The sequence below is a fragment of the Neurospora tetrasperma genome (genome assembly GCF_000213175.1).
Source record: "Neurospora tetrasperma FGSC 2508 unplaced genomic scaffold NEUTE1scaffold_81, whole genome shotgun sequence".
Lineage (NCBI taxonomy): Eukaryota > Fungi > Ascomycota > Sordariomycetes > Sordariales > Sordariaceae > Neurospora > Neurospora tetrasperma.
Window position 1 is genome coordinate 9,033,412 of NW_009799179.1, and position 67,911 is coordinate 9,101,322.

The window sequence follows — 67,911 nt, forward strand, 5'->3', positions numbered from 1 at the left end:
TTTGTTTGCTCAGAATCAATCCAAAGCACTCATTGACCTTGTTGGGCGATGGCGAGTGTACATCCGGCACTGGTGTACATACAGTAGCTGAAGCGGATGGTCGGTTGGGGCCGATGCGCTGGCACGCTCTCGGAGCTCTCTCCTGTCGACTATACGGGCATCTCATAGGCCAATGGGCGGGGGAGTGAAGTAATCAAGGTCGTTGGGAGACAGCATGGAGCATGATGGGGGATCTTGGACGCCAACCGACGACGGCACCGTGAAGACCACAAGAGGTAAGGAAAAGCCTTTCGATGAGAAGTGCGGTAGCTCAGGTCTTGGAGGATGGCGGCTAGCCTCGCAGGCTATCACTTTGGTTGAGTGGTTGGGAGTTCCTGGGGGACGGGGCTTGTCCGGGGCGTCGCTGGTCGGTGGCCTGGCGCCGGCGGGCTACTTGGGATAAATGGCCCAGCGAGTGCGTGCCTGTGGTAAGTTGGCGATGTGGAACGGGAGATGGAAACGGGCTTCCGAAATGGGGGGCCACGGTGTTGAGGACGCTTGGGACGCTGCGAGACACCGACCCGGCTTGATACATACACTACCTCTACGTACTTTCCAGGAAGGCAAGAAACAATAGTGTGGGGTTGTGGGTTCCTTGGTTAAATGTAAAAATCCTCGTCCTAGCACGTCCCCATCGCACCCTTACCCCTTCTTCCACGAGAGCCAGAATGGGGAGGCGCGATACGACGGTAATTGGATGTTATAAGATCTATATGTTCCTTATTAAGGACGGATACTAGGTAAGTAATGCAAATTAGCCCACTGCAGGAGCGTGCAGCACCCAGAGACTGACCGATTGGTGCCCTGTGCATCAGAGTGCATCAGAGTGCAGAAGAAACTGGTCATCCCGGGCCAAGAAGCACGATACATCATCTCGTACCTACACTACAGTACTATGCAGTAACAGTTGCCATGGGGCGACAACCCAACATTGACCTCGGGGGGCTTGTACACTATGTGGCATCCATTGGAGTGTTGGACAGTGCGTTAGGAAATTACCTCGGACTGAGAAAGATCATGTAACTTGATGTCCGAGTCGGAAGGCATATTCCAAGGTACCTAGTAAGGTCCAGTCGTTTCCACCTGCTCGCCGAAAAAGGAATACGACACGGCACCTCATGTTGTTTGAACAGGTTCAGTTGGAAATGGTCCCGGCACTCTGGGTTGAGCGCCCTCATTTCCCGTCTGTGATTAGCTGTCGTGGTGTGATGCCCGCTCGCTGATCATATTTACTAGCTATACATGGCATGTCGTGTACGAGTGATGCACTGTACTAGTGTACATACTATGTAATAACGGGGTGCCTATGGGATCTTGTAGCAGCAGGACTCGGGTAAGGTAACGTAGCGTATCAACGATACGTGTTTTGTTACCCACCCTATTCGTTAGCTCCCGCTCGACTCCTTGCCCCTGCTCCCGTCCACCCTCTCGTCAGGGCCGGTAACAAAAGGGGGGGAGGGCGGGGGGTGCCTGCCCAGTGAGATGCCAGTGCCATTGCCAGATTCATTGTCGCTCCGTCTCCAAAGGCAGGAGAGCACAGGCCATACACATATTCGAGCAGTATTGGATGCCGAAAATAGTGCCCTGTTTATTTCCTGGTCTATCGCTCCAAATGTCGCGTCAAAGGCAGTTGCCACCTCTAGGTAGGGGAAGGAGTCATGGGTCTGTCTTGACACTACAGCCGGGCAGGCAATGACCGACGGGAACTCGCGGCGGCCGTCAGGTGGAGAAAACGACGGATCATGATGCACTCCAATTTGGGTACCTCTAGATACTCGCTTCTTTCCATTTTCCTAGGTATGTACCTACCTACTTTCCCCCTCGCGTCACCCCGTCATCTTTGAAGAACGGTGCCGCTAGAGGTGGTGACTACCTCCCGTCTACGGTACTACATATCAGTCATTTCCTCGGCTATGGAAATTACACAGCGTAGCAGAGGAAACCACGCTTTCATTTCGATCAACCAACGGCGTCCAATTCCCGCAACTATAGCGTCCAGCATGTTCCACAAAATCTCGCGCCCACACCAAAATCCGCGAGCGACTCTCAACCTGACTGGCCTCTTATCCGCGTGTCGCGTGTCGCTGTGGATTATCGGGATCGCCAAGAATCATTGGCGCCATCCTATCCTATCCCGTCTCGACAAGTGACCGTTCAGCCGGGTATCCGTAGCCCTTCGGTGGTCGCATTCTCCCCTTCACAGCGCTGTGCTGTCTGGAATTTCGACTCATCGCATCACTGGCATGGATCCACCCGCCGCCTTGCTGACTATGTATGCCGCATGTCGCAACTCCTTCGAGTCCTTCGAGCCTTTCGAGCGCCTCAAACCCCGTCAACCACTGACTTTGAAAGACCTCTGCTTAGTACACAGGGTTCTTGCGTTCCCAGTGGCTGGGGAAATCTGACATGAGTGATCCAACTTTCCAATCACCATGGCCAGCAGCTCCATTCTCCAGCAAAACATACTGTGTCTCCCACATCAGCAACCCATCATCATTTATCATCGTCATCATCATCATCAGAATTCACCTATCTGGTTTGGCAAGCCAACGAACATTGATAAGCGCTAACAAAACGCAAAAAGAAATACGTACGGGACGCCCTTGTGCCCCTAAAACCGCATGGAGCTACACCACGGTGCAGCGAACTTTGAGCAATATCACCCTGGGTGATGAGTGATTGTGCCGCTTGCGGTGGCGTTAACCTACAGATTCAGTACATGGGCCCTTGCAAGGAGTCAACTCAGGCAAGCCCGTTCCAGACTGTCGGGTCCGAGTATGGCGCGCGCGCGCGCGCACACACGCCCCTCAGATTGAGCTGAACCTATTCGGAGAAGCACGGACAAGACGCCATAACCCTACTCTGAAGAGCATACACATACCAGCCTCGGCTATTATAAGAACTATGAAGCGGATTTCTTGTCTAAATAGGAAGGGGACAGCCGCCAACGTGCAGCGTTGAATCCTTTTCGCCTCGTTTTCCTGAGGACTTTGAGCCAGCTCACGCACCTTAACCCCGTCCCGGGGCCTCTTCGACTCGTGGATCCATACTTAATCCCTACAGACCAAATTCTACCAGGCAGGCGGGTGAAGAGCGGTCGTCTTGGGCACCGTGTCACCGTCAAGTCCCATGATCAGCCAGTGACTTGTGCCCTTGCACAACAACGAAGCCGCAGTCTCAGTGGTGCTTCCCTGCCTTCCGCTCATTGGGATTACTACTGGATGGGAATTACTTCCCTCGCGCGTAGCGGAGTTTCATCACTGTCGCTTGTGTCCGTTTGCCCTCGGTTACTCCAAGCATGTTGAGACCTGCAAAGACATTCACATAGAGGTGGGCGACCACAGCCCTGGGATTGACATGTGAATCATCCGAACCCAAGCGAGCACAAAGGCAAGACAGCGGACTTTGACAAAGGGTACGTCCGAATGCTGACGGATTCCAGCCCATGCTGTTTGACATGATGGGGTTTGGTAAGATGGCTTGGGATCCCCGCATGCGAGGTCTTTCTCAGCAGCACACCTCTCTCTCCCGGGGGCATGTCAGACTCTCATCTCACTTGGACCATGAAAGGTACGGGTACAGATGGGCAGGGAACATGGAAGCGAGACAGAAGAAGGGCAAGTACCAGCTACTTTGTGACCTGTTCTTTGTTAGTGCTCACCCACGGCTCAAACCGAATACGATTGGCCCCAGACCGTCCTTTGGGACCCACATGAACCACACGCAAGCGCAGCACCCCTGAGAGGTCTCACCTTGTGTGATTCGCTTCCAGTCTGTCGGGTCACTCCACTGGTGACCGGAGTGGTCGTCCCATTGGAATTGGTTCCAAAGTGGAAGTTGGCAGTCGACTGGAGCGACTAGGGCGCAGAATGGGCCCCGACAAGGCCAACAAAGATTCAAGACATCCTTGATGGTGGTTTCAGAAACAGGCATCGCGATCCTTGGGGGTCCCCTTGTCCCGATGAGGCTGTTGTCGTGTCCGTCTGTGCGGAGACCTACGATGATAACCATGAAGAGGTAGGTACACACACTACTGTAGCACCTGGGTTCCGTCCAGGTACAGGGTTGAAATGGCTCTATACACTGCAGGCATGTTCCATCTGCCGGTGAGTTGCAAATTCTGCACAAATTGTTCGTTTCGTCGACCGGTTTCGGCGAAGTGGAAGTCTGAACACCGATCTCGCCGGTCACAGATATCACCAGCCTTGCTGATACCTCATCTCAACACTTTCTAGCATCGTGGTGGAGGATCTTGGGAACCGACAAGCTTCCAAGCGTACGGATACGGGCACAGCCCGCTTAACTATCGCGTCACCAGATTCAGCCTCGCTCACAGAAACGTCTCCACCCCCAGACATCAGCGTTGGGATGGGAACATACGGCAGCTAGTTGGGGTTGACCGCTTTTTCCCCAGACCATAGTTACAGCTCCGGATGCGGCAACTTGGTTTCAGTGGCCCCTTTTCGCGGATCCCACCAACCGCTGACTCGCAAAAGATCTTCAAGCCTTCTTTGAGTGCAACGCGTTCGGGGCCTCGACATGAGTGTTACAAACCAATTTGGCTCTTTGCCTTTCGGGCGTGGGCAGGACCTTTTCGAGAAGTGATGAATCACTTTACTGCTTTGGTCAATGCCAAGGAGGCGCCGCTAGACAGCTCTGGGTGTGTCAGAGTCCCTCGCAGCACCCGGAGGTCGGATCCACTTACCCTCTTGACTTCATGATCAACAGTCGTTTGGGACCATATTACAGCAATTTAACCTAGCTTGGTTCTTGCAGAGATGCCCGATTTGGACAGCTCGCGCTGTCTGGTTGGTCCAAGCTAGCCAGTACACCATCTGACAGGCTGACAGCGGGTGGGTAAATCTCAGGACCAATGCTAGGTACCATCTTGGACAGATTGTTAATTTCTGCGTTTCTTTATCTCGGTCAACACCTTGCACGGCAGTCTGTCACGACATATATGTACTACCGAGAAACAGGCAGTTTGCAGTCAGTACCGTTGCGTTCATGTGAAAACTGGGCAACGCCCAGGCGACCAACTCAGCGAGCGTTATGGATCAATCCAGAATTGGGCGGTATACGACATCAGGAGATTCCCTCCTGACTGATGAGCTGTATTGAACGCTCAGACGTGGCTTTGCTAAGTTTCGTGTCTACTTCATCATGACCGACCCGTGCTTGACGCTTTGGGGTTGATACTGATCTATGGGTCCCGACGTTGTGGGAAAACTGCAGGCTTGGGGCATGTTGCTGTTCAGTCGATGGCGATTGTTGGGACACTGAGCCTTTTTAGGAACGGAGTACGGGCTGCAGCAGCGTATCCGGCCGGGCTCACTTCCCAGTGTTTTGTGGGAGACAAGTACCACCATGCGCAGTCCCGTAAGTGGCAAGCGAGACACAGGGGCGAAGGGGATAGGCTACCAGACTGTCGGGACGGACAACTCAGGCCCTGCAGGATGGCTCCGGCAAGGTGGGCTGCGACAGCGAGGAGGTAGAGGTACCTCTAGTTACCTCGGCCCTGTGTGGTACAGATGAGTTGTCTGTAAATTTCAAGACGCCACTTTGACCTTGAACGTTTCCTCCCGCTCGTTTCAGATTACCACCCACGAACCCCCTTATACGGAGAAGCAAGGCTTGGCTATTACATAAAGGGATACTCGTCTTTACAATGGACGTGTTCTGTGTCCACTTATGTGATTAAGCTCCTGACTCCTTGGTCACCAAGCGGGAATGACTTTTCGTACTTGGCGCAAGGTCATAACCGGTTTGAACTAGCTACTCTCATCACTTGATGTCTTTGAATTTTCCTATTTACTTGGCCGTTCAGAGTCCGAGATGCCTTGCCAGCATGCTTTAGCATTGACAATACGTGTCGGGCGAGGTTGCTCTCCAACAAAGAATAACCATGCCATCCGGCTGGAGAGGTTATATGGTCCCTTTGCTGTTTTGTTGTTGTTTCAATGGCTGTTCGGAATCTGACCTATCACTTACATTTCCTTACCTTACCTCGAAAATTTCGTGCCACACACAGGTTAACGTGTACCGAAAGAGACGAAACACAATCTTCTATACTTACAAGGCCCGTCGCAGCATCAAAAACTCGGACAATCAAGCGCTCAACACACCAAAAACGCATGCTTCAACCACAAAGGGAAAATGGAGACTTCAGTCCTCAGATTGCGGGCGGAGCAGAGATTGTAGTTTTCGAATCATTAAGTTGTCATAAATCAATTTTTTTGCTGCGCACGAGAACAAAGGGGGATGTTTAATACTGACACTGACGACCCGTCGGAATAGCCACATGGAAGAATAAAAGAACCTCGAGGGTCCTACGAGTGAAAGCACAAAGGAATCGATTCGGCCAATTGCATCTTCCCTGCCCTGGTCAAGCTAGAAAACTGGTTACTCAACCGTTGAACACCGCCGACCGTCCACTTTTCGAAACCAAACACTGTTTCCCTGTACGCAAGATACGTCTGCTTTGCTTTCAAATATCGAATCCTAGATCTCCCTCTTTTCCTGGCTTTTCTGAATGTCAAAGTCTTGAAGTTTTCGTTTCGAGTACTGTTTCCTTTTCTCTTTTTTTAGTTTTTTTTTTCCCTTCCCCATTCCCTGGCTGTTTCCCGGTAATCGACCAACCCAAGCCGCGGCGCATTCGACGGGAGGTGGCGGTAAAATTCCAACTTCCACTTTCTTTGATCACGATCTCGGCAATATAACTACACATTCCTACTGGGGACAGTACTTGAAATGTCGCTTGAACAGATGCATGACATTGTGCTGAAAAAGTACAGAGGTTGTAACCCGTCTGTTATCCAAGTGACGAAGAAACAAATATGTAAGTGGTCATTGCAGTGAGACGTACTACCTTACCTACCTCAAGCGCCACTACAGAGTAACCACACAAACACTGTACCTGTCCAATGTCGTCAGTACCTGCCTGCCTGCCGTTCTTCTTTCCTTCCTTCCTTCCTTCCTTCCTTCCTTCCTTCTTTGCAACCTTCCATTCAAAGAGACTATTCCGCAAAAGGGGGGGGCTGGCGGCGCTACTACCAATACCTCTAATGTATGTACACTACACTAGACTGCCATGGAGACGGCGCGATATGTATGTTGTGTAACCCGAGAACTGAACTGAACTGAACTGATTGGAGCCTACTCTAGAGGTCGGGTCGGGTCCGTGCCTACCTAACTGCTAGTCTAGTGTCTAGGTGCCGTGCCCTTGGCTGAGTATGTAACCCTTGAGGTTGTTCAATCGCTGCGAGACCGGTGACATGGAAGTCTAGACCCGACGAACAATCCAAAGAAAGCTCGGTTCCGGACTGTCGGGAGCCGCGGGGGAGGGGGGTCGAGCCGGGGTGCGAATCTAACTAACCGTGATAGTGATCATCCATCGGAGCCTGGCTTGGAAGGTTTTGTTAGCAAAAAATGGTAAATGTTTAGCTAGGCACATATTGAAGGGCCGATGTTTTTTTTTCTTCTTCTTTTTTTTTGCCGGCTGTGCAACGAAGATGGTGATGATTCCCTCGATGGATGTGATCAATCATCCATATAGACCAAGAGAAAGAAGGGTCTAGGTATACATAGTATATATGTATATACCTAGTCAGATAGATAGTCAAGACCCGGCCGGCGGGCCCCGACATTACGTACACATTGTACATGTCTACCTACCTAGGTAGGCAACAAAACAGACGATAATATGCAAAATCTGTACGGTCGATTCCAAAAATGGAAGCTTAGGTAAGGTAAGCTACTACCAGATCTTGTATGTACTACATAGCATTATTCAGGTACCCGGATCGTTTGCGTCGGACAACATCCCACATACATATTTCACCGATCATCATCACCATTCGATTCGGCTGCTGAGTGGTCACATGTAGATTACCTACACATTGTATAGTATAGGTCTTGATATACTAGGATAGTCACATTGATCATTCGGTAGGTTACATATGCCAAGTAAAGTACAGTAGGTTCACGTACATAGAGGTAGGTTACAGATGGACGGGTTCTCCGTCTTACCTCCGATCGATTTCCAGGATTCAAGGGTAAAGAGAAAAAAAAGGGTAGCTGCGTAGTCTGTTTTGGATTATGCAAGATTGGGCGCATAGAGAGAACTACATATGTACTATGCATGTGCCTAGGCGTAGATGGCGCGGGGAGGAGTGTTTGCTATTTTAAAAGCGGAGTTTGTTAGTGTATTCGAACGGAGCACAGCGGCCTGGCGTTTGGTGATGATGGTTGGGGAGGTTATTATTGTTGTGGGAAGTGTTCCCCTTCTTGATTGCCTAGTGCGGTTGTGTCTTGGTAATACATACATACGAGGCATGTCAGTTGCGCAACAACAGCATTCGATGTTTTTGAAGGAGATTGCACAGAGTTCAAGTTGAAAAAGCTGGGGCCGGGCCAGGCGATATGGAGAAAAAACGAGTTAGTTCAACTTTTACTACCTAGGGGCACCTATACCCATGAAAACCAGGCTCAAATCTACAACTTCACCACGATATAAGACGCGAACAAATACATGATGAAACTCGCCATTCCTCACTTTCGTGCCTAGAGTGTCAACGCTCATCCTTATCCTACTATTGCTGCGAGTCATGAAAATTGATGGGTCACAAATGGAAATTAGGGTAGAAGGGTAGGTTGTATAGGGACGAAGGGGGAAAGAGGTCGAATGAGAGATGCGCTCAGTACGACTGGCTCCCCTCGTGGTTTTCATTTATATAAAGTGTTCGGAGCACGATCGAGTGCGAGTGGTCTTCTAACATGACTTCATCTAACAAGCTATCTTCCGTTCAAATTGACAGCAGCAGTTCCAAAGCCAGGACTGACGCAGTTGCAAACGATAGCCCCCCCCCCCCCAATATTAATCCCCTAATGTTCTACGGAAGTATCCCACCATCACTACCCTTCTTCTTCTTCTTCTCCTGAGGCTTCTCCTTCAATACTCCCACGCCTCCATATCCCTCCTGCTCCAAGCCAATACCAGGTACCTCAACCCCTTCACTCACTTGCACCTTCTCTCCAGTGATATCACCACCATGGATATATAGCGCCATCACTCTTGGCCCTGGATACTTCCTCCTCGCATGCACTACCCACCACAACGCCGTCAGTGCCACCACTCCAACCAAAATGACACTATTATAGTTCATCGATTCCGTCGTGGTTGGATAATCATAGGGGAAGCAAAAGAGGGTGTTGAACAACACGATGAAGAGGACCGCTAGAATGTTGATGGGCGTTCCGAACTTGCCTAGCCGAAAAGAGCCGGGGACGGAGGGCAGGTATTGGCGCCGGGTCAAAATGTTGGCGGCGAACGGGATGGCGTAGGAGGTGGTGGTGAGGATGATGAAGGAACCGGTTAGGTTGAGGAAGGCGGTAGGCGAGCCGAGGGGGATGGCGCCTAGGGCTGTTGCGATTGTTGCTTTTTTTACGGAAGGGGGGACTTTGTCAGTTTTCTGTTTTTAGTTGAAGAAAGGAGAGAAGCGTAGAGGTAAAAGACTTACCGACGAAAAGAGTGGCAGGGATAGGACAGCTAAGTCTTTCATTGACGCGGGAAAAGAGAGGGGATAACGGGACGGCGTTGTCTCGGGCCAAAGCCCAGTAGATGCGTGAGTTGGCTAGAACCGTACCGACACAGCAGAGGAGTGAGGAGCACAAGATAATGAACAAGAGACCGAAGGTGGCGCCGTGATTCGTGGTGCCGTCGGCGTGGGCGGTCGCTTGAGCGTAGATGTTGGCGAGCGGGTAAGTGTTAAAGCCGCCTTGGAGGGCGTCGAGATCGGTGATGGCGTAGCAGAGGGCGATGGCGAAGCAGAATGCGTCTAACGAAGGAGTTAGTGTAAGCTCGTCAAGTGCAAAAGGGGCTTGTGAACATACAGAGAAAGCCCAAGCCGATTTGTAGCCCAATTGCCTTTGGCAAGTCCTTCTTCGGATGTGGCAGCTCCTCAGCCATATGCGTGATAGCATCTGGCGTTCCCACGGTGAACGCCCCGTTCAAAACCCCCAACAAGAACGCTAAACCGCCTGGCCAGCCCGTGAGGTTATTCTCGGTGAAAGATTTCCAGACAAAGTAATCACTAGCGTGACGCTTGGGCATGGCTGAGATGACAATAATGGTAATAATACCGCCGACGATGACGAAGAACATGCCGATTTTCTGGGTGTGCGGAATCACTCGGTTGGCAAAGATCACAGCTGCCGTGGAAAGCCAGAGAACAAGCAGGTAGGTGATGTAGACCTGCCATGGCTCGTAGGTGTAAGTGGTCTGGTGGTAAACAGAGTACATGCTGATGCAGATGTTGGCCGTGATCTGCATCAGGGCGGCTAGGTCGAACATCCATCCGTAGAAGTTGATCCAGCCGGTGAAGAAACCAAGAATCCGGCCATATTTGGGCCCGCCGGCTGGCAATGATGTTAATCTTGCCTTCTAGCATCTAAGCAGAAGGCGTGGGGATGTAAAAGGGGGGAAGCTTACCGATAGTGGCCCAATGGTAAACACCACCAGCAGTTGGAATAGCTGATGCAAGCTACAATATGAAAATTCATGGTCAGACATCCCATTCTAACGCCCCTATTCACGCAGTCCAACACCTGATGATTCCTTGTACTCACCTCAGCCAGTCCCGCCCCGATGAAGCTGTAATAGAAAACCGCGACGATAAGACCAAAAATAAGACCAGGCGGACCACCATTAACTTCCAAACATCACCGATGTTAGTGACCACTCATTGATGTTTCAAGAAGAACAAGCGCCAGCAAGACGGGGCCCGCTTGAGACAGTACGTACGAATGGACACCGAGATAGACGACCCGAGAGCTATCCAGGCGTTGTCAATGGTAATTGCAATGCCAGCCAAGCCCAACAGACTGTATTGTCGGTTGAGCTGGTCTCGATAACCTGAAGCATTGACCACGACTCCATTCTCGATCGCGGCGACGATCTCATCTCGGTCTTCAGGACATCCTCCGGCCCGCACACTTTGTTTTTCGTCGACCGATGCTTGATGTGAACTGTCCATGTTGTTGGGAGGATGTGAAAGAGCCGATGTTTGGCCAGGTGGTAGCTACCAGTTGCTGAAACTTTTGCAGTTTTAAACCGTCCATTCCCAAGGGAAGCCACGAAGATATTAATGGCAGCTGAACTGAAATTGAGAGTGTATTGTTCATCGTGCCTTCCTACCCAAAAGGGTAAAACAGTCCCTGGACGTCCTACACTACAACGACCACATCCGGTCATTCGCCGGCATCACAGAACCTGTGTCTGGACTCGTGATGCGGTATGTATAGCACGACCTTGATATCGAATATAGTTCCGATGACGCACAGAAATCCCCCATCTCTAGATGTTATCTCTCCAAGCCAAGTCGTTCGAAGACGTAAGACCAACTCGAGCACTGACAAGACCAGATGTTATACATCATCTGGACAAAACGTGGTTAGTTCAATTCCCAGGGGTTCTTATCCTTATCTGGATGCTGCTGCTGCTGCCCACGACCTGAAGATCTATCTGCTGCAGGCGTAACGGCTCATCCGACGAATAAGGTCCGCGAAGCATTGCCGTTACGCTACTCCGTCCCGTTCAATACCCGTGGATCTGCATCCCGGGGAGAAACATGGCTGAAGAGCAGGGGGTTCTTGGGACGAGTATTTCGGGACGGCAGATCTGATAAGTGGAAGAGTCCGTCGTTGGACGCCTCAGGTTGTAGCAGATGTTGGTATCATGTTGTTTGATAGGATGGATTAGGCAGATTACAACCCGGGCGTGGTGACAGCCGGACTTGATAACGTGGGGGTGGGCGACGATGAAACCCTTACTTCGGAGCCCCGCTTCTCGGCGAATCGCTCTAGCGCCTGATTGCGTGTAGTGGAAGAGGAAATCGGTATTTTCGCATGAATGGAAAATGGAATGGGATGAGGAGAACGTGGGGACTGCATGATGCTGCACCTGAAAGGCGTCTGATGTAGCATTGTGGTGGAGGCTGATATGTCCCAGTCCGATATCAAAGGTTTGAGATTCTCTGGCGTTTGGCTTGTAGATAAGGTATGCGGATGCGGTAACAGTCGCCCACATGAGTGATACATTGCACTGTCATCTGGACAAGTGCTTGGTGTCTGACTTCAGTGAGAATAGAACCCGATATCGACCCCCAGGGTGCCTCGCGTGGGTTTCTAATGATCATTGTCAATCTCCCGGATTTGATATGATAACCAACAACCCGGGGTGAACGAGACTGCCCCAGAGTTTGGAAGTGTTTTCCCTGGCAAGTCTTTTGTCGTCCATCAGAAACAGAATCAGCTCGCTGGTTTCTCCACAACCTAGCCTTTGAGCTGGGTTGGTCGCAAAGTCAACTGAACATCCGTGGACCATCACCACTAGGACTTGGACTCATAATCTTGAGCTTATACCCAAGGGTAGCCGCATCCAATGCATTGTGTGGCCCGGTAAGATATTTGCCGTCGAAGCCGCCAGGAGAATGAGCAGAAAAGCAGTCGCATGCATGTATAACCTCCCAAAACCTGAAGACCAAAACTCAAGACTCATGCCGTGGCAGCATCACCATCGTGACCCCATCTTGCCGACTCATCACCCTCGCTCCAATCCTTTTCGACGTATCCGAGCTCTCGTTTGACCTTCTCGACCGTCGCCTTATCGCCTGTGTTCTTTCCTACGTTGTCACTAGGAGGCAATTGTTAGTCGCATATTGCGGTAGGAGCAGTGGCTCCAAGACAGATTCTTACCTGATCTTAATTGCTGGATTTCCGGCAGCCGAGCTCAGCTTGATGACAATATTCAGAGGCGTGGATTTCTTGCCAGTAGCCTTGTGGACAAAGTCATTGGTAAAGTAGGTACCGACACCAAAAGTTGGCTGGAAGCCGGCCGCTTCAGCAACCTCCTTGTACTCCAAGCACCTGTCAATATCCAGCGAGTCGGAAAAGACAATAACCTTTTTGTCCTTGATGCCCTGTTCATCATAGAACTTGCGCATGAGCTTGACAAACTCCTTGGGGTCTCCCGAATCCTGGCGGACACCCGTGAAAACTTGGGCATAGGTCTTGTCGGGATGGAGGTCCTTGATGACATCTTTCGCTGCCGAGATAAAGGCATCGGCCGTGCTGATCTTGCGATCCCGCGGCTGCGGTACGAGCTCTCCAGATGCCGACATTGGCTTGCTGAACGCCCTGAGGAATTCAGGGGTTCCAAAGGTATCTGTGAGCGCAATGCCGAGGACGCCAGGTCCGTAGCATCCAACCCAGCGGGAAAGGGCTTCCTCTGTAGCGGACTTGTAATCTCCAAGGATGGCGGCGTTACCCATAAACCACTCGTGCGCAACGGTGCCAACGGGTGGGATGTTGAAGCGCATGGCAAGGTGAACGTTGCTAGTGCCGGAGAGCTTACCGGTCAGGCCTCTCTTCTCGGCTTCCTTGGCCGCCTTGGTGAGACCCCTAAACACCAAAGCTTGCGTGTGGTAGTCGCGGCGCCGGCGGGTTCCGAATTCGGAGAACACGCAACCAGCCTCGAGCAGGCGCATGCCTTTCTCAAAGGCCTTTTCTTCCTGGCCATCATAATCCCAGTCCGTGTCCATGAACTTGAAGTAGGCTTCCGAAGTGAGTGCGAGAAGCGGAATTTCGTAGAGAATAGTCTCGGCCCAATTGCCCTTGATATCATAGTGGATATCACCGAGATCCGAGTCACCATCAGGGCGGAAGGAAACGGCGACCTGCTCGCGCGGCCGAAGGCGGAACTCGGAAAGGTAATCAAGATACTCTTCGGTTAGGTAAGGGCAGTGAGTCTTGAGGAACTGGAGCTCCTCGGGGGATAGGCTGATATTCCCGAGCTTCATAACCTGTTCTTCGAGCCAGACGAAGGCTTCGCGCGACAACTTCTTCTCGGGAGTGCGGTTTGTGAACGAGTAGGTGACGGGGACGTCTTTGAAGTATTTGAGAACGGCGCATTGCATCGTCAACTTGTACAGATCGGTGTCGAGGAACGAGATGACACCCGCTGGGTGAGGCAAAGAGCTGTTGAAGTCCATGGCTGTGCGGTAGAGCTCTGGAAGGGATGAGCGTGTAGGATCGGATGAGTCCGTCGTAATGTCGTTTTTGAATGGGATATACGATAACCTTCTTCCACCCAAATGACGACTAGAGAAACTAAGAGAGGAAGGAAAAAGTTCAAGACACAAGACGAGCTTGAGACGGTCGAGTTGCTCTAGGAGGGCTGACGAATCGAAGTTCAGTAATGCCGTTAATAGTGGGCAAGAGTGGAGACATCAGCCGTTCTCTTTTTGTTAGTGCGGGCTTCTTCCTTTGCCAATCCAATGAACCTTTCGCACTTTCGACTTCAGTTGTAATCCTAAAGCATTTTCACTCGGCGCGCGCTTGGTTCGCCCTTCACGTGCGACGAAGGAATGCCAGAGTTGTTGGTTAATAAATCACTACTCAGTGGTTGTTTTCTTTGTCATAAATTGGACCATTCGAAGTGAGTCTCTTGTCGATTTGTTTTCCCGTCCAAGAATATGTACGCGGGGCGTCTGTATGGGAACTTGAAGGTGTTGGAGATCATCGGCGTCTGAAGTCCTGTGATATCTAAGGACTCCAAGACACCTCCACATGAAACCCTGGAGCAATTCATAGTAGTCACTGGCGTCTATTTCAAGCCGGGAACAGGAGAATATCCAACAATGCCTGGCATCCGCATCGATGTTCGTTGTTGCTTCAGAGAGAGACGTCGTTCCTGCCTGCGATGATGACACAATCAAGAGGAATTGGTGGGGCAGTCTCGGCGGGGTGCCCGATGTTTGGTGTTTTTTTTTTGGGCAGGCACGTTCACTGCACGCCCTCGTTGACAGCAGCAATGACCCTGGGCCAAGGGGGGTCACAAAGTGCACGGACCACACCTTAATGGTTCACCGACTTGCTTGGCGCAAAAGTTACAAACCGGCAGAAAAAAAAAAGTTCACTTCGAGGTCAGATAACAGAAGATCCGAGTCGCAGAGCGTGCAGGACCCCGCCGACAACATACCAAGAGGAGAGAAGAGCTCAAACACCCAGCAGAGACCGGCTTCTTTTGGACGATACTGAGGTTGGCCGCTCTGAGGCTCGACGCCCACCCATACCCGCACCCGCACCCGGGCCCCCCTCCTTCTCTTCCACCTAGTAGGACCCAACAACAACATCAGCCATCATGGATATTCACAGGTGTCGCTTCGTTCCCTATCCCGCTTCCGCCATCAACGCCGTCGCCTTTTCCCACTCCGCCCTCCCACCCGTCCCGGCCGGCAAGAAGAACCTCCAGAAGAACATCCAGGTGCGCCTTGCTGTTGGCCGCGCCAATGGCGACATCGAGATCTGGAACCCCCTCAATGGCTCTTGGCACCAGGAGCTGTTGATCCCCGGCGGCAATGACCGGAGTATCGACGGCCTGGTCTGGGTTACCGACCCCGACGAGGAAATGGCCGACGGCAAGATCATCCACGGCAAGTCACGTCTGTTCAGTGTCGGTTACACCAACACAATCACCGAATGGGACCTCGAAAAGGCCCGCGCAAAGAAGCACGCGAGCGGCCAGCACGGCGAGATCTGGTGCCTCGGCGTTCAGCCCCCTTCCTCCGACCTCCACGCCCCAAGAAAGCTCGTCGCCGGCACTGTCGACGGCAATCTCGTCATGTACTCGATCGAAGATGGTGACCTCAAGTTCCAGAAGAGCTTGATCAGGGCCCCTTCCAAGAAGGTCAAGATGGTCAGCATCTGCTTTCAGTCCAGAAATGTTGTCATTGTCGGCTGCTCCAACAGCACCATTTGCGCCTACGACATTCGAAACGGCTCGCTTCTCCAACAAATGACCCTCGGTTCCGACCACTCCTCGGCCTCCAAGAACATTATTGTCTGGTCCGTCAAGTGCCTCCCGAACGGCGACATCGTCTCTGGTGACTCGACTGGCCAGGTGTGCATTTGGGACGGCAAGACCTATACCCAAGCCCAAAGGATACAAAGCCATACCCAGGACGTCTTGTGCCTGGCTGTCAGTGCTGATGGCAGGAGGATTGTGTCGGGTGGCATGGACAGACGGACGGCCCTGTACGAGCCGGTTGCTGGACAACCCGGTCGCTGGTCCAAGGCCTTCCACAGAAGGTATCATGGCCATGACGTCAAGACCATGGCCTCTTTCGAGGGCAAGGGCATGAGTGTCGTAGTTTCTGGAGGTTAGTCACATTGCTGACATTGTTCCCCTCTTCGTTTCATACTAACACTTCTCCTATTACAGGCCCTGATGCCAGCCCCGTTGTCATGCCCCTCCGTGCGGCAGGCAAGGAATTCCACCGTACTCTCCCCCATCTTCCGCAGACCGTCAATGTCAAGAGCGCATCCAAGGCACGGTTCGTTGTCAGCTGGTGGGACAACGAGGTTCGCATCTGGCATCTCTCCAGCCCGTCGCGCGATCTCTTGAACGGTGCTGTCGCCACCACCGACCTGCGCAAGACACGGAAACTTATTGCCCAGATTTACGTCAAGGGCGATCACAACATTACCTCGGCCGCCATCAGCGAGGATGGTACCTTCCTTGTCGCGTCTACTGCTACCGATATCAAGGCGTTCCAGCTCGATATCAGCGATTCGCAACAACTCAAGATTAAGAAGGTCGAGGTTGCGAGCGCTGGTCACGGAGCTATGAAGGTGGAGATCTCTCCCGACAGGCGTTGGATGTCCTGGGTCGAGAGCGGCAGCAATGTAATGGCGGCGGAAATCACCGTGAACGAGGACGGATACGCCGTTTCTGCTCCCTCCAAGCTGCGCCGCCTCCACCGGCAAATCCCGAAAAACATCCTTCTTGGTGGTCTTGGTACCTACGACCGAAACGTTACACAAATGGTCTTCTCCCCTGACAGCAAAATGCTCAGTGTCGCTGATATCGCCGGATGGATCGATACCTGGGTATTACGCGTCCCAGGAGAGGAGATAAATGGCACAAAGGGCGAGGCTGACGACGCTTCCTCGAGCGACTCTTCAGATGACGAGGAAGATGATCAGAAGGATGCTACGAGTGAGCGCTGGGTACGCAACCCCAACGCAGCCCTTATTCCCAAGCTGGACTCGGCTCCTGTTGTTCTCTCCTTCTCCAAGACTTCCCGCCAGGAGGGCGAAGACTACACCCTCTTGGCCATCACGACATTAAAACAAGTTCTTATTTTCAACCCTCTCCGCGGCTCTCTAGCAGACTGGTCTCGCCGGAACACCTATGCCAAGCTCCCGGAGCAACTCCGTGTCACGAGGGATTTGGTCAAGGGTGTTGTATGGCAAGGCCCACGAGTCTGGATCTACGGTATTTCCTTTCTCTTCATGTTGGACCTTTCTCAAGATCTGGATAGCCAAGATGCCAGTGCTCTTTCCAAGCAAAAATCCAGCCTAAAGCGGAAGAGGGATGGTAAAGAGAATGGCGCAGGCGGCAAGATGGACCACCAGAACGCACTTGCCCCCCATAAGATTAGGGCGGCTGTTGCCGGACAGGACGGCGCCACTGAGTGGGTGGATGTCGAGATGGCAGATGCCGATGATCAGAAGGGTGCTGCCAGCAGCGGAGTCGAGGATGAGGACGACGACTATGACGAGGATATGGAGGGCGGCGAGCTCCAGCGCCTACGCGACGGCGAAGCGGGCAGAGAGGAGCAAAAGAAGGATTCAGTGAAGCAGAAGGCCAAGTGGTGGCATACGTATCAGTACCGACCCATTCTAGGCATCGTACCTCTTGACGGCGAAACGGTGGAGGAATCCAACGGAGCGTCGGAGGGCATTCCGATCCCGCCGCTCGAGGTTGCCCTTGTCGAGAGGCCGAGCTGGGATTGTGAAGTACCCCCGAGATACTTTTCAAATGGTGAGCGGGAGAGGTAATTGTAGGAAGCATGCATATGGCATGAGGTGTCACATATGAAGGGGCCTTGGTCGGCGAATAAGGCCGTAGAGGTTAGCATATACCGCAAAATCGGAGTTACACGTATGTAATCGCAACTGAGCATGTCATTTTGCCTGGGTAGATCAAGAGTTGGGTTTCAAAGATATCATCACACTGAGGCTTACACATGAGTCCTATTCCTGTGTCTTGATACACCATGCTACCTTGGGCCGGTGGGCATCAAGAAGACACCGAGCACTGGGACCGATGGTGAAGCACCTGGTTTTATTGGTGCCGACATTCGGAGGTTGTCCATGCTCCTAGGGTTGCACGGTTGTTATAAATTTCACATGTACATGCAAAGACCACCAAGATCTTGCCAAAGCATTTATCCTATCCTGTCTTACGCCATGCACTAAACCGGTCTCACCACTCGCTTTGGGATGCATGCGCGATGTGAGTCGCGGGCACCTGTACGAAAATTCCGATGAGGTCTGAACAACCAATAGCAAATTATTCCAATTACGAACCATTCGCTGCGTATGCTCCCGTTAGCTCTATCTGTAAAGTCTTTTCAACAGTCAACAATCACGTTGTCGTTGAAAGTGGAGTTAGTGGTGTAGACTCGAGAGGGGACACTGCAGCGGAGAAGGCCCGGGAACTGGGGCGCCGCGTAAGCACCACTTGTTGGGGACGCGCCGTGCTCATGCCTGTACAGGCCTGGGTACACACACTCAAGAGAGCAGCAAAAAAGAAAGGATGACTAGTTCAAAGGTATCATCCGAACACAAGGACGACCGCTGTGAGTAGTTTGGGGGTATGTGACATTTTGATCCAATTCGCAATGCGTCTGGATTCGGGAAAAGGGAAGTTCACCAGCTGCGGCGAGCGAGAGGCAACATTGTGACGGAAAAGGGATCGGACGGATTGAGGCGATAAAAAGGTGGCAGTGGGGATCCCCCTTGGGGCGGGCGCAATTGGGTACATGAGGCTGAGCAGGCGAGAGCGTAAGCAAAAAGGGACTGGGACTGCCTGGATTGAATTGTAGCGTACACAAGGTTACTACCTAGGTATGATCACCGCCCACGTCGTCGTCTCTCTTTTTTGCCTGATGTCTGAGACTGGACTGACTATCTTTGGGATCGATCATTAAATGTGTTGGCAGAAAAAAAAGAAAGAAGAAAAGAAGAAAAAAAGTTGAAGCACATGACTACCTATGTTTTGCGAACCATCCAACGCACGTATACGTTCCCAAGAGAGACAGATATCGTCCGCCGTCGGGTCGTGATCACCAAACTTTGACGGTTAGCGGTGTTGAGCTTCGTCATCCTTCCCTGCATGGCTAGCGCGACTCTAGGCCGGTCCAGAGACCATTGGTCGCCCAGGTTGTTCTTGTTAGGGAGGTACGTCGACACAGCCAGGAAAGGTCTCCTTGAATTAAAGTTACTCCAGCCTGAGACTATGTGCGAGTACCTGTAGCCTGCCCTGCGAAGAGCGAGGTCCAGTTTGTCGCCTGCTGGGGGTCGTCGCGGATGGTTTTCGGAAGGGCCCCACTTACGGGAGGGCACCGACCAGCAAATATACGTCTCTGATTGGCCAGTACGTCAGTATACGCGCGTTCTGACCTGGCTCGCCTGGCTAGGTACCCCCCGAACCTCTCATTCTTCCCTCTCTGGCTCTTTCGAGTTTGTAGGTATTGAACGGGCGACGAGTTCTGTAGTGTAAAAAGGGCAGAGACACGTAAGACAGCTGAGGGGACCGTGAGTGCGACCATGGAGAAGTAGCGAACGACACCAGGGACTTTTCTTACACTACTACATACCATCCATACCTCTACCTACTCCTGCCCATATCCTCTTCTTCTTGCTTTACTTCTTCCGTTCCGTTGCATCAAGATTCGGGCGGCATGCACTACTGCTGCTGAGAAGTAGGAGGTATAGCTGAGCCCAGCCACACCTAGAGGCGCGACGGAATTGCAGCGAGGTGTGTGTGTTTTCTGTGAAGAGGAAGTTACAACCTTCCATTCTTTCGCCTCGGTGCAAGTCTGTACACTCAATCAGTAATCGTTCCGTAGAGGTGAGCAAGCCCAAACCCCCAAACCACTCCTGCTGCACTTCGGTCCGGTTCATACCCGACATCATCTCCTGTTATCTGTCATTTGTCTTTAATCTGCGCCTTCTCCATCGGGTACTTGGTGATCGCTGCATTTTCTCTGCATCTTCCAAGCTGACAGTTGCAGCAACATCAGGCCTACCTACCGACAGCAGTACCTACGAGGTGGATGCGCCAAGGGAGACGTCCGAAGCTTGTGAGTCCCAACTGAACTACTATATCTTCTCGACGGCATCCCAGCCCATTCCGCTCATTCCTCCTCGACCGATTCTTCCCTTGCTTTCGCCTATCCATCAACAACCACATCGCTTCGCCCCTCGCTGGCCGACATGGCGCTAATACGATGCCTCCCTCTCTTAGCAAACATTCTCGCCATTCACTTGCTTACAACGCCGACCATTCGACTCTCCAAGCACCTAGCGACGAGGCGCGACACCATTCCAAGTCTTCAAATTGCGCGAAACCCTTCATTGGGACCTTCAACAACATCGTCTCTACTAGTTTGATCGCCGACATCACATCAGCGGATTCCAGCAGGGGGTTAACCACAGGGCAACCGTCCGCGCTGGTCTACCCATAGCTGTATGTCAATTCGCCTCATAGTCAGCCTCGAGCGCCAAGACGCGACGAAGCGAATGCTGACCATCCCGACAAGCGCTTACTCCCTAGAGTATTGAATCACCCTCGACTGGCGTTTACAACGACAATTCAAAACTGGCAGCGAGATAGACGACCAGCAACACCGGCCGAAGAGCTCCCAAATCAAACAGGCGACACAGGCTAGCGGAAGCCGCGACCGAACATTATCAGTGACCATGGCAGGAAACAATTCAGGGGGTGGGAGTTACCCATTAGACGACCATGTGAAAAGCGTGGCACGCGATCTACAGCACAGGTTTGCGCAGATGTCAAACCGGGATCAGAAATTCGACCTACATGTCATACCCGATCTTCTTTCACAACCAGTAGTCCCCGAGCCGCCCGCGCAAGACGACAAGGAGGCCCAGAATTTCGAAAAATACCTAATAGCAATGTCTCATATACCCCTAAACTACGAGAATCCCGGCCTGCTCGACGAGGCGTTACAGCAAATCCCACTCGATAGGTTATCGCAGGAGGCAGAAGAGGAGGTGGAACTTTTCCAAGCGAAAGCCGCAAGCCTGGGAAAATCAAAACCGGAATGGAGTCATCAAGAGTGTATGGTTAGGGCCCTGCTCAGGTACGTTTCTGTCTCCTGTCTGGCTTCCATGTCATGATGGATGTTTGTCTGTTTCTTGCGCCAGCTAACTCGTGACTACACAGGTGGTTTCGCCGATCATTCTTCACCTTTGTGAATAATCCTCCATGTTCCGAATGCTTGTCGCCCACGAACAAAATCCGTAACGTTGCGCCTACACCAGAGGAAAGAGCCCATAGTGCGACATGGGTCGAGCTGTATGCGTGCGTAACCTGTGGGGCATATGAACGATTCCCACGATATACGGAGGCATGGCAATTACTACGAGTAAAGCGTGGAAGGGCTGGCGACTTCGCCAACGTCTTCACCATGCTTTGCCGAGCTCTTGACATCCGAGCTCGCTGGGTGTGGTGCCAGGAAGACTACCTGTGGACCGAAATTTACTCTGAGCATCAACAACGATGGGTTCACGTCGACAGTTGCGAAGAGGCTTGGGATATGCCCCACATGTACTATAAGAACTGGGGGAAAAAGATGTCCTACGTTATTGCCTTTTCTCGCGAGGGCGCGGTCGACGTTACCAGGCGGTACGTAGGGTCACCGGACGCCCTGCTCCCACGGACACGCTGCTCCGAAGGCGTCCTCAAGTTCATCATGGAGGAAATCACCAACCTGCATCGGCCAAAGTACGCCCCGGACGGAGAGACCCGCCTGCGGCTCTATCGGGAAGATGTAGCCGAAGACGTGCAGCTTCGTTCGTTGTGGTCGGCTACCCTGGAACAGAGTCGGAGGTTGAAGGCGGCCGCTGCGGCTGCTGCTCGGGGTGGCCGCAGTAGCCCCGACAACAAGAGCGGCGCCAACATGATGGGCTCGCCAGCGACGGGCGACATCAAACGACCCATCCCTGAGGATGCACCTGTTCCTGATGTCCCTTCACTCTGGCCGACGTATGGACCTTGACGGCATGGTATTTGTTCGGACACATCTTGAATAGATAGCAGTCATCATTTTCACGTCGTTTAATACCCCCTCCCCCGTTTTATCAGAAGGAAAGGAGGCATGCAATGTCATCAATCTTTTGTTTGTTATATATTATACATATACCCTTTGTCATGTCATGTTCAAGAAAGATTCATGTGGATTTATTCGGAGGGAGGCATTAAGACTACTTGGTAGTGATGGGTTGGAAAAGTTGCGCCCTTGGGGCTTTTGGGCTGGAGTAGGGAGTTTCTCGAGACTTGTGGGAATTTTTAGGCACATATGATGAGTGAGGGCCTAATCAAATTTTTGAACTACCAGCCTCTGTGTATCATGCTGTTCAAAATTTCACGATTGCTCGCGTATGACTTGATAGACAGCATGATCGTGCCCATTTCCCAGCCCGTGTTGTTGATTTAGGGTGCGCCAAAGCCCAGATCTTTGCTTGTTAGGTATGCTTTACGAAACTACGAACTGCACTTCCCGGATCCGGGTCCCACAAGAAAAGTCCAAACATACTGATCTGAACAAAGCCGCTCCAAACAAACACTGCAAGGACAAGCGGCGGGGGTGGTTGGTCTTTGTTCCGCTACCTTCTTCCAAAGATCGAACAAACAAAAGACGATGACGGAAGCTGACGCACAAAGAGACTGGAGCCGTTGGGACATGGGGGAATTTACATGATTTCGTGAAGGGACAATGGATGGGTACTATGGGCTTGGCGATAATGGATTTTGGGAGAAGAATGGAGGACAGGTGGAAAAACAAGCTACGTAACTACGGGGGTTTTTCGGAGCGGGAGTGATTGCAGTCTAGCCACTTGAGAGAGGATTTAGGTATGGAGTTGGTCCGCACCTGGTGAGTATTTATCTAGTGGCTTTTCAAATTTTTAAATTTTTTTTATTTTTTTTTATTTTTTTTTTTTGGGTTAGTTGAAGGTCTGGTCCAAGCAGTGACACTCCTCAAAACCATGATGAGTTTATGTTTCCCAGTTCGATGTATTTTGGTGGTGACTTGGAGGAGTGTCACTGGGCTGTTCCATGATTGAGTATTTCTAGGGGGTTCAACTCTCCAATATCCACAACTGGAACTTGACGGAAACGATGTCTTAAAAGATAAATCTCGGATATTCAAGGAAACATCAGAAGCAGGATATATCAAAGTACACAAAAACCCAGTGAGAGAACCTAGTGACAGGTAACTACATTAGCAGAACCTTCAAACCTGGAAACGCCGCATCGCCTGCCCCGTTGTCAGCTCCCCTTACACCACAATCCAACAGGAACCCATCCTCATACACTCCGAGTCCATGTATGTACCATGTATCCAAAAAGAAAAAACCCCAAATCCCAAAGAAAACATATAACTAAACATCCTGCTCAACCTCCTCCATCCTCGATTTCTCCACCTCCTTCATCAGCTCCTTCACATCCACCATCTCCAACGCATACCCTTGTTCATGCGCATCTCGTCTTAGTTGATCCGGATTCCAACTCCTAACCACCACGCCCTTGGCGAGATCATCCAGCTTCGGCCGGACTCTCCTTTCATCCACCGGCACGTCGGCAGCAGGAACATCGCCATCTTTGTCGTTGGAAAAGGGGTTAAGCAGTGTGCCGATAGCTTGGGACCAGGTGCGTTTGCGTCTGTTTTCGGCGGAGGGCGGGGATAGGCCGAGGGCTGTTGGTGTTCTTTGTTAGTTATCGATATACGATATATAGACAACCAAAAGAAAAGGGGGGTGGGAGGAAGAACACACACAAAAAAAAAAAAAGAAACAAGACGGGAAAAAAAAAAAAAAAAAAAAAAAAGAAAGATTACAAGACATACCCCTATAAGCAGTCTCCGTCATGCTGTCCTCCACCCTCCACGCCTGCCTCACCGTATCCCCCACCGGATATATCGCCGGCCCCCTCTTCATCTTGACTTTTTCATCTTCACCAAACCTTCTCAGCTTCGGCCTCCTATACCTTTCGGAAATCGGATCTTCTGCCACGGGATCATACACCATCTTGGGATCCACATCATTACCCTCCTTGATTTTTCTTTCGGTCTCCTCCGAAGTGTACCCGACCCCCAAAGGCCAGCGGTCTAGACGCCAGTATTGGAATGACTTTTTACTCTTGGCTGCTCCTTCTTCTCCTCCTTCTCCTCCTTGTTGTTGTAAACGAGCAGAAGCAAATTCCCACGACACATCCCTCTTCCTCACCGTCATATGCCTAACCTCCCCCGTCTCCGGATCAGGTCCGTAATAAACCACTTCTCTCCCAGGGACAAGCATGGACAGGTTACAGATGGACTCCTCGAGCAATTTGCGCTTGACCACGGCAAAGGCTTCGGTCTCGGTCATTCCTTCCCCGGTGTAATCTCTGGGAGACAAGCGTTGGATAAGTTGCTGCAACGAAATCAGACCCTCGTCCTTGCCAAAAGCGTGTTGAATCTCGGTCTTGCACTCCGCTTCAAAAGTAGTCAGGCTTTCGGTCAGATACTCGGCTGGGACCGGTTGCGGTTTCAAGCGGCCCTGTTCGGCGCGCTCCTGGTTGAGCATGTAGATGGTGTAACCCAGCCTAAACCCGAGAGCCATGAAGAAATTCCAGACGGGGGATTGCGGGTCGGTAAGCTCTTGCGAGCGGTCAATTCCGGGACAAAGGATCTGCTGCCAGGTCGAGATGTACCCCAAGTTGTAGCCCGGTTTCTCGCGGTGCGCGGTGGGGCCGGGCCAGATGACGCGGTTCTCGGGAAAGTATTTGTCCAAAGGCCGCATGACGACGCCGTAGCAGCTGGGGTCGAGCTGGAATCGGACGTGCCCCGTGTCGGCGAGTCGGTCGAGCCAGGCCATGGCGTCGTATGGGTGGAAGACGACTTTATCGACGGGGGCGCCCTCGCGGCCGGCGTTGACTTTTGCGAGGAGCTCCTCGACCGTCACTTGGGCGTCCGCGTCGGCAAAGAGCGAGTCCGGGTCCCGGTCGTCGAGAATCTTTTGTACGCGCCGCGCAAAGATGTGGAAGATCTTGTATTTCTCCTTCGGCTCGTTGGGATAGAAGTTGTTGGGCTCCCAGTTGCCGTCGTTGACGGCCTCGGATGCGAGAAACTTGAGCCAAGGGATGTCCTCCTCTAGGTCGACGTAGCGGGGGGCTTTGCGAGGATGGGTCGTGCCGACGATCTCGAGCTCATCACCGTGCAGGCGCACTTCGGCGGGCACGTCGTGGTTGTGGAACTCGCCCGAGAGGCCACGGTCGATCATGGCTTTGACTTCATCCAGAAGGAGACGTGGGGCGCGCCGCTGGGCGGCCGAGAGAAGCTGGTAGGTGATGTTGCACTGGTCTAGGATGTCTTGCTTTAGCTGGACGTCTGGGTCGACCATGCGCCAGACGAACGGGCCGCCCGTAACGACGTTTTGGGGTAGTGTTACCCAACGACGATCTTGTCGGCGAAGAGCTTCGACGCGCTTCAAGGCCTTTTGGCGCAGATGCCTCAGGGACTCGAGATATTTGGGGATCTGGACAGTGAATGGCATGGTATCCGCCTGGGCTTGGATCTTCTCGTCTGGAATGCGGTGTGGTACGAACTGTACACCATCGGTGTCTCGAGTGATCTTCTGCAAAACCGCAGCGTCTATAGGAAGCTGAAGTGTGCGTAGAGGGCTGGCCATGTGTTCCTTCACACTCGTCTGATAAGCCCGCAACATCTGCTGCAGACCAGCACGACGGGCTCCTCGCTCTCTAGCAAAGCTCCTCGGGTCGTTGGGAAGGATGATGGTATCATCAGCCAGAACCTTTGTGTTCGTGGTTAGATCGTTTCGAACCCAGCCGGCGTATTTGGATCCTGAGAACTTGACGAATGCCTCACTCTCCACCAGGGCGAGATTATTGTCTCCTTCATCGTCATGCCATACCTCTCGCTGGTCGTGTTTGAAGTCCTCAAACAGTTCATAGTTGCCGGGTTCGTCGATGAGCATGGTGTTGACAGGCTCAACGGGTCGAGGATATGTCGGTCGAGGCATCAGATCCCTTTTATCAGGAACAGGATTTGTCGATGGGATGGGCCAGTTATGGACGTCACCAAGCCAGTTGAGGCGAGTTGACTTGAGGCTCCCCTTTGGCAGAGGGTTGATGATCAACGGTGTCGGCTGAGCATTGTAATAGTCAAAGATCTCATGCACCCTGACCTTTTGGAGAGCATCAGCGTGCATCTTTTGGGTTTGTTGACTGGCATTCGCGAGCTGCCCCTTAGGATCCTCATCAGAAAGCCATTGGAGGTATCGAACCGTCTCAGCAAATTTCGGGGCCCAGTTGAGATCACGATACATGTCTTCCTCGCAAAGCAGGTTGTTGACGTGTTCGAGTCGGACAGCCAGCGGAGGTTGTCTAAACCCTTCGTACTCGGAGTCGACCGTCCAGTCCGGGCCAGTGCGGTCCACAATCGGCTCGATCAGCTGTCCTCCTTCTACCGCGGTGGCACTGGGACCATAAGCAGCAGGCAATTGAAGCTTTTCCAGCTCTTTTATCTGCCCAAGGATGTCTCCAAACATATCATCTTCTCCGCCGTCTGGACTTAGAACAGTGGGTAGTGAGCGAAACGGCCCGGGCGGCACAATACTCATCGTCGCTCCGTTTTTCTGGTCGTCCAGGCGAATGTCATGCACCCCTGCTGACAATGCGCGCCCCGGATCGTCGATGATGTACGCGGCCTCCATTGTCTTTTCTGTCTCCTTGGGCCATGGCTTGTAGTTGTCCGGGATAGGATGAAAAGGGAGCACAACCGACCCTTCGGCGCCCTGAAACCAGTAATCCCAAATGGTGTAATGAGAAGCCTCCCCCATAAACTCGATTCCGAGACCGTAGTCCAGGATTTCGGGATTGCAGAGGAACAGCTGCAACTGATCGATCTTGTCGGCCTCCTTGCAGGCGGGGAAAACATGGCGCTCCAAGTACTTTTTGAAAGAAGGGGGACACTCGGCGTAGTAGCTTGCATATCCGCGTAAGAAGCGAAGAAAATTTTCTAGCGACAGTGTGCTACGTTAGCCTGGAACAGTTTGTGAGGTTGAATACAAAATCATACCATCCATGGCCTTTTTCATTTCACTAGCACCTCGGAGCTTGGGGCGACCCCCCTCCATGCCGGGTCCAGACATCTTGACGAGTGCAATTCGTGTTTCTCTTTTCGCTATCTCTTATCCAGCTCTGGATAATCCACATCTGCTTGAACGTCGCGCGAAGTCTAGTAGTATCCTTGCCTTGCGACTCGCGCAACGCGCTGAAATTGTGTAATAGTATACGGTGAACAGAGAAAGTTGAAAAGATAGCGGTTGGGTTGTGATAAGCGCTCACAAGAGTTGCGTGTAAGAGGAAGAAAGGTGATTGTCCGGGTGTGATTGATGTTTTGAGTCTATCGGACGGGACTGGGTTGCTCTCGAAGGGCGGCACTTGTGCTTCAAGGGACCAGTTAGCAACAATCAGGGACACTTGCCGTTTGCATACAAAGCTTCCGCATTGGGGAGTGACAATAAAGAACAAAGCGGACTGTTTCTGTTGTCTCCCTGAATTAAGCAAAGATGATCCTGCTCGAGGATTTGTGCGTCTTTGTTTCTCACCGGGAGACAAGAACAATCTCATAAGCAGCAATTGGGCACAACAGCGGAAATAGGAGGTATCGCGCAGAATCTCAATGGAAAACTGGCTAGTTCTCAAAGGAAGGAATGAAAAGGTTTTTCCTAATCAACGTTGTTGCTCCAACTTAAGCTTGGGTAATGGTGTCTTTTTCAAAAGGGGAACCGTTACTTTACGAGCTTGTTGGTGATTATCGCGATTGTTGATGACTGCCACGTTACCCTCAGCTTAGCCAACATCATACGATATGGACTCTTCAGAGGATAAACGGCAACAAGCCTTCAGAGAAGATGAACAACGCCTGCTTGAGGGGCATCCGATTTACCGGTCGAGGCCAGACGGAACTGTGAGCGTGCTTCGGCGTAGGTATGGACTCTAGTATCTCGACTCTTTTCAAGCATACATCCAGGCTAACTGTCTCAGGCCTGGAAGACGCATACATCGACCTCAGCCAGCTCCTCCTTCGGTAGATCAGCCTCATAGCCTTGGAGTTCAGACCCGTAGCATGAGCAGGATGCAAACCCAGAATGATGCGGGCTTCCAAGACAACGCTCATGTGGCCCGTCCAAACATTCCTGCGGCATCGGCTTCCCCGTTTGGTGAATGGACGCCCGATATCGCCTACGGAAGTGAACTCTGGGTAGAAGGTGAGGACTTGAGTCGCATTGAGATTGCCGAGAGAGGGATTGCGCGTGCTCGCTTGCGGGTCGAGCATTATAGAAACGCTCCCAACCCAGCCATTTTCCAGCAACAGCTGGATGAGGAGATCAGGAAGCGGGAGGAGCTCGATGATCATGACGAGGAGAACACCAAACCAATGTAAGTAGTGGCAAGTGATTCGCCACGAAGGCATGAGTTCAAGCAATCATGCAAACTGACAAGACTCAATTCCACAGATCTACCCTTGCTTCAACCCATCGAGAAGCCATCAACAGACGTCTTGAACTTTTGCATGAGATTCTCGAGCAGACAGAGTCTGAAGCGCAAAGGGTCAATATCGAAGCCGCCATTGCCGGATACGAATCCGGGGCCATTCCGTATTCAAGATCGTATACGCTCATTTGGGCCGGCCGTATCGTCGACACTTGTCCCGGTTACGGCTCGTTCACAACGGACCGTGATTCTCGGCTTGACACGTATCTTGACGAGCATGGGCCTGGATGGCTTTGGCATGAGCCACCCCTCGCAGCGCAAGGCAAACTACGTGCCAAAAAAGGCACGAGTCTTGAGAACCCGCTCATGGGGCGCCTGGATACATATGGACAAGGTCATTACAACATTAAGATGTATTTCCGCGCGCGTAAGGAGAGAGTCATGCGCAAGGGGGCCAAGCGTGCGAGAAAGGCAAAGGAGAAGTTGCCGGAGTTCAACGCGCAGCCTGACGAAAAAGCTCAAGTAGTTGAGTTGTCTTTGCTCCTCGACTCGGGCGCCACTTTGCCGTGTATCACGCCCCAAGACCTTGCCCTTCTCGGCATCGACCCCAAGACATACGCGGCGCAGACGGCCTCGGAACTCCACCTCGGTGAGGGGACGGTGAAGAGGGCCATTTATGAGCTGGATGTGGGGTTCAGGTTCGGCGAGGAAGACTGGGCATTCCATACGGTGCCAGTCATTGTCTTGGAGGGCGAGAGTCGACTGAGCGGCATGCTTCCCTTCAACGTATGCTATATATCAAGCGCGCCAGGCACACATAGAATGTGGCTTGGTCAGAAACGACGCGACGTGCTTGGGGCTGGTCGACTACCGGGACGTATGAAGGCCGGGGAAGTGCACGAGGGGGAGGGCCGCAATCCGTTTTATGGAGCTGTTGGAACGCCGGCAAACAGCTTTTGGGCCACGGGAGGTATCAACTTGAGAGACCGAGACTCTTCATCGAAGTTTCTCAAGGACCGCACGGATGAGCACGATGCGGTGTTGGAGGAGCCGTCTAAGATGTTCAGGTTCGAGCATGACCTGGGGAATGGTGAAACTTGGGTGGATATCGGGTCCTCATCTGGTGCGGATGAAGAGGAGGCTGTCAAGGCGAGTCCTCCGAGGAAAGGGAAACAAGCAGCGGGATCAAAGTCTCTGAAGCCTCCGAATTAGCCCACTGAGACTGAACTTCAGGCAAGCATAGAGCGCATTCAACGGTTGAAAAGGGAAATCCTGGGTGCAACTGGTCAGCCTGTGCCAGCGACGGGCAAGAGAAAGGCGAGAAGCTCCGCATTACTGAGCCAATGAGATTAGGCCAAGATTCGAGAATATTGGTGTAATATGACTGGGTGTACCGCAGTACATGGATGGAGTATATCTGATTCAATATAGGGTGGCGATGATGATGATGATGATGATGAGGTATTAGTGAGGAGGTATTAGTGAGACATGTATCGTGATCCAATGTTTGGTGTTTTGGTGTTGAATTGGTGAAATGGTTGGGCTCCACTCGGTTCATTGAGGTGCTCCCCCCACACTTTTCCTGTTCAGGGGTCCCGCGCCGGCGGCGTCAGGTCGTCTCCACCCTCAGCTCACAGTCTCCACTCTGGAAGGTAGGTCACTGGCGCGCACTTTGAGTGGTGCTCAGGCCTCAGGGCAGTGGTGCTCTCTTTCAAGCAGCCCGGCCCAATTACTCTCCAAGTCAGGTTGACGCCGAAATTGCCATTGGGGCCTTGGGTCCTCTTCTTTCCCAATCTGCCCAGCGGGAGATCCCAAGTTCCCATGAGGTTATCTAGAGGTGATCTGAGGTTATCCTGACTTCAGTCGATGGAAAAAAGGCTTCCACTTGTAGGGAACAGTCAGAACGAAAGACACACGAGAGCAAAGAGCCTCCGATTTGTCCACTTGGACGCTGGTAACGCGGATTTTATGTTTCCCGCGCTTCCACTTTCACTTTCCTTCTGGCTTTGGGTTCCCAACGGAATACCGCCTTCAGGTCCCGCAGCCCAATAAATACCTACCTACCTTTCCAGAGGTAGCCAACCAAGAGCCGGAACCATTGCTTCCACTTGTCTTGCCCAGAAGCCATGTGCCCGCCCCCGGGGCCCAGGATCACCAGGCTAACTGAACCCACTGGACCACCATGACACCTTACTTATGTACACACTACCGACTGCAGCAACAGTGCAGCGCACTACAGGGGTCGGTCTCGTTTGGGCCCGTTTTCCATCTCTTGCTCTGCTGCAGGCCGGGACCCGACACGGCATTCCTTCCGCTTTCCATCTCTTCCTCTCTCTCTCTTACTTCATGTTGAAACTTCTCCCTCCATTTCCACTTGTTTGTCTTGATTACTCCCGTCCTTACCATCCACTCGCTCATTACGACAATCACCGGGTCGACGGCGTAGACAGCCAACTTGAAGGAAGTGGAAGACGGAAAGAAAGGACAGGAGCTTGGACCGCGTCGCGCTCTCTCTCTCTCCTCTCTCCTCTCTCTTCTCTCCTCTTCAGAGCAGAGCCAGATAGTACTCCAATTGGACGTCATTTCCCATTCCTTCGGGGGTAGCTCCTTTTACTGGCGCTCCTTCTCCCTCGTCTTCTCTATCGACACTGCTGCATCACTTGTTGTTGTTGTACTTAGAATCACCCCTTTCTCTCTTGACTTCTACTTTGCATTCGCATTGTCCGTTACCACGCCGATACATCAAGCATCTGCTCGACACCATTATCAAATCGTCTGATTATCCTCACCATGTCGTCCAAGCCAGACCCGAGCGGAACAGGCCACTCTGCCTCCTCTAAACGCTTTCAGCTGCCCGCCCTTGACTTCAGCTTTGCGCCTTTGACCGAAGGTACCGATATCCCACCTCCCGAACCGTCGCCGAGGATCAGGGACGAGTCGACGAGAACATCAGACGGGGAGGATCTCCAGGAAAAAAACACAAATGGAAGTGGAAATGGGTCCCTGGCTCCACCCAATGGAAAATCCAGCAGACCACATGTATCCTTGCTGACGTCGCCCATGTCGTCCACGTCCGGAACCACCAAGTCGTCAGGTGAAGACCACCTCACATCACCCACGACGTCGTCGAGTCGCAATGGAACCATCCGCCGTATGCTCAGTCGCCACAAGCTGAGAAGCCCCCACGTCAACGGCGACGAGACAATTGCCGAAAATGGAGCAGCAGTGTCGCCGACCCAGGAACAGCAGCAGCAGCAGACGACGAATCCTCGGCCGCCGTCTAGCAACCGACCGCCGAGTAGCAACAACAATCATGAAGTCAAAAAGTCAAGACGGGTCAGTGGGTGGTTTGGCAAGATTTTGGGGGGAGGCGACAAGAGCTCGACCACCAGGAACAGGCGCGCCAGTATGATGGCTCCCTTTCTTACCTCGCCATCTTCCCCTGAACCGGCACAGGTACGACCCCTTACGGAAAACAAGCCCAAAGGCCCGCCACCCCCAAAGATCCCCGAGCTCAGCCAGCTCAAGTCCAAGCTAGACACGAAAGACGACGGGGGCCTTCTTGGGGATGATTTGTTCAGGGACATAAAATAAGCGGTTCACAACCACCACAAAAAAGAGGCAAAGTGAACAAGAGGCACATCATATTCGCGACAGGCGGGAGTCATAAATCTGTGGAGGCTGGAAGCAATGCCCAGGTCAGACTTCCCATGAAGAAGCGACGAGTGAGAGATCATAAGACACACTTGTTGAGGGGATGTACGCGGTGGTAACGTGGGGGGAGAGTGATCACCAAGATGGATTGAGACGGTGGATGTGGCGGAGGTTCCAGAGATACCCAACTCTTTTGTTTTGTTTGTTTGTTTCCTTTTCCACTTCTTTCAACCGGGTCATTGTTCGGGGTTTCCCATCTTCACATGCATGATGAAACATTTTCTTTTGTTTTTTTTTTCTTCCAAAAAAAATCTGTTTCTTGAGTACAGGGCAGAGGGGCTGCTCCAACATGTACCAATCATATCGCCGAAGAGAAGACCAAAGGGGTCTTCCTTTTACATCTACAAGCAGTTGTTATTTTCAATAACACCAATTTGAGACGTCACGGGGTTGCATTGAAGTTGACGATAGATATTGGGGAAGGTATTCGAACGCAAAACGTGATGGTGGTAAGAGAGAATACCTCGAGCGAAGTCACATATAGCTAAGTATTCAAATGATATTACAGAGTGTGATCGAACTGTCAATGCTTTGCATATTACCGTTACGTTTGCCGATATACCAGGCCATTTCTCTTCATCACTAACATAACAATAAATTGTACAGTCTCCATCGGTAGATTCGGAGCCCTGTTGTGCGAGGTAGCATCACTCTCACGCTTGGACCCCTTCCAAACCGTGTATGTATACTTGCAGCACATTAAACATCATGTCACCGATAACAATACTCCAGTCCTTGAATTCGGCTGGCGCGGATGATTTTCTCTGTCAGTTGGAAAGTCTTTCACCAGCTCTGGAATCTTCTATTCAGCTTGATTCACTTTCCACGGTCTCAAGTCCAGGGTATATGACCAGGGAAGTCGAGGCTGAAAGCTGAAGTGAACCACCAGTTCACTCGAGACACTTGGCAACGCCATATACTTACACAGTAGCCCCAAGGCCATATTCCGCATCCCATTCCGGAAAGTGTTCTATCCAATACGATGTACATACTGCGTAAGCTACGGTTCAAATTCTACTCATATTTCGTAACGGTTTCCTTGCAGCAAAAGAGGCGCTTTTTGGGGGGCTTGATCTGCTTCGGACCCTTCGCAGATTCGCAAGCAGGTGGAGGGTTAGGGATACCCTTGCGACTTTCAAGATTGCCCTGGTCTTGGCCAAACGAGTGGAGAAGAACATAAGACGTGATGATGGTCAAAGCTCCTTGCCATCTTGAAGGGTACCGTAGAGGTACCTCTAGTGTAGTGTAATGTACCTTTCTGAATGCCAAGACTAGAACGTCATCGCCAATTCCACAAGAATCGGGGTTCCATCAGACCGAGTGGACCTTTGTAATCGATAAGAGCTCCGCGACGGGACGGGACCTGACCTGGATGGAGCTGCACTGGAGGCCCGGCGGGTGAGGTCGGGTCAGAAGCTCGGGAGTTGTTGCTTGATATCATGTAATTGACGACTGCCGAAGCTAAACGGGATGGAAGATGGATGGAATTGGGAGATAGGTAGATGTCGGTTGAGGAGAAATTGTGAAGAGCTGGTGACAATTACTTGCAAGACAAAATACAAATTTGGCCTTTTGTGATTAAAAGGACAGACAGCATATGTATGTGACGCAATTGTTCATTTCATCTCAAAGCTACCTTCCGTCTTGATGTAGTAGTGTATCTGTCCTTGCCAGCTCCATGGTGTGCTTGTGACGGGAAGCGCAAGCTCACTGTGGACGTGGTCCGTCTCCATTTTCTCCATCATTGCGGCCGTCGATCATCTCACTACGTCCGTCCCCGCACCTTTTCTCAATTTCCACGTTGCGTCGTCCCCTCAGTTCCTCTCGGTTCTCCTACAACAACTGAACAACCCAAACGCCCACCCTTCGCATTGACTAGTGTAGTAGACTGGGTCGGTGCCAGCTCTGAAGCCAGGTCGGTAAGCGATTTGCAATCTCCATTCCCCCAATCCCCCATTCCCAATTCTAAAATCCCGAACCACCACAAAAGCCAAGAGAACCCAAACACTAATCTCGCCAAAACCTCGAAACAGACGCGAGACTAGTGTACACACAGACTACAGTACCAACTCAACCTAGCTCCACGAAACAAAAGTAACGACAAAAGTCACACCCAAAAAGCGAAATGAAGACCACCCTCACCCCTGTCGCCAGGGCCGCCGCCGCCACCGGCCGATTCTCCGGCTACGGCCACGGCCTTCGCACCACCACCACCCCCTTCGTCCTCCGCACCGCTGCCGCCGCAGCCGCCGCCCCGACCGCCGCCTCCGGGCTCATCTTCCGCCGCCACAAATCCGGTCCCTACGGGTACACCCAAGCCAAAGCGCTCGTCTTCTCGCGCTTCGGCGAGCCCGCCGACGTTTTGTCGGTCCACCAACACTCCATCTCCCCTTCTCTCCCCGACGGCTCCGTGCTCATCCGGGCGCTCGCCTGCCCCGTCAACCCCGCCGACGTGAACACCATCCAGGGAACCTATGGCGTCAAACCCAAATTCTCTCCGCTGCTGGGGACCTCGGAGCCGTCGGTGATTCCGGGGAACGAGGGGTGTTTCGAGGTTGTGAGCGTAGGAAACGGGGTGCGGGGGCTGAAAAAGGGCGATTGGGTGATCCCGGCGACGACCGGGTTCGGTACGCTGAGGACGCACGCGCTGGTGGAGGATGCCGACAAAAAGCTGATGAAGGTGGGAGGGGACAAGGGCAAGGAAGGGTTGACGCCCCTGCAGGTGGCGACGGTGAGCGTCAACCCGTGCTCGGCGTATCGGATGCTGAAGGATTATGTGGACTTGATCCAGTTGAGCGTGGATGGGTTTGCCAAGGGGACGGCGAGTGGGGGAGCGTGGTTCTTGCAGAATGGAGCCAACAGCGGAGTGGGCAGGTCGGCGATTCAGTTCGGTAAGCTTTGGGGGCTGAGGAGTATCAATGTGGTGAGGGAAAGAAACACGCCCGAGGAGACGGAGGAGTTGAAGAAGGAATTGATGGAGTTGGGCGCTACGGTGGTGGTGACGGAAAATGAGTTTTTGGATCGCAGCTTCACGCAGAGGCTGAAGGACGAGTGGACGAATGGCGGAAAGGATCCGTTGATGTTGGGGTTGAACTGTGTCGGCGGAAAGAATGCGGCGCAGATTGTCAGGAGTCTGAGTCCCAAGGGTGTGATGGTTACATATGGTGGCATGAGCAGGCAGAGTTTCCCGTTCCCTACGGGGCCGCAGATCTTCAAGAGGTTGAGGTTTGAAGGATTCTGGTTGAGTGCGTGGGCCGAGGAGAACCCGGAGGAAAAGAAGAGGATGATTAATGAGATTTTGGAGCTGATGCGCGAGGGCAAGTTTAAGGCTGCGCCGGCGCAGGAGGTTACCTGGTCTTGGGATACGGAGGAGAAGGTCTTGAAGGATGCGGTGCAGGGTACTCTTGAGGGATTCAGGAGTGGTAAGGGTGTCTTTGTCTTTGGTGAGACATAAGCAGTGATGACGATTGAGGTGTGTGTGTGTGTGTGTGTGTGTGTGCATACTCACGGTATGTAGAGGTAGATCTATGGGTGGATATTTGAATGCTTCGTGTTACCTTATAACGCTGACTCCAGTCTATGACTATGTGCAAAACAGAACACATCGCTGACCAATCCTCCACACAAATATCCTCCTCCCACTACGTCCGGAAAGCCTGCATGACTCCATGCAACCGATCAATCATGACCGGCACCAGCGCATTCAAACTATCCTCCATGATCTTCTCCAAATTCCTAATCGCCTCCTCCTCGCTCAGTTCCAAGTGAAACCTGTCCCTAACCTTGAACACTGCCTTATCCGGCTCCAGCTTGATATCCGGAATATTGGCATCCACCATCAGACTAAAGAGATTTAGAATCAAATTGCTGTTTTTTCGGAGGGCACTATACGCCAAGAAGCAGTACTGCTTGAACTGGCGATAGTGCTCCGAGTTGACCCCGCCCATGCAGTCCACCATCTCTTTCGACAACTTCATCACGGGGGCAAACGGCTTCGGGTCGCGGCCGAGGATGTACCCGAAGTCGGCGTGGAAGAAATGCCCGTCGGGGGCCAAGAGGAGGTTGTCCAAGTGGCGGTCGCCGACGCCCAGAATGTACGTGATGACGCAGTAGCCGGCGCACGACCTGACAAAGGTGTCGAGCGTTTCCTTGCGCAGGCCCAGCGGGCCGTTGCTGTCGGGGTTGTTTTGCTTGAGGTAGGCGAGCGCGGCGTTGTTGCCGTATTTGTTGAGGATGCCCTGGAAGGACATGGACGGGACAAACTGCGAGAGGCCGGCGCTGGTGCTGGTAGCGAGAATCTTGTAGGGCGAGAGCTTGAGGTCGAGGTTCTCTTTTTGTAGGAGGTCGTCCATGAGCATGATGATTTGGATGACGAGCTGGTCTTGGCGAAGGTCATCGCCTGTTTTGAAGATGAGGGGGTACTTGGTCCCAGAGGTGGTTTTGAAGGCCACCTTGATGGGATGGAGGGAGGATTTGAAGACGATGGTCTCCTCCGGGATCGCGCCCGTGATCATGACTGAAGGGTCCAGTGGGAGTGGGAGCGGCGGGTCGAGGGTGACCAGCTCGTTCTTGGATTCGGCCAAGAAGTGCTTGACCCGGTCGGTTCTTCTGGCGATAGACTCGTTGGCCTCCTTGACTTCTCCTGAGACTTGAGAAAGGATACGAATCCACTCGGCCTGTCGTTTGTATGTTCTTCTCTTCTCCTGGCCCCCCGGCTGCTTGTCAAGCTCGGTCATGAAATCGTATGCAACCTTGGTGTAGATTTCCCTGGCATCTTGTCCTTGCTCGGAGCTCCTGTCGTCGATTTCGACCATAACATACCAGTAAAAATAGTTGCCGAGCGTCAGACTTGACACGGCCCTCGTTATCAAGAAACTGGCCAGGGAGCTATCCTGGGATACGTCTTGACGGGACTGTGGCAATATGTGCTCGTACTTGAGCGCCTGAACCAGCTGCAAAAGATACAGCAGCAGCTCGTTATCGTCTGCTTTCCGTAATCGTTTCACTGCGAAGGCTCTTACGGCCGAGTTGCTGAACGTCGGGCCCAGCAACTCCAGCGCATCGTCCACATCAATATCAGTCCACTTTTCGAGAACCACCACAGCCGACCTTGCTTCTGACGCGTCGAGCCAGTTGACTGACTTGACAAACTTGGTGAGAGCCTTTTTGTATCTAGTTAAGTGGTATCGGAATTTCCAGATGAGGTCCTTCTCTTCGGGCGACAGACTGTGGGTTGGTGGGTAGGACATGATCTGGTTGAGTTCATCTCTGACTTTAGCGTTTGGTTTCAGGTCTTTATCCAGAATACCGTTGCGATGCTGACTGCGGACAAGTCTTCGGTGCTTGCTCTCGGCTGGGTTGTCCCTCGCGCCTACCTCCGGATCGTAAACTCGGATCAAGCGGCCTGCGGAGGTTTCATCGTCGGCATCTATGCGGCTGATTCCCGGTCCAAGCTGAATGTCTGGTGTGGGCTTCACCATGAGACCCGACTGTGAGGACGATAGATGCTGGAGCGACGAGATGGGTGGAGGTGGATACTCGTGATCTGCAAAGACAACGGGGAAGTCAAATCTGGGCAGCTCGACAGTCAACAGAAAGTCGGACGGCACTGGGATGGGTTTGGAGGCATCGGTGTTGGCACTGGCGAGAGCTTCCTGTTGACGCTGAATAGCCTTGAGCCTGAGGGAAGATTTGGCCGAACCATATCCGCGCTTTTCGATTACCCTGAAGGCCAGTTGGTCGAGCCAGTCGACACGGGGTATCTCTCCCATCTCGTGTTTCTTGAGAAGGTCCATCAAGCGGTCGTACTCTTCGGCATCGTTGTCCACAATGGATGAGGGAGTTCCCTTTTTGCTGGAGCCCACACCGGACCTTCTGGGTATGAAAGCAGGAGCCCCGGTATCATCATTGCCATCTGCTTGTTTGTGTCGGTACACAAAACACTGTTGACGGCCCTTGTACAGTTGGTTGTCTTTATCGAACAAGGGCAGTGTGGTGCCACCAAAGGGAATGGCATGACCATGAGCGCCTTCGCCTCCGGTTGGAGAGAGGTCCCAGAGGGTGATGGCCAGACGGGCATTTTCGGGGAGAGTAGAGTAGTCGATGGGCAGGGTTAACCACTCGGACCATTTGCGCTCATTCCGGAACCACTTGTAGGGTGTTTGGACGGGAACAGTCAGAGGCTTGGATCCGGCCCAGACCTGGACGGTGACATAGAGGTCCGAGTGAGGACTATGAGAGTTGATTCAGTAGCCATCTTCTCGGACAACAAGAAACAGGTGGGTGTACCTTTGGTTAGAGCCAACATGTCGCAGGTCTGGCCTCTCAAGGAGAGTGCTGAACGGGATGGGCGTCTCCTCTCCCTCAAGACTCATGATGCGAATCGAGACGGGATAGTTGAGCTGGTCGGAGCTCGCAAACGAAAAGGGCTCCATGATGGGCATGGTTCCAGATACTTCGGGAAGTGACCGTCCCCGGAACCGAACATGAAGCACGTTATGGGATGTGTAGAGAGGTGTAAAGAAATGGAATGAAGAGTCAGGCTGAAGTCTTTGAGAAGATGAATGTGATATGTTGTACGACGGGATGAGTGTAGTCTACCTGGTGTACAGGTCATTTCACCCCCCCGCCGCCTATAGGGCTGGCAGGTGTCACATGGAACGTAGTGTAGGTATAGTAACCGCAGTTACAGCGGCCAACAAGGTTCCCCGGGCCCCGGCAGCTCCACCCCGCGAATTGGCCAGAAGGGGATCCACCTTTTTCTTTCGGCGGGGTCCACTCCGGCTTTGCTCCCACTCACTGTAAATCGCGTCTTTCTCTTGGAGGACGCGTCTCCTCTTCCATCATTCTTTGCTTGCTTCCACTCTATTTTCCAGGCTACAAGTGTCTTTCACCTCTACCCACTGCTCGTGTTTCCGTTCAAGTCGGGAAGAATTCAGTTGAGTTTGTGTACCCGATCATCCGTCTTCAACCACAGTCGAGACCCCGACAGCGAAATCCTGGGCTTGCTGTCTACTACTATCATCTCTTTTCGCCCGACGACAACCATTCCTCACACGACCGAGGTCTGTTGATATCCAGTTTGACATTTGATAGGCCCAAGGACTTATCGACCGAGGATTATTGGTGCTTTGTCGGCTTATCTGTACACTCTGTACCTACCAAAACACACCGGTCACCCCGTATCCCGCAAACACACCCATGTCCGACGAGGATATTTACGATGCGTCCCCTCCACGAGCCAGAAACCTGGAGGTGAGGAACAAGGGCAAACGGGTCTCAGACAGCCATGAAGGCCCCTCGGCAACAAGGCGGCGTATCAGGGACCCATCGCCGCCCAACCCGGATGCAAATGGCGATTTGGACGAGTACGATCCTGCCCAATCCATGCAGGAGCGGCGGCAGATTCAGAGGAAGCTACGAGATATGCAGAGGGAAATGAGAGAGAACCCCGACCAGTTCATGCAGGACAAGTCCTCGGACGCCTTGATCAACTATTTCGACCAGTCAGACACTATTATGCGCGATGTGAAGCAGACCAACGAGGCCGCCATTGATTCTCGCGGTCTAGTCTTCGCTGCCGACTTGTCCGCTCGCAGGGTCCAACGGCTAACATCGGGCAACATTGGCAATGGCATTGATGTCGACGAATTTGTCTCAAAATGCATCACCTATATGCGTCATGGCCGCGGCTTCGAGGACGACGACGCCCCGGAACTTACCAGCACACAACGTCACAGGAGGCGACGGCCTGGCCGTGCTGCTGCCGATACTGAAGATGAGGAGGATATGGGGGACGAAGGCGATATGTTGAACTGGCCACACCTGGGCCGTTATGCTGCCGTTCCCAGCGTACGCAGACCAGCTCTGCCTGGCTTCCTCTCGGGCCCTCTGTCCATCGAAAAAAAAGTCCGAAGAATGACGCAGCGCAACGCCCCCTTCAAGATCAACAGCCTTATCGAGGTGAGACCGCAGGAGTTGAGGGCCGAGGACTTGAAAAAGTCCGATAAGAACGACCTTCCGTCCATTTGTAAGAATATTCTGGAGCAACTGGAGAACAAACAGAACGCTGCGCAAGATGCCGTGGAATCCCTCCTCAATAACGGTGAGGTGGACGATCCCGAGCAAGAATTCCTCATCATGGAGAAATACGCGCTGCATTCCTCAGGAGGCATTGACCTTCTACGCTTCGTCATTAATCCCCGCTCATTCGGTCAAACCGTTGAAAACATGTTCTACGTGAGCTTTCTGCTACGAGAAGGGGGCCTCAAACTGGAGTTTGACTCATATGGTCGTCCATCTCTATGTATGTTTCTCTTGATTGTCTCCTGCGCCGCCTCCACTAACCCACGTGAAAATAGCCGCCCATGTCCACGCAGACGAGCATGAAAAGGCTCAAGGAAGACACGGCACTACTAGACATCAGGCTATCATGTCGATCGATATGGATATCTGGAAAGACATCATAGACGCTTACAACATCAAAGAACCCATGATTGATCACCGAGAGGAGGAAAGCCAGCAAGGCCCAGGGGCGCAAGGATGGTATAGCTAAAAGAGACTATTGGCTATGTTGGACTCGTAGAGGTGAGGAAGAAGTGTCCCAACACCTCCTGCGGTATGTTGTTCACCCAAAGCCATCGTCCCTAAGCCGTGTCTTTGTCTACCTGTACCCAATGATAGCGATTGATCGAGATATTCACGAGGACTGTAAGTAAGTTATGGAGTGTACCGCGCCGTGCGGACCTCAGCCATGTTTGGCAACCTTATCACAGCAGGGGCAGAACTAGAAGCAGCGGCGAGCTGCACAGTGTGTCTGCTGTTTATTAGGATGAGAAGCTTCAGATTCGCGGACAAAGGTCTGGGATCATTCAGTAACAGCCCACTTCGAAAATGTAGCAATACGGGAAGGCCTCGAGGCTTGAATGGATTCATCTAGGCTGTGACACCAAAGAGAATTGAGCCCCAAATGGCCGCCTAAATCGACGACGGGCGTGCCGTTTCTTTGTCAGTGCTCTCGCCCACGTTCGATTCTTCAAAGCCGACTAAGCGGCAACTGACCCGTCGAGTCTTTGTCAATGTTGTTTTTCGAGTGTGATTGATATGCTTAACTTACCCGCTTCCGGCCAGGTTGAATGGCTTCCTTTGAGCATGCGCATGCCACCATAACCGGCTGTCAGGAACAGGTGGCAGCAAGACTTCTTTATGCCAGCAGTCCTTTTGGGCCGAGGAAAACTCCCAGTTGGTGTCGGTACCATCAATATTGCTCATCTCAACACATTTGCAACACCAAACATCGAGAAAAATAGCAACACCAAGATACTCAAGGTTCGTATTGCAAGACGTCCGCTAACAGTCAGGAGTGAATTTGCAAGATGTCCTACCCTTCGGATGGGACTGGCCCCGGAGGTGGGTCACCTAACACCCCGGGCCAGTTTCTTAACGATCCGGCCCGTTCTTCAACGCCGAAGCTCCGGAAGAGCAAAGCACGACAGTCCCTACGTATGGATATGAGCGAACCGGAAAGCCCTATGGCATCTCCAGTATCTGGACCGGCTGCGATCCGGCTTCCAGCTCCGGCTCCGGCTCCGGCTCCGGCTCCAGTATCTGGACCGGCTGCGATCCGGCTTCCAGCTCCGGCGGCGACCCGGCTTCCGGCTCCGGCTCCGGTTCCAGCTCCAGCTGCTGGTCGGCGTATAGTTCCACCTTCGGCCTCAACTACCGTTCCGACTACGGTTTCATATACGGCCCCAGCCTTAGCTCCTACTGCGGCCCCGACTTCACAGACGCCTGCAGCTTCAGCTGGTGGTTCAAAGCCGAAAGAGAAGCAAATGCCAGAGGAGGAGGATATGGGGGCCTATATTTTCCGAAAGATGCAAGAGGCAAAGGAGGCTTCTCGCATCGCAGCCCAGGGCAAAACTAAATACAATCCCCCTGCGCAAAGATCTTACTTCCAGTTGGGCTCTGGTTGGGATGACGTCGTGGAAGATGAGAGCAATGGGGGTGACACGGGTGTGAGAGTGAAAGCTGGGGACAGTGCAGATGTTAAGGTCAGCGAGGACGTGGCGGAAGATGACTACGTGAGCGACTGGGAAAGTGAGAAGGACGCGGAAAAAGAGAAGCCCAAGTTGCTCCACGAACGGTATGTGGGTGATGGTACCGGCGCTAGGAGAGTCATTAGGGAGATCAAAAAGGCATACGAGTCAGACGAGGAAAAAGAAGATATCGCAAACACTTCAGACATCGACGAGTCTGGCCAGCCTGTTCGTGTCAAAAATAAACACGAAGTGGGGCGCTACCGAGACATGAACAACCCTTTTACATTCAGCCCCTTCACAAGTCAAGAGGGACATAGGGCGGATAATGAAGCCGCTATCGAGGAGTACGACCGGTTGCGGGACGACAATGAAGGGAAAACGGACCCCACCAAACCACTGAAATACAAACCATACGACGAGGGAACGCTGCGCGATACACGGTTCATGGTCGCCCAGTTATCGCAGTACAAGGACCACGCCATAGCAGTGCTAGATAATAAGGTCGATAGGCACAGTATGTTGAGGACGTACATCGAGAAGGCAGGAGACCCTGCGATCCGCAAGGCTTTCAATACCCTGCTGGAGTATTACGACCAGGCAAGCAAAACAAAGATGCGGCTACTCCGGGAATTCCGTGCCCTGCAGATCAAGGTGGATGATGACAAGCTGGCCAAGGAAGAGGTGGAAACATATCTCGCCCAGGCCGAAAAGAGGCTGCAGGATCAAGAGAAATCAGAGTTTGATACGTATCAACATTTGATGGATGAGAAGAAGATGAGATCGATGGACCAACATGAGCTGCAGACACTCCGAGAATTCAAGCAAGACGCGGACAGGCAACGCCTTGCAGCGGTAGCCTTGGCCACACACACGTCCGAGGCCAAGATCAAAGGCCTGGAGGAGAAAGTCGACGAACTCCAATATAGAGAGCAACAAAGGGAGGCCGACATCGAACATTGGCGGCGAGTGCAAACCGATCTCAAAAAGAAGGAGGATTCTCTATCTCGCTTGCAGGAAGAAGCTACTCGCAAAACCGAGCAGGCCGAACAGATGTCGGAATCCTTAAACCGAACGCTGAACGATATCATGGATACCGCGGCAGCGCTTGGCGTTCCTATCAAAGGCGGCGCCGACCCTGATGACATAGGCGCAACAATTCTTGAAGTCTTCGATAACATATTGAACCTGTACGAAGACACCGAGCAACGACTTGTTCAAACCGAAGAAGCCAAGGACAAGGCAGAAGCAGCGGCCAAGGAATCCGCCACACGATCCCGCAGTGAAACAATCCAGAAGCTCACGACTGAAAACAACAAGCTTAAAGAACAGAGAGATGAGCAAAAAAGAAAGGCCGACACGTTTTACCAGAAACTCAAGAGAAAGGGATGGCTTGAGCCGACCGAGGATCCATCGGCGTCACTTGCCCTCGACCAGAAGTCGTTGAAAGACCAACAAGATCGCTGGGAGTCTGAAAAGAATGCCCTGAACCAGCAAATCACTAATCTCAACAAATCGATCGAAGAAGCCAATGTGGCGCTCAAAGACATGAAGCTTATGCAGGTGGAGAGGGATTCTCTGGTCGATCTACAACAACGTCAGGAAGGGGATATCAAAAGCTTGAACCAACAGGTTCTGGACCTCAAGCAAAAATTGGCGGGCAAGGCCAGCGCCGGCGCCGATCTGAAGGATATTCAGTCTTTGCGATTGGAGAACAAGTCTTTGGAAGACCAGCGACAACGTGTACAAGCCGAAAAGGAGGTCTTGCAGCAGCAGCTTTCTCAGACGAAGGCAAGGCTGGAAAAGGTGGAGACGACCCTCAAGAACACGGCGTCGCAAAAGATGGATTTGGAGACTCAAAGAAATGAGTGGTCCAAGACGAAGAGAGTCCTGGAGGAAGAGATCAGCAGGCTCAAGAAGGAGCTTGACTTGGCTAGGAAGAATTCCGCTGCACCAACAATCGTCGAGATCAAACCGGAACCCAACATTGCCGAAAGCATCACTCGCGTCGAACAACTCATGAAGGAGCAAAAACCTCAACTACCGCTGACCGCACGCGACTTCGTCCAGGGACTGGTTGCCAAGTTGAAGGACGCGCAGGGACACAAGGACTTGGATGCCAGTGAGGATGTCATTCGTGAATGCATCGGCCTTCTCAATCGTGTCTTGAAGGAGCCTGTCTTTGATGAGAAGGACAAGGAGATGCTTCAGACTTTGCATAATGAGTTGAATGAGGCTTTGAGAAAGGGCAATGAGGACCGCGAACAAAACGCGCGGTTGCAGAGCATCATTGACAAATACGAAGGCGAAAAGGAAAGCCTTGAGAAGGAGGTCAAGGTTCATAAAGACGAGATCAAGAGGTTGAAGCAGGAGATCACTGAGAAGAAAACCTCATTGGCGAACAAGCAGCAAGAGAGAGATATGCTCAAGGAAAGCTACGAAGAGCAAATCAAAAATCTCAATGCTGACCACAAAAAGGCTGCTGCGGAGCTGAAAGTCAAACATCAAAACGAGCTGACGCAGCTCAGAAAGGACGGCGACTTGAAAGAAACCAACCTCCTGCAGAAGTTAGACACACTCAGGCAGCAAAATGAAAGTGAGAGGAACAGGCTTCAAGCCGATTACGCCGCTGAGAAGGCGAAGCTCACGAAGGATATTGAAGCTCAGAAGAAATTGGTGGCGCAGAAGGAGAAAGATCTTGCGGAGCTCAAGTCCAAGAAAGAGAAGGAGATCAAGGAGCTCACACAGAAGAAAGACGTTGAGATCGCTACCCTCAAGTCCACCAAGCAAGTCGACATGGATCAGCTTAAGAACCGCCACCTCCAAGAGACTGAGAGCCTTCGCAAACAGCACCAATCTCGAGTGGGAGAGTTGGAAAGTGAAATCGCAACGATCAAAGCGAAATATAAGAAGGACCTGGATGAACTCTCCCGCAACAATACCAGCCAGGACGCTATCAAGCTAAAGCAGCACGAAAACGAACTCGCCAACTTCAAAGCGAAGTATGAACAGGAAAAGAAGCAACTCGCGGTCCAGCACAAAACTGAGATGGAAAGCCTTACAGATCGGTACAACGAAAAAGAGAAGCTTGCAACCCAATACCAGGAACGTGTTCAGGCCCTGTCGGCGGAGCTCGCAGACAAGAAGAATGCGCTAGCAGAGTACAAAGAGCAGCTATCGGCAAGCAAAGCTCAGCTTGACAAGCTCAAAGCGGATCACGGGGTCAAGGTTGATGAGTTGCAAGCAAAACTCAAATCGGAAGTCGCCAAGGTCACAGCTGATTATGAGGGCAATCTTTCGGAGCTCAGGACCAAACATCAAGGCGAAGTCAACGTCCTTAAAGTTCACCATCAAGACGAAATCAAGAAGTTGACGGCGGGACACGACGAAAAGATCAGAAACCTTGAACACCGTATCAATGACTTGAAGGCTGAACTCAAGCAAGATAGGGCAGAATTCGATAAAAAGAAAGCTCTCCTCGAGGGTGAGGTTGCAACTCTCCAGGGGAAGGTCGATGACAAGTCCTCCAAGTTGAGCTCCAAGGAGGCCGAATTCAATGAGCTCAAAAAGCTGAACGAAGCCCAGATTGCCGAGTTGAGAAAAGATGTCGCCGACAAGTCCAATTCCTTGCAGGACAAGCTTGAAGAGCTCAGTGACCTCAAAGGACAGCAAAAGACCAGGATCGAAGACTTCAACGTACAAATCAACGAAAAGATGGCCCAGTTGTTGAAAGCCCAGAGTGAGCTCAAGGCGTCACAGGCAAGCCTCAACACCACCACTAAAGAGTACGACGCCAAGATCGCCCAACTAGAGAAAAGCCTCAAGGAAAAGAAGGATGAGCTGAAGAGAAAAGAGGGCGCCGCAACCAGCTCGACGGAACAAAACACGATCCAGCTCAACAAGCTCAATGACGATGTTAAGGATAAGCAGAAGAAGTTGGATGAGCAACAAGCTGAACTCAACAATCTCAAGACAAAGCATCAGGCAGAAACCACAGATCTCAACCAGACCATCAAGGACACAAAGGCCAAACTGAAACAGAAGGAGACTGAGCTCATCGATCTGAAAAAGAAGCACAAGGAACGGCTTGATACGCTGGAAAAGAGTATCGCTGAGAAACAGACCACGTTGGCTCAAAAGGAAACCGAACTGGAAAATCTGAAGGCTCAGAACCGAACGAACATGATGAATACCAACCGGGAAATTGGCGATAAGACCGCCGAACTTCTGAAGAAAGAAGGCGAGCTCAGGGACCTCCGGCAGAAGTACGACGATGCCCAAAAATCGGCCGATGGAAGTAAGGAGAAAGACCTCGCAATCGTACAATACAAACAAATCATTGCGACGAAGACGAGTGAACTGGAGAAAGCGAAGAAGGACGTCGCAGCCCTTACCAAGGACGTTAACGATCAGAAAGCCCGGATCAAGGACCTTGAGAGCAGTGTTTCCAGCAAGAGAGCCGACTTGAAGAAGAAGGAAACTGAAATTGCCGATCTCAAACGACAGTACGAAGAGAATATCAAAAGGCTCAACAATGACCTCAGTAGCCAGAAGGCTACGTTGACGGCCAAAGAAAATGAGATTGCTGCTCTAAAATCCGGAAACGCATCCAGGCTCAATCGCGACATCCAAGAGAAGGCAAGTGAGCTGGCGCAGAAGAACCAACTGGTTGCGAATCTAAAGGTACAGCTCGATGGCCTGCAGAAGAAGCAAAACGACTTACTTCAAAAAGGAAGCGATGCAACCAAGCTTCAAGCCGACATCGACTCGCTCAACAAGAAGATCAGCGAGAAGAGACAGAACGTCACTGAGCTTGAGGGCAAGGTCAACAAGCTTAATAGCGAGCTCGCGGAAGAGAAGGCGAGAGTGTCCAGGCGCGACAGGGAGATTACTGACCTGAAGAAGGACGTGTCCGACGAGAAGGCCAGAACCACCAGGCGCGACAGGGAGATTACTGACCTAAAGAAGGACGTGTCCGACGAGAAGGCCAGAACCACCAAGCGCGACAACGAGATCGTTGGGCTTCAGAGTAAGCTGGATGCCAAGCAAGCCTCGAAAGAGATGCTTGAGCAAGATATCAAGGATCTCAAGGCGAAGCAGGAGAAGGAGGTTGCCAGTCTGACCAGTCAGATTCTTGCCAAGAGTAAGGAGATTGTGGGTTACGAGCGCGATCTCAGTTCCCTCAAAGCGGACTACCAGAAAGAGACCACCAAGCTGAAGAATGAGATCAGCCAGAAGGAGAAGGAACTGGCCGAGATCCAGAAAACCAACAAGAAGCTTAATGCTGATATCAAGGAGAAGGAAGCCACGCTGACGACCTCCCAGGCGAAGGTCAAGGATCTCAACCGGGAAGTCCAACAGAAGAAAGACCAGATCAAGGACTTCGAGGCTCAAAACGCTAAGCTCCAGATTGACATTGAGAACAATAAAGCCGAGATCGAAAAGATCAAAGAGGAGAGGAGGACGCTTAACACCGAGGCGGACAAGAGCATCGCCAGGATTGAAGGTCTCGAACGCAAGATCAAAGAGCTCACCGGCAGCTCCGCAGAGAAAGAAGCCCAAATGAAGCAATATCAGGCCGATCTCGCTGCAAAGGCGGAGACCGAAGCCCGCATCAAGCAGCTTGAGCGTGATCTCACTACCAAATCGGATTCGCTGGCGGAGTTCGAGAAGAAGTACAAGCGGGCCAACATGGATGCCAACAACTACCGCAGCTCGTTGGCGCACACCCAAGGCGAGGTTGCCAAGCTGGAAGAGGAAATCAAAACGACCAAGGGCGATGTGCAGTACTGGGAGGATCAGATGATCATGAATCAAGAGGAAACTCAGAAGATCCAGGACCAAGTCGACAAGTTGAATATGGATGTCAAGGACAAGAACAAGATCCTGGAGGATCACGAGAAGGAAATCAAGACGCTGAGGGATACTGCCAAGCGGCTTTCTCAGGATCTCATGAATAAGAAGTCCGAGTTGGAGGGATCTAACTCTGAGCTTCAGCGTGTCAAGAACCAAGTTGCTCAACTCACGCAGGACAATAAGGACCAACGGGTTGTGGTCGACACGAAAGATGGCGAAATTAGGAAGTTGCAGAGGGAGGTTGATGATCTGAACACCCATGTGATGGACAAGGGAGACCAGCTGATGAAAAGGGGCGAAGACATCAAGAAGCTCCGGGATGAAATCAAGAACTTCAAAAAGGACATCAGTGACCACGAGACTACTCTAGAAGAGACGATGGCCGAAATCGAAAAGTTGTCGGCTGACAACAAGCAGCTCACCGCTGAAATCAGTAGCTGCAAAGACAAATTAAAGCGATCTCAAGCCGAGGCTGATGCTCTCAACAACGACATCAAAGACATAAAATCCACCAAAGAGAAGCTTAACCAGGATACCAAAGCCAAGGAGACCGTGCTGGCTGAGAAAACGAAGGAGATCCAAGGCCTCAAGGACAGCATCAATAGGTTGAACCAGGACATCAGCACCAAGAACGCGACCCTGGATGACAAGAGGGAGATAATTGATCAGCTCAAGGACGATATCAAAACAGCCAACAGCACCATCGACACGTTGAGGAAGGATGTCAAGGATAAGGATGCCAGCCTCACTCACAAGACGAAGGACGTCGTTGCTAGAGATGCTGAACTTGCCAAACTCAAGGCAGAGATTGCTTCCAAAGACGCTGCCCTCGCCAAAAAGACAGAAGAAGCCAAGGCGTTCGAAAAGAACGTCCAGACACTTACCGACCAAGCCAAGGGGTTGAACCAGGACCTCGCCACCAAAACTACCCAGCTCGCACAAGACCGGGCCACGATTTCTAAACTCAACAAGGACATCTTTGATCTCAAGACTGATGTGACAAAGCTCAAACAAGAACTCAGCACCAAGGACGCCAATCTGACGCAGAAGGCGGGCGAAATTAATTCTCGAGATGCTGGCATTGCCAAACTGCGGGAAGAGCTCCGTGCCAAAGAGGCTGCCCTGGCAAAGAAAACCGAGGAAGCCAGCAGTCTTGAGAAGAACGTCAAGAAACTGACCGACGAAGCCACGGGGTTGAAAAAAGATGTCACCAGCAGAGACGCTCAACTCGCCCAGGACAAGGACGCAATCTCCAAGCTTGAAAAGGATATTGCGAAGCTGAACCAAGAGCTCAGTACCAAGGACGCTAGTCTGACGCAAAAGACGGGTGAAGTTGGCTCGAAGAACGCTGAGCTTGCTAAGCTACGGGGGGAGATTCGTGTCAAAGAAACTGCCTTGGCAAAGAAGACCGAAGAACTCAAAGGGTTGAATCAAAGTGTCGACGCAAAAGACACTCAACTTGCCCAGGATAAGATCAAGATTGAGAGGCTTGAGAAGGAGATCAAGGGTCTCACAGCCGACATTGTGAAGTTGAGAGAAGACGTGACTTCCAAGGATAACAGCTTAGCTAAAAAGGCCGAAGCAGTCGATCACCTAAAGGCAGACATTACCGAACTCAATAGCGAAGTAGCGAAGCTGAAGAAGGAAGGTACCAACAAGGACGCCGCCATACTGGGGAAAGAGAAAGAACTCGTCAGTCTTCGCAAGGAGGTCCGGGACCTCACCAACCGGGCCAAGCAGTCTGCCCAAGATTCAAAGAAGTCCGCCGAAGATCTCGCTAATAGAGACGCTCTTTTGAAAGAAAAGGAAAAGAAGATCTTTGAACTCCAACAGGAAATTCAGAAGGTCAAGGATACCGCCGAGGAGCTGAATCAAACCACCAAAACTCGGGACAGTACCCTTTCTCAAAAGAACGAGGAACTGCGTAAGCTTAGGGAGCAGATCAAGCAACTGGAGGATGAAGCCAGCAGCCTTAAGGTAGACAAGGAGGCGCTTGGTCGGATGATCAATACCAGGGATAGCTCTTTGAAGCAAAAGGAGCAAGAGATTTCTGGCCTGGAGAAAGAAATCAAGCGTCTTTCTGAGCAGGCTGCTAATCTCACACAGGAAAAGATCGATCTGGGACAAACCATTGGCGCTAGAGATGCTTCCCTGCTGCAAGCGAACAAGGACATCGATGGCCTCAAGGGTAGCATCAAGATACTCGAAGAAAAAGCTGCCGAACTCTCGAAGCTGAACGCTGGACAGCATCAAACCATTGGCGAGAGAGATGCTTCCCTACAGAAAGCCAACGAAGACATCGACAACCTCAAGGGAAGTGTCCAGAAACTGGAAAACAAAGCTGCCACACTCGCAGAAGAAAAGGCACAAATGGGCCAAACCATGGGCGCCCACAAAACTTCCCTGCTCAAAAAGGACGAGGATATCAAGAAACTCACGGAAAATATCCAGCGACTTACAGCCGAAGCAAATGATCTCAAGAAAAGCATCGAGAACCTTACCGAGGACATCGCCATCCAGAACAAGGCCCTCGCGCAAAAGGAGAAGGACATCCAGAACATGGAAAAGACCATCCAGGACCTCAACACCGAAGTCACCAGGCTCAAGACCAACGCCGCAGAGCACAACCAGAAAACCACCGCCAAAGATGCCACATTGACTGCAAAGAACGACCAGATAAGGGAGCTGAACGATCAAATCAAGCAACTTACAACCGAAGTTGCCAAGCTCAAGAGCGACGCCGCCGGCCTGAACCAAGCTACCATGTCCAAAGACATGGTACTAGCCCAAAAGATGGAAGAGATCAACGGCCTTCGCAACGAAATGGTGGAACTTAACAAGGCTCTCGACATCAGGGATACCACTCTCTTGCAAAACACGGACGAGATCAATAAGCTCAAGGAAAACGTCCGACGACTTGGTGACGAAACTTCAAAGCTCAAGAAGGACACTGTAAAGCTGAAGGAGGACAGTAAGAGCTGGGAGGAGACGGTGAAGCAGCGCCAGACGGAAATCAACAAGCTGAATGATAACATCAAGAACCTGCAGGAGGAGATTAAGCGGAAGGAGGCGCTTTTGGCAACACGGCAGGGTGAAATTAATGCGCTCAAAGACGAAATCGTCAGCCTCAAGAAGGATCTCGTCGAAAAGGACGCTCAGCTGAAGAGTCGCGATGGGGAACTTGGAAAGTTCAGGAAGAGTATCGCAGCCAAGGAAACTGCCTTGGGGCAACTCGAGAAGGAGAAGACTGCTCTTAGGGAAAAGGTCGAGCAGCTTGAAGGAGAAGTTGGTCGCAGAAGGAGATCATTAGACCTCCGTGCGGATAAGATCCTGGAGCTCACGAAGTCCGAGAGCGCAGCGCAATTGGACTTGGATAAGCAGAGAGCCAGGAACAAGAGCCTCGAGGAGACCAACGCCGGACTGCGAAATCGTGCCGCTAAGGAAGGCGATTCGCTTGGTCGGTTGGGTGACGAGGTCACGAAGCTTAGCCGCCAAGTTCTCGAAAAAGATAATGATCTGGCCAGCCTGCGGGCCGAGCGTGACGGTCTGCAGACCGATATCCAAAACCTTACCAAAGCCCTCGCTGCCGAAGGCGCCAATGTCTCCCAACGCGACGAACAAATCGCCCTCCTCAAGCAAGAGCTCACCACCAGACAAGCCGCCCTTGACGCAAACCAGGCAGCCATCAACACGCTCGAGTCCCAACTCACCGAAGCGCAACAAGCCTACGACATACTTGCCTCCTCCAACACCACCTCCCAGGAGGAACTTGCCCGCTCCGCCGCCGCCACGCAAGCCCGCCTGTTAACGTGCGAAGCCGAGATCGCCTCGCTCCAATCCGAGATCACGAATCTCAACGAGGATATCACCGCCAAGAAAACCCAGATCGCAGATAACGAAAAGCGCATCGACACACTGCTTCGCGAGGCGGGAACCAACGAAGCGCAGCTGGCGAGAATGAAGATGACTATTGCTGAGTTGCAAGAGGAGCAGGAAAGCCAGAAGAGATTGTTGGATGAGTACAAAAGTCGACTTGCACAAGCGGCAACGTCGTCGTCGTCGTCTTCGAGCTCCGATACAGCATCGGATACGTCATATGATGACTGTGGCGAGCCGTTGGCTAAAAGGCTGTCAGCTGATGGGAGCCAGAAGCTGGTGAGGGTGATTGATGATTTTATGGAGATGATTCCTATGCCCGTGGGGTCGGCGAGCGCGTTGAGTCAGGAGCAGTTGGACCGGTTGTTGGCGGAGGCCAGGAGGGCGTTGCAGGAGGGAGAAGGGGGAGGAGATGGGATGACGACGGATGCGGAGAGGATGGTTGTAAGGAGGACGATGAAGAGAGAGTTGGCGGAACAGAAGGAGAAGCAAGATAAGCTGGAAGGGATGATTGATGGGTTGGAAATGGAGTTTGATGGGAGCGTTACTTCTGAAGGGTCTGCCGCTGAGGCAGCGGCTGCGAGAAGAAATCACAAGGAGTTGACGGATCGCTTCAGGGAGTGGTTGGCTTGGAGCCGTGGGCGGACGAGGCTGCTGGAGAGGGAACTGGATCTCGATGAGACCCGGCAGAGGCGGGTGGTGGAGAAGCAGGTGACCACGACGTTGGTGAACTTGGAGGTTGGGAGGTTGCCAGAACGCAGAGGCGAGAAGTTGTGTTTCTGCGCTTTGTTGAAGTTTTTCGCGCCCAGTATCATGAGGAGAGTTACGAACCAGGGACCGGTATGTCAGGATTGCCAGAGGCCCGAGAAGGCGCAACAACTGCCGACGACAACGACATGTCAGCACGTCGTTCTATCATCGTTGTATCACGGTCACAACCACCAACACTTGCCCGAAGTTCAAACAGCACTCTGTTACATCATGACGGCGCTGCTCTGGTTCGCCATGCTGGTCTGCATCCAACCCTACCACTTTGTCACGGTGGGCGTCTCTGGCATGCTCGCCATCCTGCGGTTACCACAATTCCTGCTCGGCTGGGGGAAATACTACGGTCAAGTTGCCGTCAGACGATACCGTCACTGGCAAGAGTCAAAAACCAAGAAGAATACGCCAAGGCCGACATCGGATATCTACGCCGGCTTACAAAAGCCAGCCCTAGGCATCCCGTCCTGGCTAACAGCCTCATCGCTTGTCGGCTTCACCGTTGCCCTCCTCTGTGTGGGCATGACGCTGACATACTACGCCGTCTTACAGGAGAGGCGAGTGTGGATGAATGCCAACGACTGGAGAAGGCCGTACTTGCGCAGCTTGATTGGGAGAGAACCGTACCCGGGGTGGTCGCCTATGAAGATTGATCATAGGTTTTGGTTTGAGCCGCCGCTGGAGTTTCTGTTGGGATGGGTGAATGACTACGTGGTACACCCTCTTTTGCTTGGGAGTGATTATGGTGGTAGTACATGGAGGAATGGAACGGGGGTATACGATGCTCATGGGACGCCGTTGATGATTAGGAGAACACAATGAGTGGGGGATAGAAGATGTTTTGTTTCTCTGACGCTAAAGGGACATATATTGTTTTACGGTGTTATCTGTTGTCTTTCTTATATATCTTCCTTCCTTGTTTCTTTTGTCTTGTTGGATACCTGACTTACCTAGGAGTTAATGGAGTTGATGGATGCTTTGACTCACTGCCCTGGTGCTCCCACATGAACTCCCAAAGACCGACAAAGGAGTCCACGTGTAATCGTAGAAGCTAAGAACACTCTCGTCCCTCGGCATGCGACCTTGCGGAACGGAGATTGAGGTTTGAGACTTCCGCCCGGTGTTCCGATATGTCATGTCTCATGTTTGCAAACGAAGCGTTTCGAAGCAATAACGGCCCCCGGAGCCAATTCCGCCCGCTGTAAGTGCTCAGCTGCTTAGTAATTTAGGGGGCCTAGAACCAGCTGCCAGCCAGAAAAAAGTCCCCGGACCCCCCCGTTAGGCTCCTGAGGGCTCCATCCTCAACGGCCCCGCATACCCAAACCAGCGCTAGAGGGAAAAGGTACGAGGATACCTCTTACTGTGTGTCTTCATACGGCCCCCTCCGAGACGGGACGCCGGAGTGTTGCATGGCACCGGGTGCCGAACGCAACCATGATGTCACTGGCCTCATGTCCCTTTGGACGACCACTACCGTTACGACACCCTCACCATACAATCCCTCCCTTCAGTTCCGTCTTCCTTGAGATAAGATTCCGCACAAGTACTAATTTACGATGCCGAGGCTGCCTGGACGCGTCTGTGATCCGTTGCTGTTTTCCAAATGCTACGCAGCCTCCTTGGGAACCGGTGTAAGTGATTCAAGTTGCCGTTTTGGGTTTACGTGCCGACCAAGTTCAAAATTATCCTACAATATATGATAAGAAACCACTCTTCCCTTCCGAGGTTCTAATCAATAATTCCAAATATCCTATCACGTTCACATACCAATCTTCTGTCAGCCAGCTTATATACCTTGTCATCGTCTTCGTTCGATCTGATTATTGTTATAAACTACGTCAACTATAACATCACCCCACTGACACAAACCGCCTCTCCATTCATCCAGCATCCCACCACGAGCCGTCTTCTCTTCTTTAGCACCACCACACCTTCCAAATACCCCCCATTCTCTCCCCGCGGCACCTTCAAAACCCCTCCACCTTCAGGTAACAACAACAAAACGGCTTCAACCAAGCCCTTCATCGCAACCGTCCTCTTCTCCCTCGCCGCCGCCTCTGTAGGAGCCGTAGTCTACTTCCGCCCCGGGATAGGACGAGACAACATAGGAGCCAAAATGTCCAACAAACTGGTCCTAGCGAACCCGGACGACGTCATGGTGATCCGGGACGTCACTCCCAACGTCGTCACTTTTTCTGTGCCCTTTTTGCGGTTCGGAAAGATTCCTATTGGAGGGAGGGGGACTTTGGGTAAGGCGCATTCTAACTCTCTATTGCACACACACCCTTTTTTTTTTTTTTTTTTTTTTTTTTTTTTTCTCTCTTTTGCGTTCCACTAACACAGCATATCCACCATCGAAAATAGTCCGCCTCTCCAACAACACCCTAGCAGTCTTCTCCCCCGTAGCCCTCACGCCCTTGGCCCGCTCCCGCGTTTCCTCCCTCGGCTCCGGCCAAGTGAGCTACATCGTCGCCACCGATATCGAGCACCACATCTTCGTATCCGAATGGGCCCGGGCCTTTCCCGACGCCAAAATCATTGGTCCCGAGGGTCTTCCGGAAAAGCGGGCAAAGGTGACCAACGACGAACGCATCGGGCACGAACCCTTTTCCGTCGTTTTCACAAAGGAACACAAACAAAATATCAAGATCGACGAGGCCTTTGATGCCGACTTTGAGTATGAGTACGTCGACGCCCACCCCAACAAGGAGCTGGTGTTTTACTACAAGCCGGATAAAGTCCTGATTGAGGCCGATCTCATGTTCAACCTGCCTGCCATTGAGCAGTACTCCAAGGTTCCCGAGGCGGAAAAGCCGCACGGCAGTTTGCTGGGGAGGGTTTTCCAGGCGATGAATAGCACCGAGGGAGAGGCCAAGGGGATCAAGAGGTTTTTGTGGTACGCGATTAGTCGGGGGGATCGGGCAGGGTTCAATGAGAGTGTACGGAGGATTGATGGGTGGGATTTTGAGACGATTGTGCCGTGTCATGGAGAGACGATTGTGGGGAACGGGAAGGAGGTGTTTGAGAAGGTATTTGAGTGGCATTTGGAAGGCCATAACTGAGTCGGATAGGAGGTGTTGGAGTATACCCAGGGAGGTAGGTGATGGAGTTGTTAGGGGGGTTCTTTTGGTGTTTTTCCTAGGTATGTTTCTGGAATTGGATGGTATTGTATGATAGTTTAGGGCTGCTGTCTATGCCTTATGGGCTGTTAATGATATGGACGTAAATAATGGATATTCAGGGGTATCAATTAAGCAAACAAATCCAAATATACCCACAGGACAATTGAATCTTTGTTAAACCGCGTCGAAAAATTTAAGCCGTCTATAGCTCCTCCCTGACAACGCCAGCTACCGTCTCTGCAACAGCCAGCAGCCTAGCATCATCCCAATACTGCCCAATAAGCTGCAACCCAGCCATGCCCGCTCCCTCCTTATCCTCGACCCTCATCGGCACACTGATAGCCGGCAACCCCGCCAAGCTCGCCGGTACAGTAAACACATCATTCATGTAAGCGCTCACCGGATCCTTCTCCTCTTCACTCAGCACTTCATCCAGCCTAGGCGCAGTCGTTGGCGCCGTCGGGCACAGCAGGAAATCCACCTCCGTAGGCCCCCACTTATCCTCCAGCCCGACCGTCTCCGGCAACTCGCTGAGCTCAAATCTTTCCGGCTTGTCCAGAAGAGGGTTGGGCAGCGCAAAGACGCGGTTAAAGTCTCGCCTTACCAGCCGACGCACCTTCTGTGCTTTGAGAAAGTAATTATCCATGGCGGCAGAGGAGAGGGTGTAAGCGCCTAGGAGAATACGACGCTTAACTTCATCCCCAAAACCAGCGGTGCGGGCGCGGGCATAGAGGATCCCTTCTTCTTCTTCTTCTTGTCCTTCTGGGCCTTTCGAAACAGCGGCATCGCTCTCGGTCGGAGGCGTGAAGCGCGTGCCGTACCGGATGCCGTCATACTTGGCCAGGTTGGACGAAGCCTCGGCGGGCGCGATGACGTAGTACGCCGACAGGGCGTGGCGGGTCGAGGGCAGGGAGACGGGGACCAGGCGCGCGCCGAGGGATTGCAGTTTGGCGGCAGCGGCGGACCAGCTGTGCCGGATCGAAGGCGAGAGTTCCGTAATGTTGTATTCGAGCGGGAGACCGAACTTGAGGTTTTTGAGCGGGTACGGGTCCTTGGGAAGGGGACCGGTGTAGCAGTCCCGTTGGCTGGCGCACCGTCTGCGCGCCCCGTGGGAGAGGCTCGTGGGATCGAGCGGGTCGTGCTCGGCCCAGAGGCCCCTTGTTACCTTGTCGGCTCCTCCAAGAATCAGCTCGGCGATGGGCCTTACTTCCTTCGCCAGCAATCCCACCGTGTCGAGCGAGTTGGCATAGGGAACCACGCCATAGCGCGAGAGCATCCCGTACGAGGGCTTGAATCCCACCACGCCCGTGTACGCGGCAGGCAACCGTACTGAGCCGCCTGTGTCAGTACCAAGAGCCAGGTCCGCTTCGCCCGTGGCTACGGCTACGGCACTTCCGCCTGAGCTGCCACCCGCGGAGTGCTTGACTGCTTGTTGTTCGTGCTCCCCCTCCTGCGCGACTGGTCCAAAGGCCGTGTGTACCGAGTGGCTACCCATGCCGAACTCATCCAGGTTCGTCTTGCCGACCAAGAGAGCGCCGCGCGATCGCAGTTGGGTGACGATGGTGGCCTCGAAGGGACTGCGGTAGTTGGCAAGGAAGTTGGAGCCGCATGTCGTCGTTAGAGGCGTTTCCTCTTCGGAATTGGGGGAAACTGTGGCGATGTTGTCTTTGACGGCGAGACGGAACTGCCGCTGTTCGAGCGCGGGTTGGTCATGTTGCTGCACTACAAACCAGGAAGACTCTTGTCAGCGGGTATAAGTGCATTTCAAGTCCACACACAAAACGGTTCGGTACCTCTGGATATAAACTGGTTCAGGGAGCGTCGCTGGATGGGTGACGTTTGCCTTGTCGAGCTCACATGGCGCAGACATAGGCCCCGCAGCCGCCCAATTCTAGCTGACATGTGGTTTCTTGGTCACGACCCAGCTCTGTTCGGCGCTCAATTGGGTCGGTTGCGGTGTTGGATCACCATGTTTCTGTGCTTTCACCGTGGTCGGGAATCGGGAGAGATTCGGACGGAGCTTGGAGAGCTCAAGAGGGGGATTCCAGACAATACCTATGTCGCTGGGTAAAGCTGATAAGGGTTAGGGTTGGATATGCACGTTCTCTGAAGTCATAAGAGGACGAGCTGGTCATGAAGGGTTTCCCATTAAACTACGCTAGGTCAACTACTCCGGGGCATAGCTTCCTGCTTTAGTACATGGAGAGTGTGTCCCTGAGCAGTCAAGAGCTTGAGCCATAGCCATGAGTGGTTCCTTTTGAGTGGTGTTTGTGTTTCCAAGCGAACTTTCACATCTCTGGCCTACCGGGAACCTCGAGACCTGCCAGGAGATTTACAAGGGATGACATCTGAACTTCTGATCACATCTAGGTGTGTTTACTGTAATGAAGACTGAAGGTGTGAATATCTGAACTCCGGAGATGAATGCTAATACATCTTGGGAGCCGACATACAGGAATTTCATGGATAATAATGATGTCTGCTGCGGTAGTCAGGGAATTTGGTAAATGTTGTTGTTGAGGTGTTGCTGCCCTTTAGACCGAACCCCAGGAGAAACAAACATATCAAAGCAGTGACAGGCAAAAAAAATGAGGAAACACCAGTGAGTAGCCGATCAACGACGAAAGGATTGCAAAATCGGCCAGTAGTGTTTCCTAAATTCCCCACGTAGCAGACCAAAAGGACACCTTCAGGTTCCTTGATCATATTATGACCTCCGAATCGGTAGTCCCCCAACAAATGACCACAGCCAGGCGACACTTTCCCATCCCACTCTGCCGAGCCAAGCGGAAACAGTGCTGCGGACCCATAGGACTTCGTGAGGATGCAGACCGCACATGTTGGATAGGAGTTGGGTGACCGCAGGTGTCACAATCTTGTGGTTGTTCTCTCTCAATAGCCGTCGATCCGAAGAGAGACCATCGTTAATGCGCTGAGTCTGTTGCACGGGTGTGGGACATATTGTATGGGAGGTGGGAAGTGTGGATGCTGTGACGGTGGCCTTGGTGTCTTTGGGTTGCTGGAATGTCTGCCGTGGCTTTTTGCTAAGACGCCATGCACTGAAGATCTGTAATGCCACAAACACCGTGATGGCCAAGCAAGCGGTTGACCACCATTTCCTCAATCGCGGGTTTTGCTAAAGCAAGATGTTATTAGCAAGCGTACCAATATCGAGAAGTCACTCGTAGTCAGAGACTTACCTTGTACCATGCTGAGCATTTCTGCATGTGAATAGCAATTTTTCTTACAAAAGTTAGCGCATGGATTCCATAAGTACAAGTGATATTCAACTTACGCAGAGATTCTACTTACATTGTTGAGTCGTCGGGAGATCTCTCCGAGAGTGGTGCAGATGGCGTGGATCTCCGCCATCTTTCGAGGGAGAAGAAAACAAATGCCTGGGAGGATCGAGATACAAATGAAGAGAGAAGGGAGTAGAGGCCAAATGAGGTAGATGGGATCAATCCGTTTGAGGAGGTCTTTTGCGCTGCTGATGGGTTGGTTTAGCGGAGTGGCAGAGGAAAAGCCGCCAGGAGTGATCGCGGAACTCAAGAGTCTAGTTTTCACGAGGACCCCAACAAGACTGAGGAAACAAAACATGGTCCATGTGATAATGGTGACTCTGAATTAAGACATGGAAAGAGAAAGTTACGAAGACGGATGGTGTGGGCTTGTCTTGTACTTATAAGTTCTAAGGGCGGAGTTTTGGCATCACGACTTTCCTTCCAGATTGGGAGGTGCAGGATGCAGTACTGTTAAATAGATGTACCGTCCAGACTGAAACCAACATCCATAAATAAACAAATTTGCCCGTTGCTTCCGCCGTGGATGAGGCAGGCATTCTGGTGGCGACCGAGAGTTGAGGACATTCGCTGGTCCGTGAGTCCGAAGAAGCCATGCTGATGCATCAGGTGGAAGGGCGGTAGGTCGCCTTGCGACCTGGCTGATGATTCGCGAGCAGCGGTATGCCGAATCTGTAACTGAGTATGGGACACCGATAGGTATTGCTTCAGCCACGAATGATCATGTCGACGCCTGGAATGGCTGGTTATAGCCACAACTGTCGGCACCGTTCACATTTGACGGACCTTGAATGCACATGAGTTCTTGAAATGCTCCTGAGGAGCCCTGCTTGAAAAAAAAAGGGGTTTACACCTTTTTCTCAACTCTCGCTGATCAAGCAGGGGGTCAACTCTTGCCTGGGGAACATACGAGTGTCGGGCATTACATCCCTACCTCTATGTGAAGAGCTTTGCTGGCGAGTCCGCTGGCGTTACTCTGGTCCGTCGATATCCATTCTTTCCCCGCCATTGCGGTCTTCCGGTGTTCTTGACCTCGATCTCGTCCTTGACCTTCTCCTCGTCACCGGCGATCGGGACCGCGAATAAGATGTCGACCTCGACCTGGACCTAAGCGTACGCGATCTTGACCGTGACCTTGATCTGACCTCTCCCTCGCTTTCGCTGCCGTTATTATTCTGCTCTTCCTCTGCCTTGCGCATTGCCTCATCCTCCTCTTCTAAGAGATCTTCTATGTTCCCCAAGGGACTGACCCGTGGTTCAAGTATGTCCAGATCTTCCAGGATGTCTCGCTTCCGCATCTTCCACAGACTCGTCGCGCAAACGCGATCTTTGGTCAATAGGTCATCAACAAAGACATCCATATACGTCAGACTAGTGCCGTTTCTACCCTTCCTCCTCAATTTCCGCCTGTCCTCTAGAAACGGCTCCAACGTCTTGTACACATCCTGGTCCTTCCTCGTGAGACGGATATAAAACAGCGCCAGCGCGCGTAGATATTTGAACTTTTCGCCGCCAAATTGTAGATACTCGTTGAGGATGTCGTCTGAGGGCGCGAGCTGCAGCAGCTTGAAGGCGAGGCAGAGGAAGGGCGAGGGCTTCTGGACGGTGCCATAGACGCCGCCAATGAAGTCAACGTGCTCGACAACACGATCCACAATGTCTGCTTCGTTGACACCGAAACACTGCTCCTTGTAGAAGTAACTGTCGATGATGCGTTCGCGAACCGCCTTCTCCATTATGGTGGCCGGGTTGAGGCCGTTGGGAGCGAGCGGGCCTGAGGAGCCACGCTCGTCGAGGAAGCGTCGCTCATCGGCACGGTGAAATTCGGATTTGCTCATGTTCTTGTCGTGTGTAGGTCAAAGTACGCGCAGGGCGTAGAGTATTCGGTGATTGTAGTTTCACAATATTGATGTTGCGCACAGTTGGGGGGTTTGGTTTCCTACGGACAGGAAGAGAACCAAAAAAAGGTTGTTGCCGGTGGAATTCGAGGTCGAAGTTCAGTGATTGACAACGCCAAGTCTCACAAGTAACGCGACGGGAGTGTTGGCGGCAGGCAATTCACTGCGCCAAGCCGCCAATCGTCATACTTGTACTGGTTATCGATAAGCGATAAACGCCCAGGGTCCCAAGTGCCCCTCGTACCTCTACTTGTACTGTAACTGGCGGTGTTGAGCTGTTGTGCCAGTGACACAGTTGAGATCTTCCAATGAAGCGACAAGCGACAGCGTCAAGCGCGATGTGCGGCACGTGAAAGGAGGGGCTGGGAGAGACGGGGGAGAAGACATGAGGATGGAGACGGGAATGTCACGGTGGAAATACACGTTGTTAATGCACAAGAACACCAGGACTCCAGGTAACCTGCATGTGTAGTACGTACCTCACGCTCATTCAATGTTTTCTTTTTTTTTTCGGTGGTGATAATTCCACGTTTTGTTTACAATCGCACATCGGCTTCAGTTCGAAGTGCATCTGAAAGCCTCACTCAAGCCTCAGCAAACTCTCCATGCGCTGTGTGCATACTCCTCGCAGCAGCCAACAAACAGTACCTTGGATAAAACACTATGCTACTCACTTCGGCCCAAGTATCAATCGCTTTCTCATCGGGCATCGGTATGCATCTCCCACTAACGGACCTCCTTGTCCAAACAGTACGTTCATCCGACTGACGTGGTCACTTTATCTGGCAACAGTATTTATCTTCACTGCAGCCCTCTTTCTAAGCGGGTATGCAATCCAGCAGCGGACACTGCGGGACCTCCGCGCGGCCATCAAGCCAACTCCAAGGCCATCCCCAAGAACATATTTGCCCGATCAGTTTAAAAAGATGACCACCGAATTACCTGATGGCACCATTGTCCCGGTACAAGACGATGGGGTTGTGATAGAGATCAAACCCACTCCGCCCAGTGAGGTTCACCAAACATCGGAAACAGAAGACGAGAACCGACAGAAGCCAATACCGGCACCACAGCCAGCGCAAGAGTCAGCGACAGAGAAGACGGAAATAAAAAAGACATCATCAGCAAGGGCCAAAAAGTACAGAGAACAACAGCAACTGAAGAAGCAGCAGCAGCAGCACATGCAGCAAGAGGGCTTGGTTGTTCAGCAAGGACAGCAACAACAAGAACAAGATTTCAGCAAGACACCAAACCAGGCAGAACAACAAGAGACAAGCGGAAGCACCCCGATCGAAATCCCCGAAGGAATGCTCGAACACCCCGATCCGGACAAGCGCGCCGAGAAAGCAGTCAGCCCGGCAGAAAGGCGAAGGCTGATCAAAGAAGAGATCAAGAGGCTGGCGCAGCCTGAGGAGAGAGGGTATTATCAACGACGACTGTGGTGAGACAGTAATGCATGGGGCCACTCCAATGGTGACAGAATACCACCTGATCCATGTACAACCTCCAGCTGGTCTTGAGGATGGATTGCCGTGGATATAAATGGGACGTTTCTGGTACGTGTACATCCTGTCAATGAGTGTCTTGTTTCCTCGACATATTGTCGCTACGAAGTCTTTACGAATGAAATGACCATGTATTCTTTGACTTTCTAGTGCATTCCTGATATCTAAACAAAGGACCCCCCCCCCCCCAAAAAAAAAAAGCGATTACTTTTTCGATCAAAACGCCCCCCCTTGTACCAAACGCCTTCCCTAGCTGCTCAAATTGGAAGGATGGAGAGATAGTTGAGCCCTGCATCGAGGAAAGCACCCCTTTCGCTGCCCGACCTTCCTTCAGTCAAGTTCAAGCTGGTTTGTTTTACCCAGTTCCGAATCCTCATCAATGCATCCGCTGCATCTCCTCATCTTTCTTTCAGTGTCGTGTTCCCAATTATTGCGGCCTTGTAAACCTGTTCCCCGCTTGCCCGTTCCTTCCTCTTTCTCGAGAGTCATTCCGCAGACGTCTATGTTTCTCGGATCGTACCAAGCACTCCAACCAATCACTGCCTTCTGTCTAACAACGACTGCTGCGAAGACCTCGCTGAACTTTGAGAGCTACTCCTAGAACTAGCCGTGTTCTTAGCCAGTCGCGTCGAAGAGGATCCTATCCAGAGGTCCATATGCTCGGGTAGGAGACCACGGCTGAGTGAAGCACCGCTCTTTTGCAACTACGAGGTGGAAGGCATTAAGTCAGCTCGCCATTCTTTGTCCACCAAGGCTTCCTCATCACATGGAGCTACCTACCATGCACATCTTGCATCGGTCACCGAACCTCATTACCACATTGTTGCAACGGATCGAACCCTGCAAAAGGTCAGGTCAACACCTGGACGCCGTGGTTGAGTAGGGGGTGGACTAACGTAATAGTTTGCGCAATAACATCCGTCCATCTCGTCTGTTGGCAAATGTTCAGATATTGGAGGGTCTATCAGGTGGAAAGCAGTCGAGAGGTCTGGACGGGGTCGCTGTTTTAGATGCAAAGCGAATAACTGATAACAGAGGAAGATTGACTGAATAGGAAAGACGATGCTGTCTGATGGTGTCAAGTGGAATGTCTATGATGTGGTTGATGAAGAGCAATACAGGGAAAAAGCGGCAATCAAGATGTCTATAAGCCGAAGCTTGACCAGATCAAGAAGCAAGATGTTGGGAGCTAGGAAAAAGGGGACCAAGCAGACTATTATACAAACCTCAGGAAGGCGAAGAGGAGGAGGAAGGAGGTCAATTGACAAGGTCATGGTCATGGCAACGCCAACAGGGCAAGGGCCAACAACTGGTACCAGCAGAGATCCAGCAGCGCTTCCTGTCGTTCGCGTACAGGATTATGAAAATACACTGTTAGATGATTGCGTGGTAACATCATACTCAGCAGTATGTTATAATGCCGACTTGCATGTAATGCACCCAAGTTTCAAAGACAGAGAGCTCTTTCTCAAAGTTACGTACCGCGCATCCCAACATCGCCTCACAACGTACATGTGCTTGATAACAAGCATCGGAGATAGCATTAGCAAATGGCGTTTCATCCTTCGAAAATCGAGCGGCCCTCCAGGAGTTCTAGAACACACACTGGCGCCCAATACGCCAGCCCACCGCAACCAAAATTATTAGAGACAAAGGAATGCACCTAGAAAACAAAGGGACGGAGGAGAGGGGTAAGGCGCGGGACAACCAGGATGGACAAAGTAGCAACAGCTGCTCTTTCCGCAGAGCATATGTCAAAAACTGCGTGAAGTCGATAGAGCAAACGGTAAGCAGGCCTCGGATGTCTCCTGGGCAGATGCCATGTCCCATCAGCATAATTTGAAACCCTCGCTGCTTCGCGTTTTCTTCTCGCTTTCTCCCATTTCCATTTCAACCCGTCATCCCTGACGCAACCGCATCGCCACTGTCTCCTCGTAATCGTTCTCCAACTTGGACCGACGGTCACCGATAGAGACACGCCGCTTTTCCTTTCATCGTCGTCATCGGCCCCGGCAATGACAAGGGGTATGGAGTCTGCGGCAATGCTACCCGAAACGATCGCTCAACCCAAAATAACAACACAACCAACGATGTGCACCATTTGTTTCCAAAAAGACCGAGTCAGCCATAGGGCAGTACCGCATGCGATCTGTCCTACGATAAAAAGCCCAAATCGCCCTTCTCCCGGTCAAACGGGAATGGTTCCTCCCGTTATTATCCACATACGATGGGAGAAAACATCATCCAGCCATTCAAGCAGCAGTTGCAACTCCAACGTTGTGTCTCCTCAACCACACAACAACTCTCAATGTTCGCATCCTCAGCACCCATCGACGTCTCAACCCCATACGATCAAGGGCCCTGTCGTGATCCCTGACGGAACTCCGTGCAAGTCCATTTTAAGTCGATGACAACCACTGCCATTCAGATCATCACCCACAACAATACAAAGATCCCCGTATCGTCCACCACATGCACGTGTCGACTTCCCAGACTACCACTCGTCCATTGCTCTCAGAGTATCACAGCATCCTCCACACATCCCCCCGCCTCATAGTCATCCAGTCTTCCAGTCCTCCAGCTCCTCCATACTCCTCATACCCCAATTATCCACGATCCTCCATAATATCATCCATCATCCTCCACACAACGGGACATGGAACCCAACTTCTGACCTTCAGTCCCATTTGCTTCTTAAAACTGCACTGCTACCGTTACACTTGCATGTATAGCCATGGCGCTTCGAAGCTACCTTACCCGTATGCATGTCAATTTGGTATTTTGAGATGTGATGGGATAGCCCAAGCCCCAAATCTGCCCCATCTTCCTCCAATTCTGTTCGTGAGTGGTTAATGATTCAGTCCCCGAGTCCTAACCAGATGGTCCGAACGGGAGTGGATACAGTTAATACTGTTGGTATGTGATGTAAACAGCGGTTAGACGTAAAGGAAGCAAACTAAGGCCAACAACAGTTGATAGGAGACAAAAAGTGAAGCCTATTTCACTCATCCACCATCCCGCCGCCCACTTGTTACTCTAGACACTCTTGGTTAACCTCGACAAGTTGAATCTATACATAGCATTCCCTTTTTGCATCGGGGGGAACTTGTGCTAAATCGCCACTATCTTACGATCTTTCGTGTGTTATTTAGGTAAACTATTGATCTATCACTTAACTTCTAAACTGCCTCTCGACCTGTCTAGTATAGTGTACGCTGGCGACTGAATTGATACCTACCTCTCTATATTAGTTTTCGCCCCTCTCTCCCTCCCTCCCTCCCTCCCTCCTCTTCCCTCGGCAAGCCCCCACCACCTTTTTTCGTAGCAACACAGCGTAGCTTTCAGGGTCTTGCAGCAGCAGCAGCAGCAGCAGGCATTAACTACAACAACAACGAATAGGCCCCGTCCGTCTCTATGAAACCCTACGAGAATAACATTGCAAAATCGTACAGATAAATCCCTCCCTGTATTGCACAGCCCGCTTCTTTGAATCTGTCTGGCCTGATCCGGACCGGACCGGACCGGTGAAAGATGGGAAGCGTCCGTCCGTCTAGATGCCTCCTCCGCGGTACGAACGATTACGGAACGGGAACCATCGGGACTGACTGACTGACTGACTGATGGAACTGACTGAATCGTGGGTTGGTCTATAAAGACCCACCGACTTGACGTAGAACCGGCAGAACGGCAAGCCCGGACCCCCGGGCTCACCGACCCGGAGATAACGGGAACGGGAACTACGGACTGGGTGGTCCCCTTTGATCGATCACGGTCTGGGCCTTTGATGATGGACTATTATGTACATAATAAATACTTCCAGAGATCACTGCCACGGTGATAAGACATGCATGAGAGACGGAACTTATCGAGGTCTAGTATAGGCGTCTTATCACCTTAGAAGGTACACTAGACGTAGAAAGTCGTTCACGTGTGTACTTGAATGAGTCCAAGGAACTGTATCCCTCATCTTACTTGAACATTGTCCTCGTCATATAGATTCGTCATATCAAGATACATGGCAACAAGCACCACAGAAGCATCGTGGCCGGGACTCTAAAGACCAAGACTATTCTGCTTCTTCCTCTATTGATACTAATCGTACATCCCAACTTCAACCGCATGTCTCCTGAGGGTAGCCCATATGTATACATGTATCGGTTGTTCGTACACGTTCTGTCAGCGAAAGCGTTACGCACCCTCGTCCAAGACAGCAACTCAGAAAAAAATGGGGATATGAACGACAACGAATAAAAGAATCAATGAAAGCAAAGAAAAAAAAACAGATGACAATGACACGGGAGGGCCCTCAGATTAGCTCTCTTAAGTTCTCACTGACAACACGAGCCAAATCTCCTTTCAGTGATAGAAAGGTTGTTTGTAGACCTATAGCTCTGCTGCCTGCAAATTTGGCTTTTTGGAATTCGGTCATCACCGGGCTCCGTGTTCATTGTTTGGGAAGAGAAAAAGGGGAAAGGTATAAGGCTCTCTCTCTCCATCTCGTTCCAAGGCCCCCAGGCAGAGTGTAAAGTCTACCTGCAAACCCCCTCCGATTGAAAACTACAGTTTTATCCGTCATCGGTGCTGCTCTAGACGCAAAAAGAGGCGCCCTGTCTTCCCTACAAGCCTTCCGTCGTTGAAAACAGAAAGCGAGAGAAGCAAGCACGATCCTCTGCATCGGCGCACCTCTGGCCGTTGGTTTATCGTCATTGCGGGCTGCAGACAGATAACTGAGGGATGAAAACAGTGACAGGGAAATATGGAAGTAGGGAGAGGGAGTGATAAAAGCCAGGAGGACAGTCCGCCCATGACCATGGTGTAGTAGGGTAACGTACCTCGCGCGAAGGGGAATACTCGTGCAGCAAGCACATGAAAACCCTTCTGCCTCACGCTTATAATTGGACACGAACCCTTGCTGGTGAAGTCGAGAGTTTCGGTGAGAGTAACTTTCCCAGCCAGGCATCGTGGCGGCAATGGTAGTGCTTGGTGCGCGGTGCGCGTCCCAGCTACTCCAAGTTGTGGAAAGGACGGCCACACTAACACTTGTTCTTCATCCAGACGCCTGCAAAGATGATCCTGTCGCTCTGGACCAAGGCCGACTGATAACCTCGACAGCTAGCAGAGCGTATCTCGCATGATGCCCGTCTTGGAAAAC

At 52.0% G+C, this 67,911-nt stretch overlaps 17 protein-coding genes across 17 annotated transcripts in view; 7 read left to right on the plus strand and 10 right to left on the minus strand.

Annotated features, from left to right (window-relative positions):
• The window catches only part of NEUTE1DRAFT_143381 (uncharacterized protein), a gene marked incomplete at both ends in the record, with an annotated part of 4,304 nt that extends 3,419 nt beyond the window's left edge, over positions 1-885 (minus strand). Inside the window, one exon of the mRNA XM_009858908.1 lies at positions 833-885. Coding sequence (XP_009857210.1) covers positions 833-885 — 53 coding nt within the window. The remainder of the gene's footprint in view (positions 1-832) is intronic.
• An 8,021-nt stretch (positions 886-8,906) lies between these two features.
• Positions 8,907-11,072, minus strand: NEUTE1DRAFT_93099 (uncharacterized protein; the record flags this gene model as incomplete). The annotated part of the gene is made up of 6 exons (XM_009858909.1): positions 8,907-9,475; positions 9,558-9,875; positions 9,931-10,455; positions 10,529-10,580; positions 10,666-10,748; positions 10,841-11,072. 6 exons carry the CDS (start codon positions 11,070-11,072, stop codon positions 8,931-8,933), a joined length of 1,755 nt encoding a protein of 584 aa, XP_009857211.1.
• Positions 11,073-12,177: 1,105 nt separating this feature from the next.
• On the minus strand, positions 12,178-14,192 carry NEUTE1DRAFT_93100 (uncharacterized protein; the record flags this gene model as incomplete). Its single annotated transcript, XM_009858910.1, has 2 exons — positions 12,178-12,730; positions 12,793-14,192. 2 exons carry the CDS (start codon positions 14,085-14,087, stop codon positions 12,592-12,594), a joined length of 1,434 nt encoding a protein of 477 aa, XP_009857212.1.
• A 1,046-nt stretch (positions 14,193-15,238) lies between these two features.
• Positions 15,239-18,117, plus strand: NEUTE1DRAFT_150889 (uncharacterized protein; the record flags this gene model as incomplete). The annotated part of the gene is made up of 2 exons (XM_009858911.1): positions 15,239-16,256; positions 16,319-18,117. 2 exons carry the CDS (start codon positions 15,239-15,241, stop codon positions 17,938-17,940), a joined length of 2,640 nt encoding a protein of 879 aa, XP_009857213.1.
• Positions 18,118-20,958: 2,841 nt separating this feature from the next.
• Positions 20,959-22,190, plus strand: NEUTE1DRAFT_126890 (uncharacterized protein; the record flags this gene model as incomplete). The annotated part of the gene is made up of 2 exons (XM_009858912.1): positions 20,959-21,272; positions 21,356-22,190. 2 exons carry the CDS (start codon positions 20,959-20,961, stop codon positions 22,188-22,190), a joined length of 1,149 nt encoding a protein of 382 aa, XP_009857214.1.
• Positions 22,191-23,542: 1,352 nt separating this feature from the next.
• NEUTE1DRAFT_150891 (uncharacterized protein) lies at positions 23,543-27,342 on the minus strand (the record flags this gene model as incomplete). Its single annotated transcript, XM_009858913.1, has 3 exons — positions 23,543-23,888; positions 24,039-27,209; positions 27,270-27,342. 3 exons carry the CDS (start codon positions 27,340-27,342, stop codon positions 23,575-23,577), a joined length of 3,558 nt encoding a protein of 1,185 aa, XP_009857215.1.
• Positions 27,343-27,762: 420 nt separating this feature from the next.
• On the plus strand, positions 27,763-30,037 carry NEUTE1DRAFT_106523 (uncharacterized protein; the record flags this gene model as incomplete). Its single annotated transcript, XM_009858914.1, has 5 exons — positions 27,763-27,782; positions 28,080-28,163; positions 28,301-28,636; positions 28,714-29,880; positions 29,929-30,037. 5 exons carry the CDS (start codon positions 27,763-27,765, stop codon positions 30,035-30,037), a joined length of 1,716 nt encoding a protein of 571 aa, XP_009857216.1.
• A 1,062-nt stretch (positions 30,038-31,099) lies between these two features.
• Positions 31,100-32,645, plus strand: NEUTE1DRAFT_150892 (uncharacterized protein; the record flags this gene model as incomplete). Its single annotated transcript, XM_009858915.1, has 1 exon — positions 31,100-32,645. One exon carries the CDS (start codon positions 31,481-31,483, stop codon positions 32,282-32,284), a length of 804 nt encoding a protein of 267 aa, XP_009857217.1.
• A 2,327-nt stretch (positions 32,646-34,972) lies between these two features.
• NEUTE1DRAFT_133965 (uncharacterized protein) lies at positions 34,973-38,847 on the minus strand (the record flags this gene model as incomplete). Its single annotated transcript, XM_009858916.1, has 3 exons — positions 34,973-37,356; positions 37,426-38,635; positions 38,693-38,847. 3 exons carry the CDS (start codon positions 38,845-38,847, stop codon positions 36,046-36,048), a joined length of 2,676 nt encoding a protein of 891 aa, XP_009857218.1.
• A 182-nt stretch (positions 38,848-39,029) lies between these two features.
• NEUTE1DRAFT_51737 (uncharacterized protein) lies at positions 39,030-40,958 on the plus strand (the record flags this gene model as incomplete). Its single annotated transcript, XM_009857078.1, has 3 exons — positions 39,030-39,065; positions 39,500-40,709; positions 40,765-40,958. Coding segments are annotated over 3 exons (1,440 nt in total), but the record flags the coding sequence as incomplete, so codon positions are not given.
• A 14,084-nt stretch (positions 40,959-55,042) lies between these two features.
• Positions 55,043-55,994, plus strand: NEUTE1DRAFT_93121 (uncharacterized protein; the record flags this gene model as incomplete). The annotated part of the gene is made up of 2 exons (XM_009858917.1): positions 55,043-55,181; positions 55,297-55,994. 2 exons carry the CDS (start codon positions 55,049-55,051, stop codon positions 55,992-55,994), a joined length of 831 nt encoding a protein of 276 aa, XP_009857219.1.
• NEUTE1DRAFT_93126 (uncharacterized protein) lies at positions 55,961-57,956 on the minus strand (the record flags this gene model as incomplete). Its single annotated transcript, XM_009858918.1, has 2 exons — positions 55,961-57,792; positions 57,912-57,956. 2 exons carry the CDS (start codon positions 57,954-57,956, stop codon positions 56,257-56,259), a joined length of 1,581 nt encoding a protein of 526 aa, XP_009857220.1.
• Positions 57,957-58,637: 681 nt separating this feature from the next.
• NEUTE1DRAFT_133969 (uncharacterized protein) lies at positions 58,638-59,654 on the minus strand (the record flags this gene model as incomplete). The annotated part of the gene is made up of 3 exons (XM_009858919.1): positions 58,638-59,190; positions 59,255-59,297; positions 59,350-59,654. The coding sequence occupies 3 exons, from the start codon at positions 59,652-59,654 to the stop codon at positions 58,762-58,764; spliced, it is 777 nt and encodes a 258-aa protein (XP_009857221.1).
• A 673-nt stretch (positions 59,655-60,327) lies between these two features.
• NEUTE1DRAFT_51966 (uncharacterized protein) lies at positions 60,328-61,194 on the minus strand (the record flags this gene model as incomplete). Its single annotated transcript, XM_009857309.1, has 1 exon — positions 60,328-61,194. The coding sequence occupies one exon, from the start codon at positions 61,192-61,194 to the stop codon at positions 60,328-60,330; it is 867 nt and encodes a 288-aa protein (XP_009855611.1).
• Positions 61,195-62,156: 962 nt separating this feature from the next.
• Positions 62,157-62,892, plus strand: NEUTE1DRAFT_119258 (uncharacterized protein; the record flags this gene model as incomplete). Its single annotated transcript, XM_009858920.1, has 1 exon — positions 62,157-62,892. The coding sequence occupies one exon, from the start codon at positions 62,181-62,183 to the stop codon at positions 62,697-62,699; it is 519 nt and encodes a 172-aa protein (XP_009857222.1).
• A 49-nt stretch (positions 62,893-62,941) lies between these two features.
• NEUTE1DRAFT_74426 (uncharacterized protein) lies at positions 62,942-64,306 on the minus strand (the record flags this gene model as incomplete). The annotated part of the gene is made up of 4 exons (XM_009858921.1): positions 62,942-63,463; positions 63,540-63,599; positions 63,656-63,690; positions 64,242-64,306. The coding sequence occupies 4 exons, from the start codon at positions 64,246-64,248 to the stop codon at positions 63,296-63,298; spliced, it is 270 nt and encodes an 89-aa protein (XP_009857223.1).
• A 2,993-nt stretch (positions 64,307-67,299) lies between these two features.
• Positions 67,300-67,590, minus strand: NEUTE1DRAFT_119260 (uncharacterized protein; the record flags this gene model as incomplete). Its single annotated transcript, XM_009858922.1, has 1 exon — positions 67,300-67,590. One exon carries the CDS (start codon positions 67,569-67,571, stop codon positions 67,332-67,334), a length of 240 nt encoding a protein of 79 aa, XP_009857224.1.
• Positions 67,591-67,911: the final 321 nt, after the last annotated feature.